General features: G+C 37.0%; 2 protein-coding genes across 3 annotated transcripts; one reads left to right on the top strand and one right to left on the bottom strand.

Moving 5' to 3' along the window:
- Window positions 1–2,106: 2,106 nt before the first annotated feature.
- MOV10L1 (Mov10 like RNA helicase 1) lies at window positions 2,107–29,625 on the bottom strand. The gene is made up of 26 exons (XM_071423819.1): window positions 29,547–29,625; window positions 28,285–28,469; window positions 27,023–27,179; window positions 26,506–26,618; window positions 25,525–25,715; window positions 23,350–23,490; window positions 22,239–22,465; window positions 21,912–22,107; window positions 19,249–19,443; window positions 17,902–18,016; window positions 16,407–16,584; window positions 15,705–15,775; window positions 15,237–15,328; window positions 14,440–14,498; window positions 13,777–13,892; window positions 12,645–12,675; window positions 11,357–11,535; window positions 10,697–10,843; window positions 9,798–9,919; window positions 8,908–9,007; window positions 8,342–8,506; window positions 6,731–6,904; window positions 5,814–5,963; window positions 4,104–4,211; window positions 3,287–3,424; window positions 2,107–2,532 (listed from the first exon to the last, which is right to left on the bottom strand). Exons 1-26 carry the CDS (start codon window positions 29,623–29,625, stop codon window positions 2,437–2,439), a joined length of 3,525 nt encoding a protein of 1,174 aa, XP_071279920.1. The 3' UTR covers window positions 2,107–2,436.
- Window positions 29,626–33,667: 4,042 nt separating this feature from the next.
- On the top strand, window positions 33,668–47,798 carry MLC1 (modulator of VRAC current 1). Of its 2 annotated transcripts, XM_071423820.1 has the most exons (12): window positions 33,668–33,805; window positions 34,487–34,670; window positions 36,787–36,876; window positions 38,901–38,954; window positions 39,103–39,204; window positions 40,842–40,943; window positions 41,826–41,897; window positions 42,365–42,481; window positions 43,191–43,247; window positions 44,357–44,479; window positions 45,885–46,052; window positions 47,227–47,798. In XM_071423820.1, the coding sequence occupies exons 2-12, from the start codon at window positions 34,491–34,493 to the stop codon at window positions 47,299–47,301; spliced, it is 1,140 nt and encodes a 379-aa protein (XP_071279921.1). In that variant the 5' UTR covers window positions 33,668–33,805; window positions 34,487–34,490; the 3' UTR covers window positions 47,302–47,798. The 2 variants fall into 2 exon arrangements, with proteins under 2 accessions (XP_071279921.1, XP_071279922.1); XM_071423821.1 differs by lacking the exon at window positions 38,901–38,954 and having other exon boundaries at window positions 39,118–39,204.
- Window positions 47,799–53,818: the final 6,020 nt, after the last annotated feature.

A 53,818-nucleotide genomic window follows, 5' to 3' on the forward strand; every position in this document is an offset into this window, starting at 1 on the left:
TTGCTTAAAAAGTCTCACTCTGAGGCACAACACTGTGTCCCCTTTCCCCTTACAGTAGCTTCACTGCTCTTTTGGCTGCTAAACACATACATATATTGTGACAGCCATCACTTTCCAGGCTGTCAGTGACTGGCATCATCTCTCTGGTACTCATATATCAGATTAAACCCTTTTCTGATCCAGAGATGGGGCAAATGAGAGGTGTTTTAAAAACTTTTATCTATTTTTAGTCTCATGTGAAGGGTGAGACAATACAGATTTCATTTCCCACACTCATACAGGGACATGTTTTGTTGTTTGACAGACAAGAGTATCACAGAATTATTGGATAGCCTGAGTTGGAAGGGACCTTAAAGATCATCTAGTTCTATGCCCCCTTCTGTGGACAGGAACACCTTCCACTAGACCAGCTTGCTCAGAGCTCCATCCAGCCTGGCCTTGGACACTTCCAGGGATGGGGGAGTGCTATATTGTTAGGAATACATGGATCTCTTATGAAAACACACACTTCCACTAAGCATCATTGCACTGAAAGGCACATCAACAGAGAGCTCACTCTGTTCTCAAAATAGCACCAAATACCCAACTTTTATTGAAGCAAAATCATTTTGGGGGCTCTAGCTTTACTGTGCTAGTAAAGACATGCCCAAGCATGTTAGGACCTGACACACAGGGTATGTTTCATGGACCTCCCTTCTGCATTATCACCTGTGTGGTTCTATGAAAGAACTGAGAAGCCACAAAGCACCACCCAGCTCCCTCAGCCACCAGCTGGAGCAGCACCTTTAGGCACCTATGTGCAGATTCAATACTACCACCTTTCCTTAAGAAGAGTGCATGTAAGTTACAGCATCTGCACATTGTGCATTGCAAGGGAAAGAAGCACAGTGCATACCAGGAATGGAAGTGACATGAAAGGATTGTAAACAAGGCAAACAGAAGCTTCCTATCTTTTTCCCCTGCTTCATTTGTTTGTATCTGTAGCCTATACTCCTATCTAACACACTTCTGTTTGATACAGAAAGCCATCTTGCTGTACTGGCAATTTTTAAACACAGTGTCTAATTGTCAAGCTACTCCTGAAGTGCTGTCTGGCAAGACTTAATCACCAAGGAAAGGACAAGGAAGAGAGAAGAATACAGTTTAACGGGAAAGCACAGTGCCAAATTAAGCCAAGAGCAGAAATACTGCTAACCTATCGTTTTGTTTTAATTTTGCCAAAATAAAACACAATACTTTATTCTATAGCACATTTACAGGAAGGCAAAACAGTTTTAATTTTCTTTTTTTCTTTAACCCACCATTTAAGGCATTGCTCTGACATGCACCACAGCAGATGGCTAAACTACAGTGGAAACCAAGAACACCCTGTGTGAGCTCAGCTGTATATACAAAGGCCTTAAAAACTGGAAGTAGGGTTTTGGCTTAAGGTACTCACTATCTGTTGAGGGGAGATATTTAATGTATCATTCCAGTGCACATCATACATACATTACTGTAACACTCCCACAACAATGACACACATTTATGTTCTTGGGACAGTCCAGTTTTAGGTGGCATTTCACAAGTCTGAGAAAACTAGAAGCTGAAACAATTGTAGAATATGGAAAAGCTGATGTAGGAGTCCTTCAATACTTTTCTCCTGAAGCCTGGAGGATTCAGGCATACTGTTCTTTGCAGAGGCACAGTAATACACATTTTAAACAGAAAAGCTAATAAGGTGCCACTATTACTTTACACTATTAATTTCAACTTTTTCACTTCTTAAAAGAAAAAAAATCTTGTTTGCAGAAACTTCTATCTCTTTCAGAACATGTGCCTCTCCCCGAGGACAAAAAGTGCTTATCTGCTCAGGACTGAATTTCTTACAAAAGTGTTTTTAGTTTTAAAACAGATGAATACCAAACTCTTGAATGCATCTTGAATACCAAAAAACTAGTCACACCTGTCAATTAAAGAGAATAACATAAAAATCTTGCCTACCTTTCCCATAAACAACAGTTTTGATGAAAAAAATAGTATAATCTAGTATATAATAACCATTGAACACTGTATTTATTACATGTTATCAGAAGGAACATATTTAAAATCTCAAGCACTTTGTTTTTAATTACAGTGAAATCACCTTAAATACTTCTGCTGTACCCTCCATCTTAATGATCATCAAGTATGCCAGTATCATTTGGGGATACATAAGATACCAAAGTCAACAATAGCTCTTATTTAATAATTAATGGTCAGACTCTTTTATGGGGCGGGAGAAAACAGGGTTACATTACACCATTATGTTTACATAATGTTTACTTAGGAATGCAAAATCCAATCCTACTATGGTAACCCAGATCGTTGTACTGATCAATCTTCCAAATGACACCAGCTCTAAAAATACTGTAAAATATTGAGATATCTGGCAAGGTTAAAGTGAAGACCAGACACTTACTTCTGCAGGTGTTCCAGCTCTGTGGGCAGGTCACAACCTATATAAACTCTGTTCATTAAACTGTATTCTAACAGTGCACAAAAACAGGGATCCTACAAGAGAAAATTAATATATTACTGTAATCATGGTGCTCTGTGAAGTGAATTTTCAAACAAATTAACATGGTACATTAATGTAAGAGATTTAATAGGACCTCTTCCAGAAACAGAGCTCTACAAATGGTCCAAGTATGGTGCAACATGTGAGGAAGGTACCTATAGCTGCTCTCAATTACATACCAGCTAGGTGTGGGGGAACTAAATTTTCATTCAGACCATTTCTGGAACACTGTTTTCCTTGTTCGTGAAGTCAGACATAAAATGAGATATTAAGACAAGCTGAACTTATTCCTGTGGAAGGACCATGCATGAGTCCAAAAGGAGTCCTCCTCCTTGACATTTGTTGCATTAATTGGAACGATCACTTTTGCCACCCTCCACTTAAAGTCATGCAACTACATTTTGTGAAGAACCTAACTGTGTGAGCTTATTCAGAACATGCTTACTGGACTTGCATGCTGCTGGAGAACTTGAGAGGTCAGAGCCCCCATGCTGGGGACAAGAAGGATCGAGGAGTCTGTATGCACAGAGCATGATTTCCCTTGTGCTTGGCAATCTACTGTGTGTGTGCCTGAACTGGCTGTTTGTACGGAACACACGGAGATCGGATATTCTCAAATGCAGACTGAGGACAATGTACAAGTTCCTAACATGTTCTGATGCTTCCTCACATCAGATTAACCACAAAATCATTCAATTGCTGTGGCAAATAACATATGCAATTCAAAGATATAAACCCAAAACTTACTTTTACAAGAATGTGAGGATTTCCCACGACAATCAGCAAAGCCTTTGCTCGAGTAATTGCTACGTTAAATCTCTTTGGGTTACAGAGAAAGCCCAAAGAGTGTTTTTCATCATCAATTACCACTTTCTGAGATCGCACCTAAAATTAATTAAGGATAGTTTTAGAAATAAAATGCCAAGAACAAAACATAACACAGTGTAACTTTAACATAGTATTTGCTTACTGCAAAAATCCACTCAGCTGAATGACAATTCACAATGTGTCTTTCAATATGCCTCCTTCAGTGTGCTTTCTCTTAGCATAGGAAAAACAGCCAAAGCAAGTAGTGTGCTAAAACTATGACTCATTATTTTTTACCCATATTTCATCCATACTTGAACCTATCTTTGAAAAAAGAAAGTTTTCATTACCTAAATAATGAGTTCCTATAAATAAGAGTGTAGTACATACATGGAACTACTTTAAGGGAGATCTAATAGTGGACTGAAAAGCTATGGTATGATGTGGAGCAGTAAAAGTAAGCACAGTACCACTGCCCTCAGGAAAAAAAAAGTGAGAAAATCCTGGGACTCTTCCTCCAAGCTGCAATGAAGTACTACTATCAAAATTTAAAGAGAAAGCAACAGATTTTTAATAATCCATATTTTAAAGAGAAGAGTAACTCTACAAGCATGCACTTAATAAGCTCTGCTTTCAAATACTGTGACAGACTGACAAAAATATAGCTTCTAAATTTTTTAAAGGCCTATATGAAAAATGAAACACAGAGAATTAGACACATAAAAATTCTCAATAGCACCACAGTAAATTTACGCACTGTTGATAAGATGATAACCATGTACTCCTGCCCTTGAAACTCTTCTACTGTGCCAACCTTTATGTCTTCCAAATCAATACTTCTGAGAAGAAATCTAATTTTTTCCACCTATCGAGAAAAAAAAAAAAAAAGTGTTTGAGAGAATTTGGTGTTACATTTGAGAGTGGACTGCTTTAAAATCAAAACCATACCACATATACCAAGCTTAGTAATCATTCACTCGTAAGATTTTCAAATAGAACAGTAACTTTTCCTACAAGAAAATATCACAGCTAATACACAACTTAGGTAAAGGAGTACTCTCTACCATAAACTGAACAGAAGGTGAGAGATTTTTTGTAGTCCAGATTTTAAAGATAACTCAGATCCTTAAACCTTTTTTTTTCCAATGTGCATCATATACAAACCATGCATACGACAGATCCAAGGACAAGCAGCTTCCATCAGCCCTTGAAGAAGAAGACTATGAAGATTCCACCTTTGCTTGCCAGGTGCATCATGCAAAATGAAAGGTAGAAGTGAGGTATGATCTTAAGTACCCACCAAAAGAGAAAGAGAACAAGGAGTCTCAGCTACTGGGATCCTGGTACATATGGGATTACTGTACTGCCATCTGCTAAAAGTTGTTCAGAGATTATAACTGGAGTGCTCGAAGATTTAAGAAGAAATCCTGCCTGACTAAGCTGAAGATTACAGTCAAAGACTTCTTTCTAATCAGTGTTCCTGCAATACAAAGTGACTTTTTTAATGTGGACATTACTATCATATGCCTTGTATTATAGGCAGATGAAGGACAAAATCACATTAACTCATATGAAATCATTGTTTATGGAGTGTAAGAAATTCAGTCACATCAACAGTATGAATACTTATGGTATTTCAAAAAACAAATAACTGTAAACACAGGTAGGTGCCTGCACCTGACCAGCTGGATCAATAAAAGCAAAGCTTTAATTTGCAAGTGAGATTTCTTCACAAGGGCTTGGTCTTTTTCATACACCGCAGTGTTTTCCCCAAGCCACGTGTGCAAGGTTATGAATACTGAGATGTGAAAACCAAGAATTATGTGCACCGGCCAAAATCTCCCCTGGAAGTGAAAGGGGATTAAGTTTATTTTTAAAATGAAAGTAAACATCACATACTTAACATACCTGGATATAAATACATTTAAAAATAAAACACAGCATTTGAAGTTCATGCTTAACATTCTCTAGAGGTTTAAATAGCATTACAAACTTCAAGTCTGACTATAGGACAGCTAAGAAGTCACAGTAATTGTTTCCTCTATTCTCCTCAAGATCACAACAAGGTGTCATGCCATTTACTTCATAATAATTCCCTTTTGGATCCAGTCTTCAGTGCAGAGAGTGACAGAAGCAGACTGCTGTTCCAGCTGTTGGATAATGAATTCTTAACTTGCACTCATTACTTCCAACAACTGAAAAATCTGCTTTTGTTTCCAAATTGGTCTCCTTAATTGGTAGATTTTTAAAACTGAAAAACCAGTAGAATGCCATTATTGCTGTCATTATTTTAGATTTCAATGGCAGTATTGCAATGATTGATAATACACTGCGTATCAGGATACATCTAGGTGGAATTTTAAGATATGCCCCCCTGCTTTAACAAACACAGCCACCATATAAATATATGAGATGAAATACAGCAACTTTGAGGCTCTGAAGACATCAGACCTGTTAAACGTTATACCTGTTTGCGGTACGGTGCAATCACTCCAATATCTGTCACTGGCACTGCAGAGTATTCACTTCGAGCCAGCTGGCAACAGTACATCATTACTTGAACTGCCTCAGCTGGATTAAACCATGAAGGACTGCGACCTTCACGTGCTTCACTGCCCTGTATTGGGGGAAAGAAAATGAGATGATGGAGATCACGTGCAGAAATTACTATGTACTTATTAACACATTATTCTTATACCTCCTGAATGCAAAAAAAGCGATGGAATATTATATATAATTTCTCTTCCTCTCTATACACCTTTTCTAGAGAACAAGTATCACCTCACATTTTATATCTATTTTTTATACATTTATAAATATAAGTGATATAACAAAAGTATTTTAAGTATGCAACAAAGGAGTTATATCTCAACTCATAATAACATGTTAATAAGCTGTCATCTTGCTTTTTTCAAGGTGGAAGAGTTCCAAACCAAGCCTCTCCAAGCAGCAGATATTACCACTTCTTACTAACTTCTTGGAAGATTAAAGAATTTTTTTTTCCCCCAAGGTACTACTTTTTCCCCTGCCAAGTTAAACTCTAATGATCCTTTAGTTTTAGAGGCTTGTATCCATCTGAATGTAGGAAACTCTCATCAAAAGCAATCTAGAGCAGCTGACAGTAACTCCAGTCTGGTCATCTGCTATGAATTTAAACTTCCATGAAAATGTCTCTACAGTGCACTTCAAGAGGCAGCTGTTCAAGTTCCTAGCAAATAGGTGACTTAAGTATTTGTTTTTAAAACCAGATGGTCAGGAAGTCGCATTACCTGTGACAGGCATATTAAGCTTTTTTTCATATCCTTTCTAGAATTTATTCTAAAAAAATCAGCAAGCTGCTAGCAAGCCTATACATTTAGTTCACTGTATGAACATTTTACATACCCTTATTCCATGAAAAATTAATGGAAATCCCTTCCTGGGCAATTTCTCCCAATTCAAGAAAGAAGTGACTACTGAGGTATCTGCACAAACTTCTAGCTCCTTATGATAAAACAATTTAGATGGCAAGGCAAGCAACGCAGAATGAGACCTGTAGTTCTTTGTGAGTTTAGTGATCTGGAAAGACAAAATCCAAAATCTGTAGCTGAAACAGGTAATTAATTATTCATCAGACTTCTCAGAACACAGCTACTACCTTACCATCCACTAGCATTTAGCATTTCTAAGGCTGCCAAAGAAGTGTATTCAAGACAAAAACAGCAGTTTGGTCTTCTGTAAGTAAGAAGTACACCAAAGTGGTTTTTTGAAGGACCATCTTCTTCCCTTCCAAAGGGGAGACAAAAAGAATTGAATGTACATGACAGACAAATGGGTCATTCTCCAGTTTCTTGAAACATTTGATGTATAGACACACTCCTTTTTATAAGAGTCAGATTATTTCCATGGAATTTCAATGGATTCAATGTCTTTTTTTGAAAAAGTCTTGACAGGCAAACAGGGACCATCGGAACAGCTGACAGAAGCTGGCCTTAAAACATCTAAAAAGTATTTGTCTTTAAATGAAAGAATAATCATAAAGAAGCATTCCAGAAAGTAATAACCAGCTCAAAAAAGCCCATTCCTGTAAAAGGGATAACACAGGGTATTCCAGTCAAAACCTATCCTTAAAGCCCTCCCATTTCCTGATCTCTCACTATGCCAATTCTCCTCAAGCACTGTGTAAGGAACACAACAACCAGAGTTTTCACTAACAGCTTTTAGGAGGAATTGTGACAGGTTTTTCAGCAGGCTGAACCTGACCTAAAGCCTAGGTCCAAACACCCTCACTTTCACCCTTAAATCTGCCATCAGATTTCCTCCCTTCTCTACTTCCATGATCATTTAGTCATCTTTTGCTCTCAGTTTAGTCCTTTGAAGTATGTTACCATGAGAATAGGAAGGCATCTTAGGAAGCTTAACATCAGCCCTATGTTTGGGATTCAGACAGTAATTAAAACAGCTCAACCATCTGTACTTGTTTAAATATATGCTACCTCTGCCACTTAACATAGATTTTAGGTACTTGCCCATAGAGAAATCTGGGGAAGCTATCCTTCAAAGGAAGACACAATACTAAATAAGAACAATTTCTCTTCTTCCCTTTGTGAAACATGGTGTTTGCAAAATTCATCTTCAAAGAAGAGACTCTGTTTGTCTTTTTATGTTAAAAGCAGAAATTGTACTTTTTCATCTGTGGAAAATGAAGTTATGGTAAACCTGGACTATGAATGTGAAAGAGAATTTTAAGCTATTATTTACAACTGTGCTTTGTGCACCATATTTGACTTATGATACTTAAGAATAGAGGATCCCTTCAAAGAAAAGTTTTACCATGCTGGAAGACTCAGCATCTTTACTATTCAGACTACATATGCAAACTAATCAAGCTTTTCTAGAGAATTCATGCTCAAACTAGACTTATCATTAAGCATCAGGGAGCAAAATGGTGGTAAGAAACCACAAGTTCTCCTTTTTTGATTGAGCTGAAAAAGGTTGATGGAAGGCTTAACTTACCAACAAAGGATTGTATGCTCCACAGGCACCAAAAGCATCCTCATCTCTCAGATACAGCTCTCTTGATGACAGTCTTTCTAGCAAGGACATACTTAATCCAAAAGACTGTGCAAGTTTAGATTTTATTACTGGCCCTAACTGCTTCGGATCTCCAACAAGAATTATCTGTATATGAAATTTAAAAACATCCATTTTAGATCAAAAGAATTGTTACTGAAACTTTATTTTATAATGGCATACATGTTTCTGAATTCAAAGATCAATTCATATCAAGTATTCTGCTTTCCTTCAAACATTTGTTTGCAAAGGACAAAAGTATGTTGTTGTCTTAAACAGAATACATCTTTTATTTCGATAGCTTCCACACAGAACCAGTCCTCCCAACACAGACTTGTTCTAGACGTAAAGAAACTTGTTTAAGCGTTGAGAATTGATATTATGCATGAATAATCTCTATTAAAAAACTCATTACCAGAAAATGGCTGCTTGCACTCTACATAATCCACAAAATATGGAAATAATAAACAAGCTTTTTCCCTTTCAGTAAATGATGTTAAGAGAATTACCTGTCCATCAGCTTCTGAAATCAATCCAATAGGAATGAGACTCTCTGGTTCACTTGCTTGACCTGCCTCATCCAGAATCACGTGAGTGAAATGTCCAAGCCTACAATTAAGTAACATTAACCTGAAACAGGGCTGTTTTCAGATTAGTTCATTCTGCCACCCTGTGGTTGACCTCAGCAATTGTGTTAACATCCTTGTCAAGTATGCCAGGCAACCCCAAAGACACAAAGCAAAGAAGGAAATACAGAAAAAACAATCCCCTAACTTTCATTTTTCATCTTTGATTTCACTTACATACTCTGATATAAACAACCTTAAACTGAAGTATTGTACCAACGTTAAGATAGTTAGAAAAGCTTCCCTTATTCTCAGTTTCCTTAAGATATTGAATTAAAACAATGCACTTGGTATAGCAAAGACAATCCCCAAGCTTTGTTTCTGCCAAACAACTTGAGATAGTAAGGCTTTAGACTGTCCTTTTCCAAAATTAAAATCCAAGTCAGAGACAACCTTGGGTAAAAGAACTTGATATGACAGTTGTTTACCGTTATTAAAGGTGACTTGATAAAAACCAAATACATTGTAATTTTTAGTGTGGCAATCATTTTGAGCCAAAGTGATTGTCAAGAGCAATGTAATTCCCACAGGGGGCAGAGGAGACATTATTGTTTCAAATATCTTAAACATTTCTAAAGATAATTTTTAAATTTATCATGAGGAAAGTTTCTGCTTAAACATTACTAAAACCAAGTGCTTTGCTCTCTTACACAATACAGGTTCATGCAATAAACTATTAAAACAGCCCAAGTCACAGGTCAGACAGTCTGTAAAAGCTCTGGGGTTTGTGTCATTCAGCCACCTCAGTGATACTGCTATCTATGGTACTTTACCGTGTATCTGTTTGATAAAACAATCCTGCACTGCTGCATGTTGTAATTACAATCCTGGACCACAATGCCTTCTGAATATCATCACCATCTTTGCAGTAAGGTTTCACCATGTCATCAATTTGCTGCATGAAAAAAAGTAAAAAAACTTGTAAAAAAATAAATAAAAAGATAAAACAACTTGCCAGCCTAAAACAGAAATTTTAAATTTGAATAGAAAAGCTCTCTAAAAACTGTTTTAAAAGCTGAGCAAAACACATAGACTAACACCCATTTATACAGCAAAATGAGTGAATTAATTTTCCTAAGAAAATAGTACATATGCAGGACATCTGTGCTTTACTGTAAGGATCAAAATGGAACATTTGGCTATTTTATGTACTCATCTATATATACACACACATATGTATATACATACAAATGTATATCTCTACATATACACATTTACAAGTAAATACATATACATATGTATAAATATATATGAAATGAACCCACAAGGTGTGTGTCCTGCATAGAAATGACAATCCTACTTGCTTACTTTCTGTGCAAGCAGTCTTAACCTGGACTGATAACAAAAAAAAAAAACCAAAAAAAACCCAAAAAAACCAAAAAAACCCCAAAAAAACTAAATTAAATCAAACATTCCCACCAATACCTATTTGCTGTTTATAGAGTTATGCACAGAAAGAAAAAGGTGAAGATCTTATGCTATAACAATCAAATTAGGGATTATGATCAACTTTCCCGTTAACCTTCTGGAAAAGCTGAAGCAATGTAATACTCTGGATGCTAAGCAAACCTAAGCAGCCTCATAGCCACTGAGAGTTAAAATACAAAATCAGTATTTTAAGGTAAAAATATTAAAATGGACACCTTAAGTGGTAGGTATCTGTAATATGTACCTCTGTTGACCTGAAGGCAGCATTAACTCGAACCATAGTTCCTGGTTTTAAGAGATTGCTTTGATGCAGCCGCAAGCAAATCAGATCTGTTGCAGCGTTTGATGGTGCACATACCAAAATCCGACTGTCTGGCAGAGTAAAGTGTATCTACATTAAAGAAGACAGACATTAAAAAAAAAAAAAAGGTTATTTAAGAAGCAGCAGTAGTGCAAACATTCCCATTTTATTTCACCGAATACAGAACTCAGAAGAGTTCTGCACATGTGTGATTTCCATTCATTCTTTTGCAGTTCAGTTATGCTCCTGCCAGCAGTCATGACTAAGTGGTCTCAAACTGAGTGTACCCATAACAGAACTAATTAATGATTATCACATTAATGTACACTGTGCTTCATGAATACATTATGCACTACCGGAATCACAAGGTAGATACTGTTCACTGAAGTTTTAAAGACAAAAAGGCTTGAAAATAAGCCATTAAGAATTCTGTTAAATCCATATGAAGATGGATTTTCCTCCTTTTATGGAGCTGTAGAAAATTATTTTAAAAGAGTATTTTGAAAACGCCTTTGGAAAAAGATATGCTGGCACTTACAGAAATACTATAAATGTTCCAACATTGAAAAGACTAGAGATGACTGATTTGTTATTTACTACTACCTGTAAAATAGCTTCAATTACTGTTACTGTTTTTCCAGTTCCTGGTGGTCCAAAGAGAAGATAAGGTGTTGGGCGACATTCACCACTCAGTATCCTTTTCACTGCCAGTTTCTGTTGCACATTCAGCACAGGATTGAAAAATTCACCATCTCTCTGTTTAAGTGCCACAGTTTCACCAGCTATAATAGAGACAAGCATATCTCAGAACCTCACATATATTTTTAATGTATGTAGATTAAAGCAATTCCAATTCACAATATGCTTCTGCACATTTTTTGTTTTCCTTTTGTGGTAACAACCAATGAATTTCTCTAAAATTCCATTCTCATTGAATACCAAGTAGAAAATAAGCCATTCATATTTCTAAAGTGTACTGGCTCTTTGCTGAAAAGCAGAAAAGGACCCTCATTACATAACCAAACAATCAATAGAAACTCTATTCAGTAATTTTAGAATCAAGTTCACTTTCTTGTCCTAGAAAGCAAAACTTGAGAAACTTCCAGTAACTGGCACTTTGGGAATGGTACCAGTACTACATATCAGCCCTCTGCTACAACTGCTGGAATTTTTTTTCTTAATCCTGTCTGAATTAGTTTAGCTTTAAGCTTTCCACAGTAGAATCTTATTAACCTTTGGACAGAAGCACATTCTAGGTAATTTCTCAGAAATTCTTAAACATACTTTTGATAAAAAATGACATGATCACTCTCCTCTCAGGCATTTCACTACAATGATATTTAAAGTCATACTTTCCAAAAAAAAGCATAGAAATAATCTGGGATACTTGAAAAAGTTTTAGCATCTTTAGCAAAGCTTTCCCAAAGATGAGAAACAGCATCCCAATAACAAATTGAAAACTCTGAATATGATCAAAAAGTCATGAGTAAATGACTGGGAAATAACTATTTATTTATTACAAAATATATCATCAGATGCATGCTCCCCCTTCCCCCAAAGTAAAGTGTTCAAAGCCAGCCTGGATGAACTCTGGGCAACCCAGTCTAGTGGAAGGTGTTCTTGGACGTGGTAGTGAGGCTGGAACTAGGTGATCTTTAAGGTCCTTTCCAACCCAAATCATTTTAGATTCTGCGAATTAGAGATGTTTAAGTCATGCACCAAAAGCCTCCATAGAAACTTCCTGCTAGTATTTCTAGAATTTGTCTTTAAAGGCAGAACCTGATTAACTGATGTGATACTTATTATTTAAGCACAGAAAATATACCAGGTTGGCTTTTTTGCAGAGTTACTCTCATCACCTCTGTTATGTTCACCTCCCTTGATGTCATACCTTTTGTCTGTTTGTTCTGCTTTTTTTTGACCTGCAAAGAGAAAGTGAAGATAAATGCGTTTATAACCTTAAGAAGACAGACAACTATCTTCCCTGATACTTTTGAAGTTGCTAAGCTTTAATTTTTTTCCCATTAAATAGAATACCTACCGTTAAGACAGAAAGGTAAGAGTAGTAGGAGAAGGTGCCAGGAATTTCCATGTTAAGTTTAAGATTTCTAATACTTTGTTCTCTTAACATTAGACATTTATTTCACAAATACTCTGCAGGCTCAGATGAGGATTCTGAAGCCATGACTACATAACTTGTTTGCTTCCACAAAAACAGTCAAATTCCAGACCACTTTGAAAGATACATGCATCCTCCTTGGTGGACATGTCCCTTTAGATGGCAGCACAGGAGAAAACTGCTTGTAGGGAATGTGGTGTTGGCAAGGTTCTGGACATCATCTTAAAAATACTGATTCCAAACCACATTGATTGATTACTCCTTTTTGTAAAGCACAAACTCCAGGTGAAATAATTAGGGAATTAGGAAAAAATCTTGAGAGTAAAGGTGGTGAAGTACAGGTTATGCAGACGCTGTGAAAATTCTAGACAACAAAAAAACCAAAAAAAAACCCAGAAATGCTGCCACATGCCCCAAGCTGACTTGATTTAGTGCTGGTGACAGTCTTGCTTCAAAAAGGAAAGAGAATTAGGCAGCCTCCAAAAGTCCTTTCTACATTTCATTAATATATTATAAGTGGCAGTTCAGCCTGGGTAAATCTACTCAGAAAAAGATGATGATCTTCTATTACAAAATTATTTCCTGCCTCATTGACTGGACTTACATATCTGCTCAACAGTAGCTATGAAAACTAGTCTAAGGCAAATCTGACAATTTCCACCACAATCATACACTTTTTTAATATGCACTTTCCTTTTTGTAAGCTTTATAGTATCAGCTGTCATAAAATCTCCCATCTCCAGGCAGCAAACAAAAACTTCTGTCATTAGAATGCAGCAGAATATACAACTTTGATTCTTTGATACTCCATTATGCAATTCCCTTCCAGCAATAGCTGTACAGTAGGTATCTGGTACCCATCTGAATGAACGACCATTTTAAGGAACATTTACAGAACAGTTACCTTACTTTCCTGCTGTGAAGGTTGTTTAAGGCCATCATCAACAGCACAATACTCTGTAGTATTCTGGGTCTTGATAGCTTGTGGTGATTGTAACACAAGCCTTTCTGGAAATAACACTAAATTAAGCAGAGAAAAAGAAAGTAGAGAAATTTCAAACAAACACTTTGCATGTTTCACTGATTAATTTTACTGTTGATACATCAGCTTAGTCTGAGCTGCTAAAAATTGGTTTATCAGAACTAAGGTGGTAATATGTGAGGTTCACATGCATTGTTCAACTCAACCACGGAACAGGAAATCAGCGTTTTTTAATAAATTCTGAGGCAACACAAAGCATGGCCATTTCACTGTTTATTATTATAGCAGTATGCATGATTCCTACATTTCTTGTTGGCTCTAACAGTTCACAAAGTTTGCTTCCTATCCTCCTGCCTGTGATGGCCGACAGATGAAATAATTTTGACAAAACCTTCTATACATTCAGTATTGTTTTTTCTTCTTAAAAACCAAACCAAACCAAAAAGCCCCTAAGGCATGGAAAACTCCTGCAAGAACAGATTACAATGCATTCTTCCCAGTATGCCCTGATGTGAAAGCAATAAAACCCACAAGACTCTGCACAAAGAAACTCCTCTAGACAGCTTAATACCAAATGAAACGTACCTTTTTCACCCAGGTACACAGCTTGCTGAATGGCCAACTGGCATCGCCTGCTAGGAATACTGGAACCAGAATACAGATTTGTAATTAAAGTAAAAGCTTACATTTCCATATACTGTGAGAGCACACTCCTATGAGTTACCTGGTACTTTTACTGTGCATAAAAAAAGTTTTATATAAAAATGTGTATTTTTTAAAAAAAGGAATTTACTGAGAAATATGCTGCAGAAGTATAAACAGCTTAGCTATGAATAATACTGACACACATAGTCTCTAGCTTTTCAGTGATACAAAGATGATCTGGTGTTCAACACTTTCAAGGAACTTCTTTGCAGGGCTGAATTTACAGAGAAGATTATGTAACTCTAAACAGGTAACAACATCCCATGAACAAAACAAAAGTATAAAAGAATGGGAGATTATCACCAGCTACTTTTACTTCCTGCATAGTCTTGCAGCCATATTAGTACATTAAAAAAAACAAAACAAAACTACTGAAAAACCTAAGAAAAACACCCCCAAACACCCCACCTCATTCCTCCCCATTTTTCTGTCTGGCATTGGTGTGGCTATCTAGAAATAATTAAGATAACAACTCTTTGGACACTGGTACAATTACAGTCTTTTAACCATGAATATAGTGGCAAAGGTGTGTTCAGGGAAAGAAAAAAGAAAAAATTGGCAAGATCTTAATTATGTCTTTCTGTGTCCACCAAAATAAACAGCTGATGGTCATATTTTAAAAGTCATTCTACTAGAGGAATCATTAAACACAGCTTTCTGGAAGCTTATAAAAACACCTGCAATGAACAAATTCCACATCCATGGGCTCCAAGTTGTAAGCACGTTCAAAGTCAGCATTAACCTTAAGAGTAACATCTTCCTCACATATCTGTTACAAAAATAAAAAAAGTCAGGATACTGATGAAGATTTAGTACTTTAAACATAAATAAACATCTCTGAAAGCACTTAACCCCCCACCAACTCCGAAATGTAAATCTAGATTTACCTTCTAACAACATATTACATATCTAAATTATGTTAAAAGTGCTTTCAGAGCAGGCAAAGATTATAATCTCAGAAGAATAAGGAAGCTAGAGTTGTCAAAAATAGATTAAAAATACAAAATCACCATTCAAAATATACATAAAATAAACCTATCTTCTCAGAAGTCAGGTTAAAATAGTCTGTAACTGCAGGAATTGCAAGCTTTCCTTATAAAACCTGTGTACCACAGTATTTTCAAGAGGAGAAACACTTTGCTTACCTCAGCGACATAGGCTATGTACTCTATTATATGATCTGAGTAGACCTGACTTTTCAGTATCACCTTATCACCTAATTGAAAACAAAGTTAAAAGGCAAAATATTGTTACAAGGAATAGTAACATTTTCACTGCAGCATGTAATTTCTCCTTCCCTTCTGCATGTTTAAAATAGGAATTTGGAAGAGCCTAACTTCAGCAAAGTTGCTGTATACACCAGTACTGTTTTGAAATGCCATATGTAGTTGTATATTATAAAAGGCATCTAGTATTGATGCCATCAGACAACACCTCTTGAAAACACTATCTTGTATAATATATTACTTGAAATTCTGAATTTAATTTTAGCTGCTTTCCCTGTCTTTTTGCTACACTTATTGCTTTTTAAGCTATTACTACATCACACAGTTTATTTTTGCTGAAAGCCCCACTGATTATTGTAAAAGAAAAATCCTAAAGTACTGAAACATCTGTAAGAACAGACACATGCAATGCTGCTTCAGATAGCAGCCACTATAACACTGAGACATTAACATAGTGTCCTTGAGTCCCCTGTCCCTAGTCCCCGGTCAAGTAGCCTAAATGAATAACTTTGTGCTCAAATATCTGAAAGACTTCTTTAAACAAATGAATAAACAATATAGTTTGCATTGTGAAAACACAGATCAACATGCCATTTGACTTTATCTCACGTTTAGTTCTACCTGGAATCAGGCGAGGTCTGCCCTCTTCTACTCCTGGCACTTCCAGCACTAACAAGTTCCCATTCCTTTTTAAAGTAACCCCACTCATGTAGTAATCTTTTAAATCCATTTCTGCTTTGATCTCTTCAAGCCATAAAAGAGTAGAAAAGTTTGCTTTATAATTATGTAGATTAAGACGCTGAAAAATAAACCCAGTATACATTATTGTTGTACACTAAGATACAGAACCCACTATTGCTAACATTAAACAAAATACTTCTTGAGACAGACTCCACAGCAACTGGATTGCCAAATAAGATACCTAAATGCATCCATACACTAGATAATATTTTAAACCTGCTTAATAGCCAAAATGAGATTAGTTTAGTCCTTGAGCTCAAATACAATAGCCCCTCAGCTAAAGAGTGAACTAAGTCTCTCCCTACTACAGCAGCAGTTTCACCATCTGAATTCAGGGGCAGTCTACAGACTGAGTTCTGTGCTCAGTTTATGCCCAGAAAGCAAAAAATCTAAATAGATGGACAGAGACAGCTGAAAAGAGAGTCATGTCAGTCTCGGCCCTGGCTGATGATCATGCGACTTACGGCGAGCTGAAAGAACCTCAATTTTCTCCCTCAGAGCTTAACAGCTCTTACTGCAGAGGTATTCTCCAACAGCACCAACTTCTATCTAAGGTTAGGGTGTGGTTAAAAAAAGTAACCATTAATGGCAGGCCTTCAGTGTAAAATTATTATAAACACTACAGAGCTTTATCTACCTTTTTAAGAGAGGATAGCTAACCTACTAACTTAATGTGATCCCAAGCTTAATGTGAGGTGTTTAGTCAGCAGACAATATAGCCTCTTACATTTTAAAAAAGTGTCAGCTCCAGTTTATAAGTACTTAAAATTTACAAAAACAAGTGAGTTGCAGCCATATTCTACCAGAAATAAGAGCAAAGTTTTGGAGAAGGAATCATTGTAGTATTCTTGTTAAGACTTTATAGCTTTTTGGGGGGTGTTTTATATGTATTCTGAAACTGCTATACTTGTGGGAAGAATTTGAACAAGATTTAGTGAATTACATCTGAAGATGTTTACAAAAACAATTTTTAACAATCAGAAAAGAATCCTCTGTTATTGCAGTAATTTAAGAGGTTGTGATTTTCTATGAAATAACAACTTTCCTGACATCTCAAAAAACCCCTTCCAGTGATGCCTAAAAAGTGAGAATACAGAGAAATCTTTGTTTAGCTTCTGTGATGTCCACCCCCAATACACTTCAAGTCTCTTTCCAGATTTTCCCATTTATGCCTTTATGGTTTTGTAAGCTTGGATTCTGTAACATACTGAAACCCATGGAAGTTATGGGATCCAAACTGAAGTTTGAGTCTAACTGACAAGTGTTATGTCATCTTCTCTTACACTAAGGACTATACATTCTTCCTAAGTTAAAGGCGCTTGAACAAAAACACCGTATCAAAAAATATTTTTATGTAAAACCTACACTTACATACCTCTGCTAGGAGGGGCTGAAAGGTCAGTATGTCTAATTGCTGTTCCACACATTTTCTTAACTCATCTGGTATGGTAAAATGTGGGAGGAAGTTTGAACACCACCTTCTCTTATTTCTAAAATGAAAATGTACAACATAACACTTAGCTTGCTTAAGTAATGTACATAAAAAACAGCTGACTAACATGCCACAACACCGTGACTATAAACCTAAAACACATACACACACACAACAGACTAATGACTCCTTCAAAGGGACAACTGAGAAGTTTGTTATACTGGGAAGAAAGGTAAGAGATCTTATGAAGATGCTCCTTGACACTGTAGGGAAAAAAATGCATGTGGCCAAAGCTCAATTGAAGTTGAAGCTATCCAGTACTGTGGGGGACAACAAAAATGTTTTAAAAATATGCCAATAGCAAAAAAGGACTATTGGCCCATTACAGGATGAGGATGGTCACCTCACACACAGGGACACAGACAAGGCAGAGATGTTTAATGCTTTCTTTGCCTCTGTCCTCAACATCAATGAGGGGCTAAGGGAGTGCCACTGCCCTTAGCTGGAGAGTCATGACTGAGAATGATAAACACCAAGTTGAGCCTGAACTTCTGCAGGATTTGCTGCTCCTGCTGGATTGCTATTAATCTATGGGACCTGATGGTAGACATCTGAATACTCAAAGACCTGGTTGGGCACAAAGGGTTACAGTGAGGGGGGTGACATCTGACTGGTGACGTGTCCCTAGTGGGGTTTCACAGGGCTCCATCTTAGGGCTAGTTTTCTTCAACATCCTCTCAGATGACTTGGAAGCTGCATTTGAAGGTATACTGAGTAAGTCTGCCAGCGATACTAAATAGGGAGGAGCTGAGGACTCCCTCAGATGCAGAGCAGTGCTGAAGAGAGACCTACACCAATAAGAAAGATGGACAACCTTGTTTTGAATGAAAGATGGGAGACATTAGTCAGATGCAGACATTAAAGTTGTGTAAAGAATTAAGAAGCTTACTATCTCAGAAAACTATTCTCAGTTTCCCATTTTTTCCCACAATAACACATTTGTTACTAAGTAGATAACTAAAGAAACAGTGTTTTATCTTATTACCATACTACACATTAGAGATTCTGTTTAAAAAACCTACAAAGAAATCAAGCAGTTAATTACTAAAACAACCTCTCCTATCAGAAATGTCCACAACCATCTTGTTTACAACCTATACGAGCATATGTAAAAACATGTAGAGATTCTCCCAGTTTCACACTTTCTTTCTCAGCATTACAGATCAGATATAACAATACCAAAGAGAACAGTCTTAGGTAAGTATTATTTTATGCTTGAAGTGACAGTACCTTTTCTGTTTAGGGGCAGCCACTGTTGTCTTCCTTAGCTGAGAATCTGGAATATTTTTAGGCTTTCCTGGAGAATAAGGTTGTACAGGTGCTATAAGTAATTCTTCTTCATTTGTTACAGTAGCTTCAATATAGCGGCCAACAGTAAAATCCGAAAAGCCAAGCAAAAGGAGCTCTTTACTGTGTCCATGAATCCTTCAAGTAAACAGAAGTTATCTTCTTAAAACCAACATGGTCACACCTCATTTTCCTCAGCCATGAGACACATTCTCATTTCAGTTACATATGAGAATTGCTAATTTAGGGTAATTCCTCAACGCTCCCCACCTCAATTATTTGGGATACCTTCAATCCAGATATCCCAAATAATTAAAAAAAACCCACCCAACCCACCCACCAAAAAAATGCCAACTCAAAATCCCAGCAAAAATCTCAAGCCCACAATTTCACCAAAATCTTGGGTAAAATGCAAAATCCTTCCACTCAACGTACTAGGGCATAGAATTAATACTTCTGTTACAAGGAACATCTTGGAATTACTGCTACTGCAAAACAAGAGCCAAACAGGTCCAACAGAGGAACCTGAAGCAAATCCCTTCACTGTCTGCAATAACTGCTCTGCAGCACCTTGTGAAAGGCTACTCAGAACTGAGCCCTAACTGTAAACACATGAATGGAGAAAGTAGGAAAAATCCTCTAATTCTGGAAAACATACTTTATAAGTGCAAGTGTTCCTTGGGCAGTGACACAGGGGAAAAAAACAGGAGGTTTGTTCAGATTGGTTTCTATGAAACTTAACACTACTACAGTGCAATTCCCTAACTACATGGTCCAATACTGCTACCAAGTGCCGGAAACAAATGCATCCCAGAAGAATTCCAGCTTACCTTCTCTTTGGCAGGAAAACCACTCTTGCCAACTAAGACTATCTGCTCAGGTTAAAACTATATCCTGTTTTTTTCTGATATAAAAACTCAAAACAGACACCAAACTGTCCAAATTTATGGTCTACATCTGCAGTCTCTATGGCCTCTTAAGTGCTCAGCAAACCCTCATTAACTTCATGCTGCAGCCTCCCATGAAGCTTTGTGTGGCTTATTCTGTATTCTGAGAAGACTCTAAGACTTTGTGTCTTTTATGGATTTACAACAAAATATAAATCATTCTTTCTACATGTGTATCTCCATGAAGGCAAGCCATGCCTGCAGCTCTATCTTTCAAACTAGAGCTCAATCATCCTCCTAAGAAATTTTTTACCCCTTACTTCACTATTTAAAATGAGAAGTAGTGTGAATATTATTGCAGCATTACTTCAGTGAATGAAAACTTGTTTTCCCCTGTCCAACTATTCCTTTACCATCCTAGGAATCAATGGCTGTGGAACACAAAGTCTGTACAGCTACGGCTGGAAGCAAGTGAAAGTTACACAAATGTAATACTCCTACTTGAATGCAGGAGCTCCCATAAAGCCACTTTCCATTCTTAACTAAATTAAGAAAGTATTTTGTATAGCAAAAAAAAAAACCAACCCTGAAAAACAAAAAATGCTCAGCTATTTTTTGTTTTTCAGGGGTTTTCTAAGATTTGCAAACCACTTCCTCTGTGAATTACACCTTCAGTGAAGAAAGCTTTTTCTTTTCTATTTCAGCATACATAACTTGAATTTCCCATCACAGAACAAGAAAACTTCAGATCAGGCAATGTAGCAATACAAGATACTAAAGACTAGAAGAAACACATCAGACATAACAGAGGAAATTTGCATTAGCACTAGTGCTCATGGAGCAATGGATTTACTACTAAGAATATATCCATCTGCAGGCATTATCTTCAACCTCACACTCCCACTCATATTGTTTCATTGGCTACTACAATTTTATTTCAATAAAAATTCAGAATCAAGCAGTGAAATAGTAACTACTTTCAAAGTCACAGATTTCCAGATGATTTGCTAATATGTATTGGCTTACTTTACACTACACCATGTTTTGACTGTGGTAGAGTTAATTTTCTTCATAGTAGCTAGTATGGGGCTCTGGTTTGGATCTGTGCTGAAAAGTGTTGATAGCATAGGGATGTTTCTACAGAGTTGAAAAAGGCTTGCACAGAGTCAAGGCCTTTTCCCCTTCTCATATTGTCCCACCAGTGAGGAGTCCAGGGGTGCACAAGGAGTTGGAAGGGGACACACACAGGAGAAGGCAGGACAGCTGACACCAACTGCTCCAAGGGATATTCCACATCATAGGGCATCATGCTCAGTAAAGCTGGGGGAAGGAAGAAGGGAGGACATTCTGAGTGACAGCATTTGTCTTCCCAAGTCACCATCATGTGTGAGGGAGCCCTGCTGTGCTGGGGATGGCTGAACACCTGTCTGCCCATGGGAAGTGAATGTATTCCTTGTTTTACTTTGCTTCTGATAGTGGCTTTTGCTTTACCTTTTCAATTCTCTTTATATCAACCTATGAGTTTTCTCACTTTTACTCATCCCATCGTCCCCACCGTCCCACTGGAAGGAGTGAGCGAGTGGCTGAATGGGGATCAGCTGCCAGCTGGGGTTAAAGCACAACATGCCAAGAAGAGAACTGTGCTCAGAAACAGAACTGTTAAGTTTATTTCCATTACTTCCTGGCTTTGTGTTGGTTAAAAATAATGGAAATACTTACACAGCTGTGCATGTAATCACTATGGATATTTTTTCACCTGGTGGTATCACAATTTCTGGAGTAATATTGCTGTGCTTAATTGGTTGCTCCACATGGTCTTTTTGCTCACTTTCTCCATTTTGCATATTTTCATCTTTCACCAAGGAATTGTTTTCCTTTGTCCTTGATAAATTTGTATCTTGAAAATTAATTCCTTCTGTAGTAAATGTATAACAATAAACTTTGTTATCAAAATTTCTATTGCTAACATAGGCAAATCTTCTCAAACAAACCTACTGGTCTCCTGAGGAGCTAACATTCAGCACTCAAACACTCATCTCACTGTACCTGGAATGACTCCATTCTTCATAATGGATGTATGGTTCAATGACTCACATGTTGTTCCTTCACTGTTGTTAAATGAATTAATTGCAGCTTTTGAGAGGTTTTCTTGATTTATTGGAAAAGATGGACTGTTCTCACAGTTTTGAGGAATCTCAACACTGAATTGCTTGTCTTTCACCCATCCAGCTAATCTGCAGCTGATTAAGGACTGTGGTACGCTCCCTTTATTCCTAGAAGTAGTTATGTGATTAGTTACATAATTAAGTGCAGGGTAAATGTTCTTGAGAAGTTTATTTCTACCTGAAGTCAAATACAATTGTCTGAAGCAGGTCAGTTCCCCTTATTTCATAATTGCTGTCAGAAAGAAATTGCACTGCTGCTTCTAACTAATGAGAGCAAGAACCTCTGCTTTATGTTAATATTTCTAGGTCGCATCAACTACCATATAAAGCATATACAAATACCATATATAATATAAACAATGGGAGCTTAAAGTTCATCATTGGGTAACCAACTCTTAGGAAAGAACACAGAATAACAAAGAATGGATATGCAGGTTTGTCTTCATTTAAGCCTTGATGCCCAGATGTGAAAAAAACCCCACACACAAACAACCCCAACCAACCAACCCCAAAAAAGCCCCACTACCAAAACAAAACCCTCCTAAGGATACACTGACATAGTTCTTCAGCATCCAAGTTCACAAAAAAAGAAAAAAAAACAGAAAAAAAAAATCTGTTCTGCTTTTAATACACAAATATGCAATAGTCCTCTTGTTCTAAGATTTTGAAGATGGCAGAGTATCTGCAGCTTAAGTTAAACACACAAGTAAAAGCTTTTGCTTCAATCCTTGTTCTAGGAAAGACTGTACTAGGATTGAAAAGAGATACAGAACTGGAGAGTCTCAAAACACTGTCTGCAAAATAAATGCTCAATATCAAAAAGGCTATCTTACAGACATTAAATTCACTGTGAATTTAATTCCATAGTATCTGGAGGTTACTTAAATATCACAAACCACAAGGCTCAACTAGAAGAGACTTCTGAATGTAAAACAGGTTAAGAGATAGAGTGATAGAAATAAAGAAATCTTCAAACAATCAGAAAGGCTTACTCTATCCAGACCATCATTCTTTTAGATTCCCCCTGCTTCAGAGTTCCAAAGTCAGTCATTCTTGATACTTTCAACTCTCCTTTGTCTCTCATTATGTCTTCATAAGGTTCATCCACATTACCTTCATTAGAGTGAGATGGTCTGCAAAAATAATTTTAAGTAGCAGTTTTTAAACACTAACAGCCTCAGGAAATATCTTTGACTCAGCACAAATTTAAGAAACTATACCAAGGCACAGTCACAATATTTAGAAACAAGCAGGTGAGATAGTTCATTTTTTTCTCAGTCATTTATACTTCCAAGAAAATTAGATTAATTAATTTAAGCAGCAACAAGTCTTTTGTCAGCAGCACAATAAACCAGCATAAAACTTTGGATGCAAGACTAAAATGATTGGAGGAGTTAACAAATCCCTGCTAAAGAACTAAATCAAATGGTGAGTGAAGTAATTTCATTTTCATGGCTCTCTTTGGGATCTGAACAAAGACACAACAAAGAGCAGCTCCTTAGCATAAGTCATGGTTAGCACTGCAGCTAAGAGATAAAATGACTAGACTGGAAGTGTTTCACCCTAGGTACTTGTGTCTTCTGCTTATGTTCCTAATCAGCAAACTGAGGACAAAACTAAGAAACAGTTGAAAACCAAAAATTACCCTTGAAAACTTTTATTACACACAACTAATGAAAAAGACCTATGAAACCAGGGATGTGCTCTTTCCTGTCTAAAACACTGAGCACAGGTCTAAACTCCTGTCTTTTACCTGTAAAACAAATTTTCACATAGTTCCTATTCTGTAATAAAGAAACTATTAATTTAGATAAAGTGGCATGGAAATAATTTAGAAATATTTTAATAATCTCACTAGTATGTATACGCCCTCATTAATCCTGAGTTATCTGACATACTGAAGCAGAAAATGAGTGCAGCTGCTTTTCATTAGCTGTATCAATTTACTAGCCAAGCCCACTAGATGTCTCCCACTGCAGCCTAAGCTGCAGTTTTTGATATGGTAGATGTACACTAAACCTGAGAAATCAACCCTAAGGTCTACTTTTGTAACTTGGCCTCAGTAATAATTTTCTATATAAAATCCATCATTAAAAATAGGTGCAACTGAGAAAAACAAATTGTGAACAATTTGTACTGTTTTGCAAAATTATGTAAACACTTCAAGTTTCATTTAGGTGCAACTTATTATATCTGTTATCTCTAGAGAAAACAAAACAGCTTATATCATTCTTTGTAGATCCTTTGAAGACGTATATATGGCCATATGGCCTTGGCTAAATTTCCAAGAGATCTCCCAAAGATGATGTCTGAAAGACATCAGAATGTCTTTTTGCTCTCCCCTTGGACTTTCCAATTGACAATTTCTTTTTGGCCTGCAGAGTTAGACTACGTAATCCTGCCAAGACCTCAGCATGTGAAGTGATTTTACAGTTAAAATATCTATTTATTCAGGTGGTAATGGTGTGTTTCATAGTACAGACACTTAAACTCCAAAGTCAAATTCCAGATCTTTGCTGAGGTCTGCTATTGACTAGTTACCCATTTTACTTTTGTGTAGTTGATTATTTCCCTAAGTTTTGCTTCTTCTCCATAATGAAGATCATCCACTTTTTTCAACCTCTTCTGCAGTGTATCCAGATCCTCCTCATGCCACATTTAACATCTGAAATCCCTGCAGAACCTCTCAGATCAATACTTGCAGGCCGAATGAATCTATTATTAAGACCATGAAACTTTTCCTTTTAGGACAGATATCTGAACAATCACTGTAACTTATGACAAATAGATTAAAGAAACATGTATTTTATATGAATTTTGCAGTGATTTATTTTCAAACAGTGAAGTCCTTACTAGAGGAGCACAATGAACTTGGCATTTTACTAACATGTATGCAAAACTCCTTCCCTGCCTAGCAATATCCCTGAGAGCAGCTGCTCCTAGTTTTCCTTCTCTAGTAGCACTCATGTTCCTGCCTTCTGGAAGGAGATAAAAACCCAAACAAGGGCCAAATCATATCATGCTCTGATTTTTCCAATGGTCTATTATGCCTTCTAGTCAACTAGGGAAATATTCACAGTATTTCTTGCTTGACAGATGCAATAAAATGTCAGCTGCATAACTACACCAGGTCTCTAACTGCTATAAAGAGAACAAAGTAATGTTACCCATCCTGGCTGACTGGCACCAAGCAGAGAGCTCTCCAAATGTAACAGGACTGACTGCTCTCCACCACAATTGTGTTCACTAGATCATGTCTACGAGGTAGGTAGCCATCAGGAAGTCTCAGTGAATCCAAAGTGAAAAATATACTGTCATCTATTGTCCCAGTTCTTCCACAGATGCTGGAAATGCGAACCTGTAATAGTTTGTATTCACTGTTACTTGATACTATCTTTTTAAACTAACAGACATACTGTTTTTCACCTGAAGCAGCCCTTCTAGCATTAACGAAAATGCATTCTGAAATTTCAGTTATTCATAGGAAATAAACACAGAGCCCTAACCCAGAATCACTGTGCCCATTTTCAGATTTAGAAGAGTAAAGAAACACAAGTACTTCACATAAGCATTAAGTTCCACTGTAGTACATACTACAACATGACACTTAACCATGATACCTTTCTTGTGACATGTCAACTTAACTAATTTACACTTCCATACTAGCAGTAATGAGACAAAATTTTTTCGTATGCTTGATGTGCAAATATTCAATATATAGAGTTAAGACAAAAACCCATAAACCTAGCATAGCATATGCATTACTAAAGCAAACAAATGTTTTCATTAAAATAAAAAGAAGGCACTGTGGTTGTTTTTAAGCTGAAACACTTGAATAAATTAAACTTAATAAATTCCCAATCATGACACATCCTCATTATAACTAATAGCAAGAATTAAAACCAGCAATTCATAATAGATAAGTTAGTTACTCTTTCTGATCAATTAAAGTTATGTATGCATTTTCAAAATTATTATTTTTTACAAAATTATTTTACACACATGCTCTAAATGGATGAATTAATACATTTTATCTTTTAATTAAAGATGTGTTATAGAAGATCTACCAATATTTGTAACTGAAACCAATTTGAAACCCCACTTCACCCAGGATTCCTATTGCCAAAAACAATGTGCAGAACATTTACCTTGTTTACTTGTTTATACCTCAAAGGCCTTACAGCAACTGCTTCAGTCTTCCACGTTGTCGAGTTAATATAGTATTTTGCTTGCACCCAGTCACCTTCACAAGGTTTGAAATCTATACAAAACAGAACATTTCTCTAGGTTAATTACTATTGATACCATTTACATTACTCCCCTACAGAATCAGTGTAAGTTAAATAAAAGCCAGAACAATGCATTATTCGGATCCACTGAGGCCGAAGTTTATTTGCTGTCCTTTGCTTTGCAGGTTATGGCAATCTACATAGGAGATGCTAGTTGAAAAATACACCTGCTAACATGTAACTTCTGCTTAAATGCAGGCTGTGCTCAGTGAGAATGAACAGGCAGCTTTCTCAATCCATGTCTGGCTGTTTCACTATGTTTCATTGCATATTCCATTAGAATTTATTTGGGATGACAACTGCAAGTTTGTCAGAAGATATTTCTATTTTATACACAAAATTATTAAGAAAGAGGAAACAAGAAGTCCCTACACACCTTCCCAGACGTCTTGCATTGCAAAGTATGTATTCTGATTAATATAGCCACCATCCACAGAGAGAGAGGTAATATTGCCAATTAATGTTTTCTTATTTAGTTCAGAGGCATCACAAGTGGGACTGGATTCTTCTTGGGTATTCTGGATGGTGTCTACCTATTAATACAAAAATAACCCAAACATTTAAACAGTTGACACTTAGAATTAAATACATATTCCTACAATAAATACACAAAATTTCAATTGCTTATGGAGACAAAGCTTCCTTTAAGACAATTACTTACTATAGCTGTTACTTTTTGGATACAAAAAGAGTAAGTAATAAACAGTAACTTCTCTTTTAAAGAGAAACTTTAAAACTTCTCTTTTAAAGAGCGATGTATGCTGCAGTGCTGACAACTGCTGTAATTACAGGCTGATTTTTCAAAACTTTCTCATACCTCCCTTGCTCTAGGTCTACTTAAGATTTTTCAATTGACAGGAACACCATATCCAGCAATCTGTCTGTACAAAACTGGAAGTAGAAAATGACTATTTCAGAAAGCAAAAAATATGTTTTCAAGATGGTATTTATAAACACTACATGTATTTATATACAGACTGACACTGTCACTTTTTAGTAATTTGATTAAGAAAACCCCTAGAGCAGCTTCTAACAGACTCTTCATATCACCACCTCAGATATAAGTTTACTGGAGCCTGATCCAATCTGAAGCATACTATCATACTAAATTTTATATGATTTATATTGTTGAACATAATGGTTACCATTTGCAATAGCAAGATCTCCATTTTTGTAATTGTCAATAACATTGAGTTACCAATTTATACAACAAGAAGTTTTAAAATTTCTGTTCTTATTCACAAGAACATAAATTACTCCTGTGCAAAAAGAGCAAACTTTGCGCAAGATCAAACTGCTTTGATCTTCTTATCCATTCGTATAACAATAACATCAAATTGATTGAAACTCGGAAAAGTTATACAGATCTGGAGTAGCTATGACTAAATTTCTGATGCAATAATCTCAACTAATAGCTTCTTATTCACTACATCTACACCTGTATTAAACATAACTTGAAAGGCAATGGAATGAAACAATAAAATTACCCCCAAACTCCAGCTTATCCCCTCTAGGTGAACAGCTTGCAATTTCTCCTATTTTGTAGAATTTGTGAGGCTAAAACTACAGTAACTTCCAAAACAAAGCCTCAAGGTACTTATGGAGAAAGTGAGACTACTAGTTATCTTCACCTCTTACCCTGACAGCCTTCAGGCCACCTGATGTTTTATCCTCTTCCACGGTGGCAATAACTTCTTGTCCAACAGCCAGCAACATGTTTTTTGTAACAACATCCTTTGTGAAGACTATTGTGTCATCTATCATCCCATAATCATGGCAAAGTCTTGTCACTACTCCTTGTACCTTTTTCAGTGGTTTTTCATCTGCATCAAAAGGAAAAGTGTTGACATAAACCCAAATCACTTGTTTATAGAACTATGCAAAAAGGGACATCCGTTCTATCAAAAGACCAAATGGAAATAGCAACAGTTGCCAACTAATAATTTTCACAATTAAGTCTTGAATCTTATGGCAATTTATGGTTTCAAACAATTAGGAAAGCTAGTTAAATACAAACATTTTAAAACCAACACACTTTAAGCTCTTTATAAAAAAATAAATTAATAGAATATCTTGCACTGAAAGAGACCCATAGGGATCACACGGGTCTAACTCTCTGCTCCTCACAGGACTATCTAAAACTAAACAATACGACTCAGCACATCATCCAGATGCCCCTGGAACTCTGACAGACTTGGTGCCTTCCCTGGGAAGCCTGTTCCAGTGACTAGCACCCTCCCAGTGAGGAGTCTTTTCCCACTGTCCAATTTGAAACTTCCCCTGATGCAGCTTCCTTCCATGTCCTTGTGCCCTGTCACTGGTACTCGGAGAGGAGACCAGCACCCCTCCCGAAGGTGTGGGCTGCGATGAGGTCACACCTCAGCTTTCGTTCCTCCAAGCTGAACAAGCCGAGGGACCTCAGCTGCTCCTCCTCAGTCACACCCCCGAGACCTTTCACCGTCTTGCCCAGCCTCCACTACACTCACTGTAATGGTTTGATGTAGGTCTTGTACTGAGGCATCTGAAAGTGCACACAGGATAGTGAGGCTGTCCCAGTGCAGGACAATCCCCCCCTCCAGCCACCCACCAAGGATGCAGTGCCTGATGCACCCCAGCAGGACATGACCGGCCCTCATGGCTGCCAGGGCACTGCTCCTACTCCTTACTCCATATTCTCAGCAGCAATAGTAACCTGTCCTACCCAGGAAAAGGCTAAAAAAGCACTTCCGGGAAAACTGCACAGGCTCTGGAGTCAAAAAAATGCCCTCTCATCTCAATCTCCTCCTTACAACCTTTCCTAAGGAAACAGGGCTGCACTCAGCTCCAGGCACGTGGGGGACGAGCAAGCCTCACGGCTCAGAAACTGCACCACAAACCCACAACAGGCCCGAAATTCCTACCAAAGGTCGCCCATCTCTCATCTTCACCATCTGCGCGTCTCCACAAGTAGGAGACCGCCTTAGAAAGGAGAGAGAGCATCCCGGAGCGCCTTAGCAAGGAGCCGGAGCCCCAGGCCCGTCTCAGAAGCCGCACCGCGGGCCCAGCCGGCGCGCGACGCCTCCCTGCAGCCGCCTCGAGCCCGCGCGGCTGCCGCGGCCAATGGCGCTGCTCGCTCCGGGTCACGCGGCAGCGCCACGCGCCTCGGGGGCGCCCGCGGGCCCGCGCAGGGGCGGCCCCGGCGCCGGGCAGGGCCCTCAGGGCGCGGGGCTGCCCTCTGCAGGGGATCGGCCGGCGGCGCTTGAGGGCACGGGAAAGGTGGAGTCGCACGAGGCTACCACGGAAGAGCTTAAAGGAAGGGAGTGTGTGCAGCTTGTTGCTTGCTGGTGGTGCTGTCTGAAATTGCGTTCGTAGTGTATGATGGCGTTCGTGCGATGGGACGCCCGAACCAGGGAGAACCCACGGCCCGGCTGTGACCTCCCCTGGGGTGAGAGCTCTGCGTGGCTCTGGGAATACGCCAGGCACGGAGTCCCTCCAGTGTGCTGAAACACTGGGCTTGGAAGAGCATGCACGTGGCACATTGGTGGTTTGTGATGCTCTCAGTAGCAGCCAGTTTCAAAATGATAGGATGAACTCTAGAACAAGGTAAACTTGCCTAACAGGAAAAGAAGGTGCTTTCGACTTAATGTCATTAATAAATGAGCTGCTGTAGTGCTTGAGGAAATATGATTTCACTGACTTGTTTACTATCTCTGTAGTTCTAGAGAACTATCTCAGTAGTTCTAGAGAGTTACTGTCGCTGTAGTTCTGTGCTTGCTATCCTTGTAGTTACTATCTGTATTTTTTACCAGTTCTCTTCACACAGTGCAGTTCAGATATCTTGTGTAAGGCCTCTTTGCATTTTGTTCAACAAATGCTGCTTCACAAAGCAAAGTTTTTTGAGTTGATACTCGGCATCCCAGTATTTTAAATAGGAACTGCCATATAAAGCTGTTCCAGGAGATGCTTTCAGGATGTTGAGGAGAGAGCAGTGTGTAATTTTTTGTAGAAATCACAAAATACACTGCCTAAGTTGTGTGACTAAAGCAGCAGTTGTCTTTGGCAACTTTTTAGTTTCTGGCTGTATGGTTCACTCAGCGTTATTTAGGAAAAGAAGGGCTAGGAATGCATTTCAGATGGTTTAACACTGTTACAGAGTTCTGTACAGTTCCTAGAGCAGAATAAGTTCTGGTTGCCAGTAACTGCACACAGGTTCCAGTGTCTCATTCTGAAGTAACTGAGATGATGCCATTGGAAGGAGAAACGTGCATGTCTGTAGCCAGTGCTGTTTTTAGAAAAGTGCTGAGAGAGCGTTGGCCTCTTTTGGATACATTGATTTAAAGAATTTTAACTACTGTTTTCTTTCACTGAGTTTCCAGTGGGAGTGCTGACAGGGGACTGTTAGCTAGCATAAGTGTGGTGGCTGAAGAGATTGTGTTTCTGGAAAAGATGATGGTTTACATGAAGGACTAAATCCAAAGTATTATACTGGGAGAGCAAATGTTATTCTAGGGGAGCAAGGCATCCATTTGTAGCTATTTCATCTACATTTTGATCTTGGTTCAGTACATGCCCCAAGACGTGAGACATGGACTGAGGAGTCAGCTTCAGAGAAATAAAATAGGTCAAAGAGCTGATTTTAAAAGAGGTCAAAATACTCAATAAGGAATACAGGTAATGAGCTAAAATATCATAATTAAATATTGTATGAAAAAACACAAGTGTAGTGCAGCTGTTAACTCCTCAGAAAATGGAAGAGTTGGTCAGATGCTAAATGTAAACTTCACCAGAGCTTCAGGTGTGGTTTTCATTTAGATTTTGGAATGTGTGTGTGAATCTTCCTTCAGGGCTAGGGAACATGGCCCGGGACAGAATGCTTTTTCCTTAGTCCTTGATAGCAAAAGTAGGACTCTGACAAGTTTATGTACCTTTTTGTCACACTATCCCTTGGCACTTGAGTTATAACTGGTAATCTGTTTTTTATCTTTTGTCATTACTGTGGGTGATGCTTGCATTGCACACAGCCTGTGGCAAATGACCAAGTATCTGCTATAGCTGCTTCAGGCACACTGACTTATTCAGTGGTCAGTCCTGTGGTGGAAGTATGTAGTTATTCATAGCTGCTCATGATTTGATTTAATTGTCATCCCTTGGCATCTTTTGGCCTAACTTAAAATCAAAACACTTAACTTGTAAATCCTTTTCAGAAGCTTCTCTTGTTGTGTTTGAAATTTTATACTTGCTGCAGCCTTTGTGGAACATTCCTATGCATTCTTTAGAATAAGGAGGAATCTCTTTGTACATCACATTTGTACCTTATCTAGCATTAGAAGGTCTTAGTCAATGACTTGGGTTCTGATCTTGCACAAAAAAGAGACTTTTTCTGGAATCAGGAACATGAGGTGAAGGGAACATAAAATAAACGCCCCAGAAAATTTTTAGAGTAGAAACTAAACTTTGAAGTTTAAGTGTTCTTTGCTCATGCTGATGCCAAGTGCAGAGGATGCATTAATTATGCAATGAACCTCTGTGCAAAAGGGAAATGGGAAATACTGAGAAGTACACAGGAAAGGGGGTAGGAGGAATTTCACAATAACCTGAGAAAACACTGTATAACCATGCTTGAGAGAGGGAACTTTCAGGAACAGTACTGGCTGAAACACTTGCAACTGTGAACAAGTTGTTCTAGGGTTTGAACCCTGTTCTGGTCAGTGGTGCAGGACTTTAAAAATTCTTTTTATTCAAAGAGATTAGATCAAGTAAATACCTGACTATCTCACCAATTTTGTGTAAAAAATAAACAAAACAAAACAACAACAAAAAAAACAACCCACAAACCTTCTCCCTAAACTGATCAAAAGGGTTAAAATATGATTGTGTTTTGTGTCTATGGTAATTTGTGTCAATCAGTTCCTAGTGTTCACTGAAAAAGCTGTCAGATAAGCAATACACATTTTCCATTAAACCATGGTCTTTGGAAAGTTACAGATAATGGAAATAGTTGTGCAGTGTTTCTTCCATGAGCAGAGGAACAGTAGGGCTTAATTACCTCAGAAAGTTCTGCTTGACTGTGCAATCTTTTTTCCCCCTCTTTTCTAGCACAGTTTACAGATGTGTCTATTGCTGTGTATGGTGTACTAATTCCCTTGTTTAAATCTATTAAAACAACTGTAACATTTTAATATTCTTTCAGTATTGGCTGACATTATGAAAAAAGGAAATCTACAGTCTGTACAAACTGAGAAGTTGTGCTGTTCAGAAGTTTTTCTAGCATACTTTGAAGGTGATGCCCTTCAGAATACTGAAGATTTAATTGTGTCTTGGTTACAAGAGTGTTTAAAGTTTAGACAAAAGACCCTGTCATTGCTGTAGCTGTCAAGGTGCCAACATCTTCAAGATAAAAACGTCCTTTTTTTCCCCCTTTTCATTGCTTAATAAGCAGGAGGACTGGGTCCAATGTACGCTGGCCATTGCATGTCAGTGCTGCCTGCTGGGCTGAAAATATGTTGTTTAGTCATCTGGGTGCTCTGTAAGTGCGAATGACGGCACGATTGAAATGTGCCAGCTTTGTCTGGGCACTCCAGAAAACTGGGCTTAGTGGAAAAAGACAGACAAGTGTCCTGCAGTGAAAAGAATAATCTTGATAGATTTATAACCTCTAAATTTTGAGCTTCCAATGTTGTTGAGATACTGTAATACTTGAACTTTTATCTGTAGTTTTTTTTTTAGGAGAATATTGCATTGTAAGTGCATTTTGCTCTTTTGAAACAAGAGCTCAATTGTTAGATATTATGATCACCGGGTATTATGATAGCCAAAAGTGGAAAAGTGAGGAAACTTTTATTTAAGATGCTAAGTAAGGGGTAGTACTCAAATAAAAAAGGGACATGAAACTTTTAATTTGTTGGTCTGATTTGGAGGCAGCCCTACGAGATGTAGTACAGTCATTTTCTAGTGTGTTCTCTTAATTAAAATTCAGGAGGCATTTTCCTGTTCCCTGGCTTAACTGAAGTTCTTGCTGTGCTTTTGTTCCATATCTGAATAGATGTTGTTGAAAGCCAAAGTGTAAGGGAGAACTTTTCAAAGCCGGCATGACTCACTGAACGGTGAGAATATCACAAAGTGTACAGGCAGCTGTGTTCACAGGGCTGTTTGAAACTGACAGTTCACTTTTCAGTGGAAGGTAAGCACCAAGGTTTTTAACTGTTGAAAAATCTACAGTAACTTAATTCTAATATAAGATGCTCCTCATGGTATTTTAAGAGGTTGGGAAGCAGTGAGGTGAACAAAAAAGGATGAATGAACAAGAGAAATGGTTGATATGAGAAATGGGTAAATTAGAAACAGTTTGCTGTAGCTGAGTTATTGTGGGTTTGTGTGTTCATGGGTCTCATAGGGAAGTCTGTCATTTTAGATAGCCGATAAAAAGTGTTGAAAACAAATGGAATTTATATTGAAACCTGTTTGATTTTCTTTGCTGTCCTAGAGTTGAAAAAGAAAAAAAGCTTTGTTTATAGAGGTATGCACTAACTAAACACCTCTAAAACTGGTTCTTAGATCTTGAAATGATAATTTACTGGGGTATCATAGATACACAAACTTTAAATATGTTGGTACTTTTACTGTGTCATTATGAACTGTGGCTGTAGGATGAAATTTAGTTAAGGTGTGGAAGTAAGTTGTTAGAAAGTTCACATATTTTGAGATGTAAATACATCCAGTAGCTAAACATTGTGTTTATATATTTTGTCTTGAATACAAAAAAAACTAGTTGAGCACTGATTTTGGTATGTGAAGGATCTAAATTATATTTTTTCTCTTTCTTTGTAACTTGCATTATTATTATTTAATTGCCTTTGTGAAGTGTTATGACCAGGGAAGAAGGTTACAGAGAAGAATTTAGCTATGACAGGATGCCAACTTTGGAGCGGGGAAAACAAGAGAATGGAAATTATATACCAGATATCAAATCCAGTGACCTTCAGCTGTCAAAGAGGCTGCATCCTTGCTTTAGTTACAAAACATGGATATTTTCTTTGCTGATGGGAGTAAGTACTTTAAATTATAGCAAATTTAAAAATACAGGCCTTAGTGCCCAGTTCTTAGTGCCTAGTGCTCTGTTCTGTTTGACATCATTTGAAGACTAAGAATTTCATCACTGATAGTATTGAAAAGAAATCTTTGTAATAATAGAAAAGAAACATATTTAGCAAATTTGGAATGTAGACTGCTGGTATTCTTTGACTATTTTTTTACTAATCAGAGGTGGTGTATGAAGGCTTATTTTTATCATTGATATTAACCATATAAGTAGAGGACAAGTTTGGTAGTGGTAAATATCAGCCCATGTGTATCTATAAGCAGTGCCTTTTGGTAGAATATATAAAGTATGCAGACCATATGTATTCTTTTAAAAATACTTCTATCTATATAATGTACTCTGGCTGCCATGATACCATTTTGGCATTAAAAAGATATGTGGTATTGATTGCCACATTAATCTATCAGGGTTCAATAGCCACATAATTATTTGGTATAATCATTAATGTGGTGAGGTATATACTTGTGCTCCTTACAGAAACAACACAGTGATTTGAATTTTTGTGTTCACTGCTAGAATGACAGGATACTCATCTTGCATGTACATCATATGTTTCTCCATGTTCTGAGCCAAGTTAATTAAACTTCATTATAGCAATTAGAATTTGATCTTTTCTTTTTCTGTCAACTTGTGTGTTTTGAAGCGTACTTTTTATTAAGAACTAAGATTGTCCCACTGTTAATATGGTAATTGCTTGTTTATGCACAGTGAATAAAAGTATTGCCTTATTTTTGTGGAAACAGCTGAGCATTTTTTCTTTTCTGACAAACTGCAAGCCTTGGATTTCCTTTCAGATGTACTGTCACATGAAAAGAGAGCAAAAGAAGTGCTGGCTTTATTTGCATTAAATTTTCTCACACTTAATTGTCCAAAAGAACAACTGTCTGTAATTTACTGAGTAGTTGTAAATTTTTGGAGATAATAATATTTAATGATCATTTGCTGAAGTCATATTATCAAGAAGAATGAATTTCATGGAAAAATGAAAATGCAATTTTATTAATAAACTCTTAGATTAAGTTCCAATTAGATTTTTCTTCCAAGTGTTTAGTCTCTATCAACCCTTCTGAAAGACAGTGTCCAGAAGAAAAAGTCTGCATGCTGAGCAATGTAAGTCACAGTGAACAGAACCATCTACTTCAGGGAGCAGATGCCAACTGTACAGTGACATCAAAGTGGCTGATGGGCTGGTTTGGTGCAGAAACAATTTGATGAGCATCAAGCACAATTTCAGCTCGTGGTTCCATAGATTGTTCTAACAGTCTGCCAAAATTTTCTGTGTGTGTTTATACATGCACATACGCTTTCCTTATTTTCTGTCTTTTTTTGACAAGGACTCTTTAAATACCCCCAATAATTTTCTAACATGAAAAAAATAACCAAATAAAACAAAAGAGCAGTTCTGTCTCTTACCTTTCCCAGCTCCTTCAAAGAAATGCCTACTCAGAGGAATGACAAGGAAAACCAAAATAATGTTAGTAGAAGACACTACTGGCTTATTGCAGAGTGTGTAACTGTGGTAGTTATGAAATAAACTTTTTAAGGTAAGAGGAGCAGTTGAACATTTTTGGATGTGCCACTGAATGAAGGCAGGAGGAGAATTTGGAGGGATGTAGGAATATAGTGGAAGAAACTTCATTAATGTATCCCAATACTATTTTTATTCCTGTGTTCTAGTTGGCAATTGCCCAGCTGCCCATATGCATAATGAATGTTGGTGGACTCAAGCAGGGAATGCAAAGTAGAGACGTAGCTGAGGTTTCTGAAACATTTTTACCACTAAACACTGCAGTTACCTTTTGACTTATATCGAGGTATTTGCCAGGTCAGGACAAAATTCTTGATTTAAACATGAACATTGTTCATTATTAGGTCTTGGTAACCAGCAAAATATCTTCAGAAGTCAGCATATTTTGATATTTTTCTTCAAATTTATTCACACAAAAACTGCATTCTTAAAAGTAGCTCAGTTTGAAAGGGGTTGATTACTGATTTATGTCTGACTAGTTTTCTTTCTTAAACAGTTTTATTTATATAAATTTATTTTATTTGTTGCTTTGCAGACTTGCCTCCTTATTACTTCTGGATTTTCACTATATTTGGGAAATATTTTTCCATCTGAAATGGATTATTTACGTTGTGCAGCAGGTTCAGTAAGCATTCTTAATTATTTGCTGTGGCTGTTTGACAGCAAATGCAATAGTAAATAATTTTTGTGGTTTTATGTCTTTTATTCTTTCTTTTTCTACTGCTTTTCTTCATGGAAGATTTAATTATATTTAACAGTTCATTAAATGGATTTTTGTTGCATGGTTAAAGGAATAACTATTGTCATAAAGACAACTGAGTTTGTGCTACCATTTTGGTTAATCAGCTCACCACTGGCATGCAAGATTAATCTGCTGAGCAGTTTTCCTGTGCTTGATTTTAAGAAAAATTTTGTTGCTATGTATTTGGAAAGTTTTCTGGCTATATGCTATCAAAATGTATTTCATATTATATCGTGAAGTGTTATTTTTTCAGTTTATTTTGCCATAATATCCATGTACCGAAGCAGACTAAAATTCTCTTGAATATTATTATTTTATTAGTAAAATAATGCATTAAAGTAAAATAATATGCGTTAAAGATGGCCGACATTTTCCAGAGTGCAATATTTTTTTCTGTACTTTGAGGGGTGCATATACATGTTTACTGTATTATATATACTTAGTTTGAGCTTTAGATATTAATAAGTCTCATGTACTTGCTTTGTTTATGGCAACATTCTGTCATTGTTATTTTCTCAACTTGACTTTTATATTTGTTTTTAAGTTAGGTCCAAGATTACTTGAGACAAACAAGTCCCAGGAGTTGCTCTGTGAATGAGTTATCACTTGGGCTTCCACTAAAGGTGTTAAAGTTGGAGGAGTTTAAGTCAGTATCCTCACAGATATCTTATTCTCTGCAACATTGGTTTAGTTACTGAGATGTCTCTTTCTCTGCCCAAACCTTGACTCTTTGAACTTCATGTTTGAAAATTTCCAAAGACCTGGTAGATCTTTGGCTGCAGCAGGTTTTCACCTTGGGTTTGAAGGTGTGCATGTTTGGTGTCTGTATGTGAGGAAGGTGTTGGAGCTCCTGCTGCAGATGGTGATGTTGGTGCAGTCGGAAGAGCCTAGAGAGACGTGGAGCCAGCTGGCCACCAAGTGTCTCGTTTAGCCCGAAGCTGAGTTGCTCTCTGGACTGTCACCATCTGGACTAGTACTTGAATTAAGTTGCCTAAACATAGTCCTGTAGTGTTCTAGGAACTCCTGTGTATCCAGGACATAGAAGAATGTTTTAATTATATTCAGTAAAGGTCATTTAGGTGTTGAGGAAGTGCTGCCAAGAATTTTACATATCAGTATTATTCTCTTTATAGTGTTCCATTGTTAAGCCATTAGGGTTCAGGTGTGTGGGAAGAGAATTAGAAATGTGGCATTTATTGCATGATTCATTATTTAACATAAGAACACTTTTATTATAATTTTAATAGGCATTTGTGTAAAATTGAGTTGGGTCTGTAATGGAGCTATGTCTGTTGTGGTGGGGAACAGCGAAGGGATAGAGAAATTACTTTGTGAGACTTTTTATTTGTGCGTGACTTTTCCATTTATCTATGTCCTCAAGTAGGGAAACATAGTTCCCAGTGAGCCAAAAGGACATCCCAGGCACAATTCTCCAAGTTTGTCTTGACTCAGCAGATTTTCACAAGGTTCTTCAGAACTGTTTTGAGATTGGGCAAATTTTAGCTTACTCATTGAGGATGATGTGTGTCTAAAGAATGTGCAGGCCCAGTTTGGGAGTAGCACTGTTTTCTCCTGCTCAAGGATCTCAGGCCTTATAGAGTTAATTTAAACTAATGAAGGCATGAAATACCTCATGAAAGACTTTCTTTCTTTTACTCATCACATTATGCTGGGTAGTTAGTCAAAACTAAGGGATATGGAAGGTATATTTAAACTTCTTGTAATTCTCAGACACTGACTGTGATTAATGACTTCAGTCAAATGAAACTTTTTCTTCAGAGTTTCTGATCTTCTGTTTGTCTAAGTGTACTGAATATGAATTCAGACACATAAAATACATCTATAGAAGTATATATAAAATTCATTGTGCAGAAGATCCCACTAGTCTTTTTTTTTAATTTTCCCAGTGTATTCCTTCAGCAGTTGTGAGCTTTGCTATAGCAAGGAATAAAATTAATGTGGTAAGTATGAAACTTTATTGTCAATTTTGTTTATTTCTCTATATGTCTATATCTATCTATATAATCTATCTCTGTATATCTGTATGTGTGTTCATATTCCCCTATGTTTAAAATAAGAGAAAAACCCCATTCTGAAACTGTTTTTCAGATACCAAATTTTCAGATTCTCTTTGTCTCTACATTTGCTGTTACAACGACGTGTTTAGTTTGGTTTGGATGCAAACTTGTCCTCAATCCATCAGCTATAAATGTAAGTTACTAAAACAATTACTAATTGTGATACATTTATCATTGTTAAAAAACAAGGTGGGGAGGACATTACGTGCCTGGAGATCACATGTCATTACTTTGCTGCCAATATCCCACTATTCCTGCTTGGTCTGTGAGGAGAGATCATACAGCAGTAACCTTACATTTCTCTTTGCCCAGTGTTATTTACCTGCAATAATATTCACAAGAATCTAATTTATTTACTCTTGCTTTTTCAATTTTTGTTATTTACTTCATGTACCTAGGACTAATTGAGAGAGATAGTCCATCAGTTTAGTTCCAGTGCATCTGGAGTCAAACTTGTGCATCTACTTGGCACTGCACTGCCAAGTGTGACATGTGGCCTTGCCAGCTCATATCAGTATTAGTGCTGTGTCAAAACATGTCTAAATCATGGGAATTTTAAATCTGGATTAAGTTGTTCTGCAGGCCACACATTTGCACTTCTTTTGCCTAACAAGTCCTGTATTCTTCATTGTTGCACATTTTCTAGAAGTTTCTCAATGACATTTATCACTGTTTGCAGAGTTAGTACAACTGTACAGTCTTTTGGGTACAGCAAAGCACATAGTTTCAATTATCATTTCCTAAGCAAAAGTGAATTTCAGCGTCCAAAAAAGCCTCCTAAATCTACCACTTACTACATTTTTCAAAAAACATGTGCTGCAAGATACATGTCAGAGAAAGATGGAGATTTCATCATCAACAAAGCAGGTCTGACATGAGGAAACACATAATTCTGTTCTAAGTTGTTGAACAATGGTTTGCTGTAATTTTATAGGTTTGGAATAGTGTCAGTCCTTCCTAGACTTTTGGTACTTTGCCCCAATGGCCTGACTGACTACCAGATGTTTTTTTGGGCTGCTGATGGAAAAACATGGTGCTTTTGTCGACAAGATAGGGTGATCAATTCTTCCTAACTTGTGTGCCTCTAGGAAATGATTCAGTCCATGCAGTGTAGGTGTCTACCTCTTTTCATGAGAATAATAAGGAACAAAAAAGCAACATTAAGTATTGCATTCACTTATTTGTCTCTTGAATATGAGCAATGGCAGCACCCATGTTTTTGCAATGTAGTCTGCAAGCATTGTGAACCCATGAAGAGTGTTTGTGAATGTTTTGCCAGCACTGAGCAGGGCACAGAACTGGGATCCTTGGTGCAGTTCTTTGGTTTGTGTTTTCATTCAGTGTCCAATATGGTAGCACACAGTTTGGGATTGCAACCTAGGAGTTGTGACCTGTGGCCCTCCTTCCCCTGAGAATGTTCCATTAGTTGCTGCAGTGTTCTGGGTTCACATAGAAGGACCTGCAAAAAGCAAACGTACCCAGCAAACACTCCCTTATCATAAACTCCTCTTCTGGAGGACAGCAATAAAATCTTCAGGCAGAATATTTGCATAAATGAACTAAAAGTTTCTTTCTTAGGTTAGGCATTCTGAGTATTATGTTGTTCTTGAAGTTTGTCAAGAGCCAAGAAAATAGATAACAAAGTATGTAATCAGTAGATGTGTCTAAATCTGACAGAAACTAGACAACCTGCCTAATCATGCTAGACTCAGCCCCTTTATTTTTGATATGGAAGACATAACTCATTTATGTCTGGGATTTTACTGACAGATAAATTTCAACTTGATTCTACTTATTCTGCTGGAAATCTTCATGGCAACTACTGTGATCATTTCAGCTAGGTCTACTGAAGACTGCTGTGCAAGAAAGAAAGTAGGTACCCTTAAGGATTGTGCATGGTAAAAAATTCTCCATTTTCCTGTATTACATATGCCGAAAATTTATTGGCAACACCAGTATATAACTTTGCATGCTAAATAAATATAAATAAAAGTAATGTACTAAACAGTTATTTCTTCTTTTATCTTTTAAAAGTGCAATGACTCCTCTGCTAAATTACCTGTTGAAAATTATACAGCACAGTTCTTCGAATATCTCATGAATGGGCATGGCAAATTTTTTATTTCTGTTTTGTAGAATGAAACTTGATATTGGAAAGATTAGGGTACTATAACTTGCATGTATGCAAACAAAATCTTTTTGAAGCCTGATGTAGAGAAAGTATTTGTCTTGTATGCCAGTTTGGTGGTATCTGCACAACTCTTGGCTTCAGGATTTGGGGGCTACTGATAAAAGTTTCTTTATTCACTAGTGATTTCCCAAACCCCACCCTCATTTTTCTACAACAGTACTTCATTTAGAATGAAGCAAACATGATATGCCATTGGAAATACTGGTTAATAAAGTTGTGTAGTGCCCTGTCTTCCTTTGTCTCCTGCTGATCCACATCTGTAAAACCTGAAGGCTCAGGAGAAAAGTATATTCTTTGAAGGTGGAAAAGGAAGACAAGATGAAAATATTTCATTATTGAATGGTGGCTGTTGAACAGCTAATCTGGTACTAAATAATTTGGTTTTCATGTAATTGCTGTTGTCTGACTCTGGAGAACACCGTGATGTGTCACTGTCACCTCTTCTGGGCCAACCAGACATTACATACCACTGTTAGGACCTGTAAGAGGTTGTATAAGATTTCTAGAAAGAAATGTATTGCTTTGTATACTTTTTATAATGATTTTTTTTTATTCCCCTCTAGAATGCTGCACACGACAGTGCCATTGTTTTGAGCAATGTCAGCTTTCCTGCTCGAATTCTGAAGTCATACTCAGTAAGAAAAGCATTGTTTCATTGAATCAATTTATTATTTCACCTTTCTAAGTGCTAAAATTCTTTAAAGACAGGAAGAGATCACTGTAGCCAAGAATTGAAAGAATAAAGACAAAAATGAGAGATACGGTAAAATATTTCCTTTTAGAAGATTGCAAAATAAATCACAACTGCTCTTTATTATGGGAAGGAGACTATCTAATGACTTAAGGATAAATAGTGTAAGCTGAACTATTGTTTGGGAGAGCTAATAAATGAAAGCATAAATATGTATAATGAAGCTGATCTTGTTTTCACTTAAGCTAGCTAGTGTTTTGCCATAGTTTAGATATGGAAAACATAGACTTTATGCCTAGCTAGTAGCATAAATGTATTTTATTCTTTCTGCTGAGGTCCTTTCTATACACAAGTAGGAAATTTCGTGTTCAAATATGTTATTAATAATTTGTGCGCTCTTATTTGTTTTAGGTCATTGAGGTGATTATTGGAATTTCATCAGTATTTGGTGGAATAATTGCTTTGAATATGGATGTTCTAGTCTCAGGTCCATACCTCTCAGTAACATTCTTTTGGATCTTAGTTGCTGTAAGTAGTGCAAATAGAAGCTACTCCTTTAAAACAGTGTATTTTATTCAATTTTTTTTTCACTTTTCTCCTCCCACTGGAGTATTTATTTGGCTCTAATACTGTTTGGGAATTGCTGCTTAGCAAATTAATTAAAACTTCAATATACTTAATATATTTATGAAATATTTTTGATCTGTTTTGGTTTGCAGTACTTCAGTTCTGATACATTCTCAGTCCGCAATTCAGTAAAATGGAAATGAGTATTAAAACAAGGGTATTACAAGTGAGGTGATCTGTCAAAAAAAGTCATAGGTTTTAGAATATTTTAGGTTGCAAAAGAAAATGTTGAGTTTAGGTTTAGCATGGTAGAATCCTTAGAACATCTTATTTAACCTCTCAGTTTAACCTGTTTTAAAAGTCTGAGGCTGTGATTGGTAACCCTTATCCCTAATAACAGCCTGTACCCAGGAGCAGTGGATTCATAAAGGATGTTGTGCCACCCTGCTCGCCACGAAGGATTTGAGAAAGAAGACAATGACCGCGAGGTTTATATATGTGTCTGTAAAATCCCTTTGCATGAAGTGGAAAAAGTTCATAAACAAGCTTTTCAGCATTCAAAATTCACAAAAGAAAAAAGCTGTGAATACTGGGAATTACTGTAACTCAATTATAATTTTTGTAATTTTCAAGTCAATAAATACTTACTTTGTTACACTCTTTTGTTTAGTGCTTTCCAAGTGCTATTGCAAGTCATGTAGCTGCTGAATATCCAAGTAAATGTCTGGTAAGTGTGTAAAATTCTTTAATTAGAGTGGAATAATGCTAAGAAACTCTGCCTGATAGTGAGCACTAAGTTTGCTGGCTTGTTTTTAGCTGCTTCTATAAAATGTGACAAATATGTAGCAGGAGTGTTAGCTGGTATCCCTTAAAAGAACTCCGGTAACCCCTTTGGAGGCCTCATTTCATCAGTTCTAGAAAAGAATTTGAAGAGTTTGGTTGGTTGTTTAGGGTTTTTTTTTGTTTGTTTTGTTTGTTTTGTTTTTTTGATAATTTGTAGTGATTCCTTGGGAAAAGATACTACTATAGAGAAATGACATACCTCATATGGTATGCCAAGAACTGCTTTCAAGCTCCTGAGAGTAGGTTCCCTTTTTCTTTCATTATCAGTTGTGGTTTCTGAAAGAAGAAAATTAGGTGTGCAGGCTGTGCTGGACCTAGAACCTATTTTAAACAAATTCTTCATCTTTGTGATTAGCAGCAAGAACTAATAATATTCAGTAGAGTGCATTTATTCCTTGAATGTTCTAGATGTGTAGTTAAGGCTCCTTAAAATATCTGTTGTAATTAATAGTCATGTGACCATATTTAAGTGAGTAATGAGGCATAACCACAACTGAAGTCAGAATATAATCCTGTAGGGGTGATATTTGAGTGAAACTCAGCTGCTGTTGTATGGCAGTAAATTTGCCTCAGGACACTCAAATTTATTTGCATAAGATATTTTATGTTGCAAGTCTGCAATATTTGTTTTTAATTCTCATTACTTCATATAAATTGAAGAATAAATGGTGGCTTTTATACTGGCTCTCCAGATGGGGTGTTACTTCCTCTATGTGCGTGTGGAAGGCACTTGTAAAATAAAACAAAAATATCATCATCTGTATTGAATGAAATATGAATTACAAGCCAGCAGTGTTTTGGCTAGGAAACTTAGGTTATACAAAGCTTGCTTCTGTGTCTTCATGAAATGTGGATAGCTGTTAGTATTTGTGTTTTATGTATAATCTTACACAGTTTTACATGCTTCTGTTATGTTGCTTCAAGGAGACATAGCTCACAAACCAGAGTTAATTTTTTAGATTATTATTTAACATTTATTATCTTATTTTTTAGGTTGAGGTCCTGATTGCCATTAGCAGTGTTACCTCTCCTTTGTTGTTCACTGCTTCTGCATATTTATCCTTCAGTATCATGCAAGTTGTTGACATCTTTAAAAGTTATCCACCTGCTGTTAAAGTATGTGTTTTTATGCAATTGAAAAATAAACTTCTATATGTTACAGTAGCAAGGCAGTAGCAAATTAGGGAATATATGAAGACAAGGTACTGCATTATAAAGATTGAATAAAATGTTATAGAAATTATTTAAAAACTCTTGTTTGATTTATTATATAATTGAAAGTATGTTGCATCTATTGGCACCCTGAAATTGTAGTTTTAAAAATATAGGATTTTATTCTAAAGACACCGTAAAATAATATATAGCATGCTAGAGTCCTTGAGACTTTTATAGTTTGTAGTATTTAAATTAAAGATTCGAGGTGTTCTTGAAGAGTACATTTTTCTGTTTCTTAGGATGCTTATCAATCGTTGGGATTGTAAGCTTACACCTGGATTTATTCAAAGTATGGATTTGGACAGAGAAGAAAAAGTTTGCAAAGTTTAAAGCCTTTCAGTATGAAATGTTACCTGTGCATTGCTGAAGAGCTTTCTTGTGCTCTACTGGCAAAGTGTGTTGCCAGTCCCGGATGTTGTTCAAAGAACCACTTAGGGGCATTAGACCAATGTCATTAAGAGTCTCCACTAGTCATTAAGGAGTCTTGTAACTTTAGAAGAAAAGAGGGAAAATGTTTGTTAAACTAATATCTCAGGGACTGGAAAATAAACTGCTGAGTATGTGATCCTGTTCTTATTCTGGAGGAGTGTTGTTGAACCTCTGGAATGGTGACAGCTTACATCCCCTCTTTAAGTAGCTTCTCCTGTCACACATATTGGAGACAGATGACTACACTGTCTAGACAGTTGGTGTGACCCTGCAGAGCATGTCTTACATTCTCACTCTGCTTTGTGTGTGGTTACAAGAGTGGGCTGCTCTGCACAGGGTGATGAGCTATGAGCTATGAAACAGCAAGACAGAGAAAGAATGGTAACTTCATTGGCAAGCAGAGCAGTCCTACAGCACCCCAAAAAATAGTAAAGGAAGGCAGGTCCAGCCATAGTAGCCAGGTGCAGTAATTGCCAGGTAAGTCCACAGTACTGAGGCAGATCCAAGGTCATCCGGGAACTCAGGTCAGCAGGGCAAGATCAGAGCCAGCAAGGCACAGGGCCAGGCCCAAACACAGCTGTGACATTGCTTAGGTCAGAACCAGCAGTTAGACACTATTTTAGAGGATAGTTTTCTCAATTCTGTTCTGTTTCCAAAGGAAAAGATAATTTGACAGATTAACATTTTCTTAGAAGCTATAGATCTCTTCTACTTTGAACAAACTCAGGCACTAAAATTTTGGTTGAAACTTTATGCTGAAATAAACCATAAATTATAATTTGATTTAAAAAGTCTAGATAGGAATTTTTAAAGTATAGAGATGGGAACATTATCAAATATTTTATTCAGATAGTTAACAACATATGTCTATTTTCAGCAATCCTATGATGTACTCCTGTTGCTTCTGATGTTGATGCTGCTAATTCAGGCATGCCTTACTATTGGAACCGTAATACAGTGTGTGAATTACAAGACAAAAATGAAGCTACAAGATTCAGCATGGACACCATCACAGGTTAAAAAACAGGAATACAGAACAACAGAGGTTTGTATTTATACCCACTAGAAAATTTGAAAATACCTATTTTAAAATACTTTTTTGGGGTAATATTTTGTGGTCTTAAGTTCTGATCTTAATTCAGACCACAATTAAAAGCTGTTCTATGAAACTTAATTTTGTAATCAAGAGATAATAGTTTCCTGGTTAGATGATAACTGGGCATGACATGGGACACAGAACTGTACCCCTTAGGCTTTCCTTTGCTGTACAGAGCTACACCCTGTATCCTTAAAAACTCTCAGAGTGTAACTCATGCTTACTGCAGTAGGAGAGTGCTGGATTCAGTCTAGCACTGGATAGAAAGTGCTGGGAGCAGAGATTGAAATCAGTCAAGTCAGTAAACAGCTGCTAATGGAAAGTGGAAGCTTTGGAATTATGTCCCTTCAGGCTGCTGAGGCTATTTGGTGTAGGTTGTTTATTTGCTGGATCTGTGTCCTGGGACTTAGGTTCTGTATAAAAGATGAAGCACAGCAGCACTTCCACTGCTGCAAGTCATGTCTTGGAGCATGGGTCATGGCATGGCTAAACAGATCTCTGCTGGAGATTATTGACAAAACTATTCCTGGTTTGTGAGTCACTGAGAAATTAGGTGTGAGTTAAATGCTAAAAGGAGCACTTTCTCTGCAAAAGCAACATTTTTTGCTTACTTTTTAGTATTTAAACACATGAATAATATTAGAGGTGAAGTTGCAAGTCCCTTTGGCTTTTCAGAAGTCTGTGTTTTTAGACAAGACCTTACTTTGTTTGCATGTATGTAGGTAAATCTTGCTTCAGTTGCACCATGATAGGCTGCTTCTGGCTTTGGGATTAAAGGTGTAGGTGCAAAGGCTTTCAGTCATATTTTAGAAAAAGTCTTGAAAAAATGTTCTAAGTTACTTGTTTAAAATGGGAATTTGGCCAAATTTGGCCAAGTTTCTTAGACCCAAATATTTCAAGTATTGTACAATTTACACTATTTCATTTTATATCCTAAATATAAACTCTATAATATACAAAACTATACAATTTACAAATGTATAGAATATTTTAATAGCTCTGGCTGTACCTATTTACATTTGTATTCTGCTAGATTTTCTCAGGTATTTATTTGCTTGAACTTCAGTTTTTAATCAAAACATTTTTTCATTATTGCATTTGTCTTAAATTTGTTTACTTTTAGGTTTCCAATAATACCTTAAAGGATTTTGACAAAGATAAAGCTTGGAAGGCAGTTGTGGTGCAGATGGCTCAGTAGTTTGGATTCTACAAATGCAGCCAACACAGCACAATCCAATAAAATAAATCAACTGTTTGAATGAAGGTTTAAAAACTTACATTTTTAAACAGCACTATAGTTGCAGCAGTAGGAGCCATGGAATAACACAGTAAATGATGTATCTTTCTAATAATTTTAAAATTTGTTGATAATATTTTTAATACATCTGTCTTTTCTGTTGGTATCTGTAGCCTAGTATTTAGAAGATACCTTTAGAAAAAGGTAATGAGTCACATGGATTTATGCTGATGGCAAAGTAAAATATTGCAATACGTAGTAGGCTTCATATATTTGCAAGAGATTGTTGTAACTGCAGTTATGCAGTCAGTGTGACTGATAAATGCTTTTGTAAAGTTATGAGTACAAGTCATAATTGATGTTTTTGCTTATACTTCACTTTTGTAGGAGTTGTAAAGTGTTCTGCATCTTATTGCTTTTATATAAATAAAAGTCTTTATTATGTGGAAACTCGAGAATGTGGATTGACATTCTAATCTGAGAGGTGACAACAGAATATTCTTTCCCATTAAACTTCAATTTCTGGACTATTAAACGGGGGAGAGGCTTTTTCTGAGTGCTGGGACACAAGAGCTGCTAGCCAAACTGAACCATCCAACAAACAGAAGCAACTGGCCAAATAACAGAAGATAATACTGATATTGAAAGAGATTTATTTTTTATTTTTTATTTTTAGGTATATTACCTCTCATTTATTTCTTTTCCTAACTATTTTTAAAAGCTATGCAACTTAGCTGCCCTGAAACAAGGGACATCCCCCATACAGATGGCCTTTTCTTGTAGCTGAACTATGGGTACAATTGGGTAGATTTCAAACTCTATTAGAATTTCCAAGTTAATAGGAATTCTGGGGTAACCAGGGTGATAGCTGCTGACAAGGTGGTGAGGTTATTTTTTTCCTGGTTTTGTTGTTTTATTGTTGGGTTTTGAGAGGTTATAGACTTTGAAGTTCATTCTTTTTTAATGTGAAATAACTCAGATTGTTTGTTCAGAGCATGCTGCAAAGATTCGCTCTTTGCATTTGAGAAGGGGAAAGAAAGAGAGAAGGGTGTGTAGTGTGTGGAGCCTTTCAGGCACAGGAACATGTTTCTTTTCATTTTGGGAAAGCTGACAGTTATTCTGGATTTAAATACATAGAGGCTACTCTGTCAAGTTTAGAGCACTTGCTTTTTAAGAGTGTGTATACAGCAACCTCCCTGTCCACCTAAAAATAATAGGGTGTGCTTTTGGTTCAGACTACAACAACCACAGGCTGCAGCTGCTGTTTCTTAATTATTGCAAAATTTCATGCCTGTACTGGTGGTACTTGTGTGACCATTCTCTCAATGTAACAGATAATTAATTGTATATCTGCTACAATCCTACCAATTTTACAAGTAGGAAAAGTTAGGTTGGCGGTACCCTATATTTTTGAAAGTTGCAAAGAAATAGTTACAGTTCCACCTAAAAATAAACATCTAACTTCCTAAATCTCATGCATGAAACTGGAAAAAGACTGTAGAGTGTAGAAGTTCTTCATGAATCATTTAAAGTAAAAAGAGATTAATATGTAGAATAGCGTGAATGTAACTTAACCATTTCCTTGATGGTTTGCTTTATGTTATATGGTAAAACACTTTGTTCAACTGAATCTGTATCTTTAATAAATTATCTCTATGTTTTCTGTCAAGTGAAGATGGGCATTGGTTATCCAGGTTAGATATAAGTAGATATTACTTTTGTAAATGATTTAGGTGGGAAAAGAAATTAAAGGAAGTTGCAGAGCTGATGGAATTTCCTTTCCACAAAATGCTTAGACAAACAAAGCAGACAAAGGCACTTTAACTTCCTTTTGAGTCAAATGGCTTGAGGTGCTGTCTTCTAAAGTGAGAGCATTTTAAACAGCTCCTGATTTTTTTTTTTAAATTTTATTTTTTTTTTCTGTCAGGAGTGACTATGAAGAAACAAAGCATATATAATAGGAGATGTTTGCATTTCTCTTGGGGAGCTAAAGTGTTTTAATAAGACGTGAAGAAAATAGCATTAATCAAAAAAAGAGAGAAAAACTAAATAGCCTTAACAGGATGATTGAGTTAAAATTTGAATTTACCCTGAGATAAGAAATATTTAAGATATATGAGTGTATCTGAGGTTTTTTAGTCATCTTAGATTAACAAGGGATGGGAATAAAAAAAGATTGTAATAGAGCTGCCAGCCATAGATTCTGCTTTGCAGTGAAGATGAACATCCCAGGGCTCCCTGCCTGGCCATGGCTCCCTTCCTGCTCTGTTCAGCACAGCAGAGACTGGACAATCTCCCTGCATGCCTGGTAAACTAAGAGCCCCAACCATGGATACCTCTCTGGAGGCTGAATTTTCTCATACTCTGCCAGAAGAAAAATCATGGAGGTAAGAGGCAGGCTTTTAAAATCATAATTAATGTAGGGCTGGCTGCTGACATGAAAAGCATTTCTCAGGCAGAGAAAGTTTCACTGTAAATCTCACTCTGTGTGTCAATGTTTTTGTAACTCAAACCAACACCCCCATCCTTCTTTACTAAAGGACTTTTTGTATTGATGTTTGACACAGTAAATCTTGATAGCTTGAAGCTTTAATTAGGGTCTGCTGGTTGACGATCTATTTCCACAGCAAAGCTAGAAAACCTGTTAAAGGACAAAAATCATATCCCTCTCTGAGGTCAGCCTGGTGAAGGAAATGTCTATGTGCCATGTTAGAAGGGTTTCTGCTTGGAAATGTGCCATTTCCTGCCTTGCTGGGTATCACCGGAATTAATGCCATGGCTGACTGCTTAGCTTATACCAGGAGTTAGGTTCCTAGCTTAAAAAAGATAGCTAAAATTAAGAAAAGATTTAACTGGGTAAGATGAAAAAAAAGCAGACTGAAGCATCTCCTGAAAAAAAAATAAGTTGTGTGCACATGGTGCATGAATGATTTACTTTTAACCCCTCCACATGTGCTAATAATTCCACATCATGCACATGGTGCATGAATGATTTACTTTTAACCCCTCCACATGTGCTAATAATTCCAGTTTCTCTGAGCTTTAAGTTCATAAAAGTATAGATTGTCCACAAAAATTTTGGAGAATTGTGAATATAATTTCTTATTATCCTTTTACTTTTTTCTAAGCAGATTTTTTTTAATACTCAAGTTTTTCATTTTCTTCTTTAATAATTTTATTAACAATTTCAGAGGGGTCTAAAATGATTTTTTTAAATAATTAAAAAAAATTTCTTTATTTCTTTAATAATGCACGGGACTTTCAGCAACCTAATTTGGAACTAGATTATCTTTAAAATTCCCTTTTAGCCCAAACCACTTTATGATTGTATGATTCTAATCTTAGGAAAAGAAAGTCTTCAGCATCTGTGGGTTGTGCCTGGCGTGTAAGCAGTGCACCTAAGGTGCTGCCTATGTTTGCTGTCATTGCTGAATGCTCCTGACTCTTGAAGGAAGGGGATGGTGGGTGAGGAGAGTGAGGGTCCCTTTGAATCACACAGATGAAAAGAGTACTGGTTGTCTTGGACTGTGAATCAGTAACTTGCTGAGTACAGAAGCACTGGGCAGCTTGTGTTTCACCAGCCTGTCTTGTGTCTCTCTGGGCTACAGGTGCCCTGCTGGTACCTCTGCTGCTCACCTGCCCTGGCTGCACAGGCTCACTCTGGACAGGAGATACAGGCACGATCCCAGAAAAGTGCAGTTCCCAAGCAGCTCTGAATCCCTTGTGAGTATTTTGTTGTGATGACAGTAGCACTTCACACCACTCCACTCCAGAGTATGACAAGAAGCTGTTCAAGTTATAATGTCCTATGGTTAATGTATGTGGTCTGGAGACACGTCTGTTGCTTGGAGCAGGCAATACAACTGCACACAGGGTTAAAATAATAGCCAGGGGACTGTTATAGCATTGTATGTGTGCCTGTGTTAGTGAAACTGGGAAGAACATAGTGATATGTCACAGGGTCCTCTTGCAAAATGTAGTGTGAATGTGGCTATTGTGCTGCACAGAAGCCTGGGACTTCTCCAACATGGATGTGACAGGAACATGCCTTCCAGCATAGACATTGATGTTAATTTAACAAAGTCAAAAAGTGATATAGCCAAAGCAGAAATCTCTTGGGAGTTTTGTGCTTAAACTCCAACACATCAGGTCACAAAATCCATTTCTGGCTGCCTAGGTATGTCTGGTGATACATCTGTCCTAACTTTCATTTTCAAACGTTTCCCGTACAAACTTGACCAGTGGTGGAATGATTTTCTCTTTTGAAGGGGGCCAAGTATGTATCCAAGCATACTTGACTAATTAAGAAAAAGGTACATGACCTGATGGTCCAGAGATCAAACTTGACCCAAGAGAAAATGGGGAATCTAAAATACTGGATTTCACTCTGTACTCTAAGGTTGACCTGTGCACTTCATTAAAAACACCCTGAACCACCAAGGCACCATCCTGAAATGTGCAAGATTTGGACCCAAACCTTCTTGGACTGAAATGTTTAGATTCTGGCTTTTCTGTGTTCTTGACCAGTGCTTTAATAAAGATCTAGGGTGCAAAATATCTCTATTTTAAAATATCTCAAAGTGCAAAAGAAGGCCCTTCCTATTAAGGGTTTTTAAAGGATCTTTTTTCTGAAGATGGAGGGAGCATTGGTAGAAACAGAACAATACCTTTTGCTATCATCCGTTCTTCAGGGATAAAGTAATGAAAGCATCAAACTAAAGACAAATGTGGATTAAAATATAGGTAAGGTACAGTAACTAACAAGGATAAAATGACATCTGTTAGAAAAAAATTTTCAAAATTATGATCAAGAACTAGAGTCCCATTTGAGCACAGAGCCTAAGAGATATTGTCCCTCTAAATTTCAAATGCATCAATGCTTCTACATAACTGATAGTTTTCAAAAAAATGTGGCATGAGAATCTTAACGGGGGTTCTGAAACCTGATATAATATAAACAGTGGATGAACACAGTAATTCCAGGATACAAATCATGCAGGAACAGTGAAGTAGCTAGTTTAGACATGATTTAAAAAATAAGGTTCAAATGAAACAAATAACAATAAAATTGTTGCCCGATAAACTTAATAACAGCTTCAGTCCACACAGAAATGCTCTTGACTGAAACACAGTTCCTGCATAGAAAGAGTACATTGTTAGATCTATGCTTTGATCAGCTTTATTCAGAATGTGACAGAGGTGCCCTAAGAAATACCAGAAACAGTGAGAGAATAAAATCTCTTAAGGCAAATCACACTGTTTATTTCTGTGGAAACTGGAGGTATAAGGAGAGTCAAAATGGCATTTGCTAGAGAGTAAAACATTCTTGAACTGCTCACTCCTTAATATTGTCTGCAGGACCCTCATCTTACAAAAGGGTATAGTAAAAAGCTGTGACTATTTTGCAAAGGTGAGATGAAAATGGATATTCTATATTTTTTAAAGCAACAAGGGGGAACCCAATGGAACTATTTGGAAGCAGTTTTAAAATCCAAACACAGAAAATAAAGATAGGTTAATTGTACAATTCATGGTTCCAAGAAGGTTTGAAAACTAAAAGGATAAATAGATGCAAAGAGTTGTTTTACAAATACATTTAAGAAAGTTCCAGAAGCAGCTATTAAAATCAGTGATGTGCACGTGGCTTTTGGTTCAGTAAATCTGTAAGATGCAGGTCATTGGAACTTGTCAGCATACATGTTAAAATAATCCATGGAAGTAGGATATTTAACTTTCTTATTTCTTCTAAGCATCCTCTGATCCTCTTAGGCACAGGAGAGTGGACTGGGCAGATTTTTGATCTCGAGTATTTTTGTGCATAGATGTCACATCCCACTCCTGTGAGTAGTCAGGATTCATTGATGCCCATGGTCAAAGTTTTTCTGGACCTATTTGGTAATGGGCCAGGGGGCTTTGAGGGTATTTAGGTGGTCTCAATCCACCTCTTCTGGGTTGACCCTTTCTCAATAGCTCCTGACTCCTTCTTGTCATCCCCTCTGTGCTTTATATGGTCACCATGGACCAGAGCAGGGAAGTGGGCCCCAGAAAGATGCTGCCCTACTTCCACAGGGTCCCCCTTTCCAGCCACCACCTGTTCTAACTTGCCTGCTTGAGTGGCCATCAGTGTTTGAGGCATAGAAATGCATTAACTCCTTAAGGTCCAAGCTTCTATAAGATGACAAAATTTAGTTGTTGTTTTTTAACCAAAACACTTAAATTACATTTTATTCAGTATGGTGATTTATGCTGCTTATCTAAAAAATAAAGTCTTCTTGGAAAATTGGCAAACCAGACTCACATAGGGTATCTAAAATACAAGTACAATAGATACACTGGCTGAGTAGACATTGTATTTTATATGTAAAGCCAGATCCTAGCAGATGCTGTTAGCTGTATATTCCCCACTGTAACTGATGTAAACAGTTTTGTAAGAGCACTGAGTACTTGGGCCCTGGCACTGTCCTACTGAAAGATGTCT

This window comes from Agelaius tricolor, unplaced genomic scaffold, assembly GCF_023055355.1.
Source record: "Agelaius tricolor isolate 1412-34295 unplaced genomic scaffold, bAgeTri1.0.p SCAF_3, whole genome shotgun sequence".
In the NCBI taxonomy this organism is placed as follows: domain Eukaryota; kingdom Metazoa; phylum Chordata; class Aves; order Passeriformes; family Icteridae; genus Agelaius; species Agelaius tricolor.

What these genes read in the sequence shown, in the direction of transcription:
- MOV10L1 (XM_071423819.1), bottom strand. Translation starts at nt 29,625, where the DNA reads ATGCTCTCTCTCCTTTCTAAGGCGGTCTCCTACTTGTGGAGACGCGCA. An exon ending in GTGGCCTGAAGGCTGTCAGG is followed by an intron (nt 27,180 to 28,284) that starts GTAAGAGGTGAA and finishes TTGTATTAATAG; the next exon opens with GTAGACACCATCCAGAATAC. An exon ending in TAATTGAAGCTATTTTACAG is followed by an intron (nt 10,844 to 11,356) that starts GTAGTAGTAAAT and finishes TCTTTAATGTAG; the next exon opens with ATACACTTTACTCTGCCAGA.
- MLC1 (XM_071423820.1), top strand. Translation starts at nt 34,491, where the DNA reads ATGACCAGGGAAGAAGGTTACAGAGAAGAATTTAGCTATGACAGGATG. An exon ending in TATTTTCTTTGCTGATGGGA is followed by an intron (nt 34,671 to 36,786) that starts GTAAGTACTTTA and finishes GTTGCTTTGCAG; the next exon opens with ACTTGCCTCCTTATTACTTC. An exon ending in GTTATCCACCTGCTGTTAAA is followed by an intron (nt 44,480 to 45,884) that starts GTATGTGTTTTT and finishes GTCTATTTTCAG; the next exon opens with CAATCCTATGATGTACTCCT.